The 72089-nt window shown below is 35.9% G+C and overlaps 2 protein-coding genes across 3 annotated transcripts in view; one reads left to right on the top strand and one right to left on the bottom strand.

The window, feature by feature from the left end:
• The window catches only part of LOC148950560 (putative tRNA (uracil-O(2)-)-methyltransferase), a 30871-nt gene extending 3489 nt beyond the window's left edge, over positions 1 to 27382 (bottom strand). The window contains exon 1 of one of the 2 annotated variants that reach the window (XM_089091654.1): positions 27364 to 27382. The gene's annotated coding sequence lies outside the window, so the exon portion shown is untranslated. Of the gene's footprint in view, positions 1 to 27270; positions 27344 to 27363 lie in introns of those variants that run through there. The other variant, XM_089091653.1, reaches the window with a different exon arrangement.
• Positions 27383 to 29999: 2617 nt separating this feature from the next.
• On the top strand, positions 30000 to 50516 carry LOC148950559 (serine/threonine-protein kinase pim-2-like). Its single transcript, XM_089091899.1, has 2 exons — positions 30000 to 30041; positions 49709 to 50516. Exons 1-2 carry the CDS (start codon positions 30000 to 30002, stop codon positions 50513 to 50515), a joined length of 849 nt encoding a protein of 282 aa, XP_088948025.1. The 3' UTR covers position 50516.
• Positions 50517 to 72089: the final 21573 nt, after the last annotated feature.

Genomic DNA, 72089 nt, shown 5'->3' with positions numbered 1-72089 from the left:
ACAAAAGCCGGTTAATTAGAATAGATAGCTCTTTTGAAAAAAAAAACTTTAGCGAAAAGGGCGAGGTATTGACAAGGTGGCGAAGACCCTCATATACGTAATATTTTCTGATTGTTTTAAGTTTTAATGTTACTCCTTACTTTCAGTTGAAAAAACTAGTTTTTTTATTTAATTTCTGATCGTTTTTTAAATAATGCTGGGAAATCCGGCACCCCCTTCATAGAAATGTCCCTTCCCCCAAGGAAATTTCCTCCATGGAAAGATCCTCCCCCGTAACCCCCTCCGACGAACACCCCCCCATCAGAAAAAATCCCTCCTGAAACGTCTTTATACTTCCCATTAACCAGTACTATATGTTAACAATGGGCGAAGTTCATAACTTCCAGCCCTTCCCCCGGGAACTGTGGGAGATTAAGTCATCCTCAAAGATATATTTATTAGATTTTTGACTTTGCTGAACAAAATGGCTATCTCAAAATTTTGATTGGGTGACTTTGTGAAACAAATGAGCGTGGGAGGGGGCCAAGTTGCCCTCCAATTTTTTTGGTCACTTAAAAAGGGCACTAGAACTTTTAGTTACCGTTCAAATGAGCCCTCTTACGATATTCTAGGACTACTGGATCGACACGATCATGGCTGGGGAAAAAAAGAAGTAAATAAACACGCATCCGTGATCTATCTTCTGACAAAAAAATACAAAATTCCACATTTTTGCAAATAGAAGCTTAAAACTTCCGCAGCAGGGTTTCCTGTTAAGCTGAATCCGATGCTGTGATTTTCATTAAAGCTTTAAGACTTTTTGAGGGTGTTTCCCCTTTTTTCGAAAATAAGGCAAATTTTCTTAGGCGCTTAACTTTTGATGAGTAAAACTAAACTTAATGAAACTTATATATTTGAAATCAGCATACAAACCTGATTCTATTGATGTATCTATGGGTATCAAAATTCTGGTTTTTAGAGTTTTGGTTACTATTTAGCCGGGTCGCTCCTTACTTACAGTTCGTTACCACGAACTGTTTGATCCAGTTGTAATACCGTATGTCTTGCTAACATATTTTTGAGATACAGAATCCAAACATAAAATCAGTTTTTCTGCATCAGCTATACTTTTTGATTTACAACATAATCATCCACAATTGAATGTACTGTTAAATCACTCTATATATCAATGATGTAAAACCATATCAAATGATATCATATTTATTAACACTAAAAGCATTAATGGGCAATAGTCGATAAAAAATAACTTAGCGACACATTACATTATAAATAGATTACAGGTATTTGTCCCTATGTGTCACAACTGTACCACCAAACTTTGTCAACTTCTTAATCCCAATAAAACTTCTACCACTGAATATAAATTCCACCAATTCCTCCCTAGCGTTCCACCCTGAAGTATTTTCTCCCTCGGACCATTTAATTTGCTACAAAAGCCCACAAATATGAATTTAGTCAACCTCCCGTCTCTACACATTTTTCAAAAAGTAAGGATTTGTTTCCGACTATACTCTTCCCCAATACATCCTCTTATCACCAAGTGGAAAAAAATCCCCCTTTCTAATATTTCCACTTTAGTTCCTCCTTATTAAGCCTTTCCTCAAAATAAAATTCTTCCCCCGTGCTTCCTTAATCCTAGTATACAGAGAGAAAAAGAGAGATGGAGAAGACGTTATATCACAATACCTTTTAGGGATTTCCTTTTTCTCTAAAATAATCCTTACTTTTTGGATGCCACCACCCTTTCTAGCCATTATTTTGCTGCTTAGCTTCTCAAGAATTTTCTAAAATATTACTTACTTGGCTAGCCAAAAAACCTTTTCTTCTATCACTCAATGTCTCAAGGGCTCTTTTTATACTCCTTTTAATAACCTATTTGCTTGCACTAATCAGACAAAGTAGACCCTGAAGACTAATTTATAAAACTTAGACCCAATAACTTCTTTACAAAAATTAATAGAATCCTGTCTACCTTATTCCCCTTTTAAAATCCCTGATTTTACATCCATAACCAAATAAAAAAAACAAGTTTTTTCAATTGAAAGTAAGGAGCGACATTAAAACTTAAGACTAACAGAAATTATTCCGTATATGACAGGGGCTGTCTCCTCCTCAACACCTCGCTCTTTAAGCTAAAGTTTTTAATTGTTTTAAAGAATAAAGTTGTGAAACAGAGTCAAACTTCAGCGTAAAGAGCGAGGCGTTGAGGAGCGGACAGCCCCTTTCATAGACGGAATAATTTCTGTTCGTATAAGTTTTAATGTCGCTACTTATTTTCAGTAAAAAAAAAAACATTATTTTTTTTTTATTTCAATTAAAGCAAAATTTGCATATTAATTTTACTTTTTTTAGGCTAAATGGCTTTCTCGAAATTCCTTTCTGACATAACTTACGAATTAACTTACGTAACGAACTTTTATATTCGCATGTTTTATTACGCATATTAGGGAGTTTGCCCCCTAGTCAATACTTCGCTCTTTACGCTAAAGTTCGAATTTTGCTCGAATCACAAAGCCCTGAATCACAAAGGCCGTTTAATTAGAATAGATAGCTCTAGAATAGATAGCTAGAATAGCAAAGGCCGGTAAATTAGAATAGATAGTGTAAAGAGCGAGGTATTGACTAGGGGACAAACCCCCTCGTATACGTAATAATTTCTGTTCGTTTTAAGTTTTGCTGTTGCTCGTTACTTTCAGTTGAAAAAAAATCTTTTTTTATTTAATTTCTTATAGTTTTTTTTAATAATGCTGGGAATCCGGCGCCCCCTTCATAGAAATGTCCTTTCCTCCAAGGAAACATCCTCCATGGAAAGATACTCCCCCGTAACCCCCGTCTCCGACCCCTGCCCCCACCAGAAAAAATCCCGTCTGAAATCGTCTGTATACTTCCCATTAACCAGTACTATATGTAAACATTGGGCAAAGTTCATAACTTGCAGCCCTTCCCCCGGAAACTGTGGGGGATTAAGTCATCCTCAATGACATATTTATTAGATTTTCGACTGTGTTGAACCAAATGGCTATCCCAGAATTTTTATCGGGTGACTTTGGGAAAAAATGAGCGTGGGAGGGGGCCAAGTTGCCCTCAAATTTTTTCGCTCACTTAAAAAGAGCACTAGAACTTTTAATTTCCGTTCGAATGAGCCCTCTTACGATATTCTAGGACTACTGGATCGATACGATCACCCCTGGGGGAAAAAAACAAACAAATAAACACGCATCCGTGATCTTTCTTCTGGCAAAAAAATACAAAATTCCACATTTTTGCATATAGGAACTTGAAACTTCTATAGTAGGGTTCTCTGATACACTGAATCTGATGTTGTGGTTTTCATTAAAGTTCTATGACTTTTAGGGGTTATTTTCCCCTTGTTTAGAAAATAAGGTAAATTTTCTCAGGCGCGTAACTTTTGATGGGTAAGATTAAACTTGATAAAACTTGTATATTTAAAATCAGCATAAGAATCTGATTCTATTGATGTATCTATTGGTATCAAAATTTCGTTTTTTAAAGTTTTGGTTACTATTGAGCCGGGTCGCTCCTTACTTACAGTTCGTTACCACAAACTGTTTGATTGAAAATCTTCTTTGCTAACGTGATATCGCTTAGACCTATATATCTGAAAATATGTTTTAGTACACTCCATATTGCTCAGTTCTCAGTTCACCATAAAAACAATATGGCTACCCTATTTACCATTTGATGAAACCTTACACTCTACGTATGAAAACTCATTCTGTCTTATCACCAAATACTAAAACAGATGACTGATCAGCATTTAAGATTGAATACTTCAATGCTAAATATTCATGGTTCAAACAAAAAAGTCTTTGAAGCTCAATGCAACTTTTTTTCTGCAAAAACATTGTCATCTGCAAAAGGAAGGGCAAGCAAAGATTTATCTGACAATTCTACAATAGGTGTTGCCTACTCCTAACATCAGGGCCGTGTCCAGTTTTTTTTTCGGGGGTGTTTTACGTAGGGATTTTTTGTCGGGGGGGGGAGGTTACACACAAAAACAACTAAAAACACATAAAAAATTTGTTTATGTCCATTTTTGTTACGTTTTTATGAGCCAGACAAAAATTTCGGGGGGGGGGGGAATAACCCCACTACCCCCCCCCCCTGGGTACGGCCTTGCCTAACATAGTCCTTTATGGCATTAATAGATAAAGATAATAGCCTAAGTTAAAAACTACAGCCTTGCTTAACTCATTTACATTTTATTAATTTAGAAAATTCTTTTCCTGCTTGAACCACTGTCCTAACTATGCTACAGGTTAGTACTAAAACTTTAATAAAATGTCCATGGCTATCCTATTTGTAACAAGCTTTTAATAAGTAGCTTCCCTACTACTTCATCAAAACTCCTTTCAGGTAAAAAAAAGAAAAAAAAGAAAAAAAAAAAAAACATAGCCCTCGTTTTCTCAATCTAACATAATTTCTTATCAACACAGTTAAAATGAAGACCTGATCTACTGCACTATATTTTTTCCTAACACATAGTAGAATATCGGTTATGTTCTTCAGCAAGTCTTGACCATTTATCTACCCTAGAACTGAATATCTTACAGAAGAGCTTACTGATACTTTAACCAGACACAAATATACCTGTATTTCCAATATATTAGCCAATTTCCTTTCTCATGTAGAGGCATTAACGTGGATGTTGACCAGCCTTTAGGTCAAAATGATTGGCTTAAAACTGAAATAATCCACAACTTATTCCACTTCCATCATTTCATTGAAATTCCATGTATTCCCGGCACTGTTCCTCTCATCATCTCATTCCGTATTTTGCTCTCACTTACCTCCATACCCAGCTTTGAATCATCTTCATTCAACAGCTGATCCATAAATCCATCTAAATTTCTCCTTTAACCATTCGCCTACTCTGGCTTTTCACACCTGGCTTCCAAACGTTTATCCAAACTTTTGTTTGGGCGAACTTCACTCTCTTTCTAAGTTCCAGGAACAGATTTAATCACAAGCTTCCAAGGCTCTCTTGACTCTGCCTGGTTAAAGGCTTCCTTAATCCTAGTTTCATTTATGTTTTTAGTTTTGCACAGTATATTCTAAAACCCTTGCTCTCTTCATGTGACAGACTGCCCTTAAAAGTACTAAAAACTTGAACTACTCCTACATAGTTCCTGTATTTTTTTATCCATCTGTAATGTATTTTTAGGATGCTTATTTCAAACATGAAATCAATTTTGGTGAAATATAGTTCAGATATCTACACTTTTTGCAACATAGCACAACGACCCACAATTAATTTTACTGTTAAATCACTCTACATATCAATGATATGAAATTATATAATAACTAGTTCCTTTAGTTTTATTTAATTGTACTATATTTTCTAACAAATTTTTGGAACCCTGAATTCAATTACAAAATCATTTTTTTCTGTATCCACTTCACTTTGGAATTTTAGCATTATCATCCTTAATTAAGTTTACAGTTAAATCACTCAATATGCAAACAATGTAAAATTATACCATATCTTGTTCCTCCATTTTATTTATGCATAATATATTTTGCTATTGTATTTTTGGAATTCTTAATCCAAACGTGAAATCCATCTTTCAGTATCAGCCCTACATTTTCATATTTAGCAATACAACTAGACCCCCGCGCCGATGAGGGAATACCGGCGACAGCGGGGCCAAAACAGCGCGCCGCCGCCGCACCGCTGGCATGATCTTGGCGGCGCGATCAATGTTGACTGCAATCATTAATGTTTTTATCAGTCTTTCTCAAATCACAGCTTTAATTTCCAACAGATTCGAGCCTATTCATGAGTTCAAAAATTCACAAGTCACTGGCTGGAAACTGGTCTTCTTTGTTATTCATCAAGAGAAGTAGAAATCTACTTCAAGAGAAGTAGAAACAAAATGTCTGTGGCGTTTCAGAACTCTTGCATAATAGGAGTAGTTGAAGTATCTATTAGCTATGTATTCTTAACATAAAAAACTACCAAAATTAGTAGTTTTTTTCATCAAGCATTACTGCATACAAAACTTCAAATACCGTATCACAGAATTCGTCAGTTATCTGGTTAAAAACTTTGAATATAACTTTGAACTTAGAAGCTTAATTTTTTCATAATGCCCTTTGCCTATATCTGTTTTGACTTGTGAATAGTTGAAATGGGCGACTTTGATATTGATTGTTTTTTTTGCTCTTTTGGATTCCTAAAAAGCCTTTGTATTAAAAACTGGTTTTTAATAACAATTTAAAAAAATTGCATTTTAAAGTTTTTTTTTGGCTTCCTTATAGAATATATGTCATGTAGGCTAAGGCTGAGCTGCTAATTTTTTATTGCTTTTGGCTCCGCTTTTGGATATTATTCATTTTTTCTTTTGGGGATTCATTCCAAATTATAAACTCATAAATACCTAATATCAGTCAAATTATAAACTGCATCTAAAAGGAGTAAATTTATCAAACTGAAAAATACATTATGAACACTTCATATGAGAACACTTCAATTACAATGAAACAAAAAACACATAATGGTTTATTCGGTATGAAGAAAAATGAAGTGCCAGCTATTTTCTTAGGTAAAAAATGAAAAGCTCATCTGTTTTAAATGTAATTAAATGAAATAATATGCAGACTGAAGTGGCTCCAGGAAGATGTTGAGATTTTCTTCCTAGTTCGTCACTTTTAATCCAAGCAAAATGTTAAGGACACTTCTGCCGGGTGAATTTTTCTGTTCTGCCAGGGGAATTTTTCTTAAGCTAAGTAATAAGCTAAGCAAGCTATAAAAATAATAAGAAAATCAAAAGGTTCCGCCGGGGAATTTTACGATCGCATCGTCTGAACCGTTATAGCTTATCTCGTGCCGTAGAGGGCTGCACTGACTGCAATGGGGGGGGGGATAGACAAATGGGAGACCGCGCCACTCGCTGAACGCGAGAAAATAAAATGCTTAACAATGCTTCAGTAGGTTAGAAATTCTCCAACTATCAATCCAGGAGTGTAACCTCGCTTCCTCGAGTTATCTCCTTGTCAATTACCTCTAATTTTATGTAGAAATCAGATTCCTGGTAGCGTTACCAATGGAGTACAATTGAACTAGTTGCCTACCATGCGGTGCTAGATACAGATATACAAGTAAAATAACACAAATAGAAAAGTAATAGTTTTATTGAGACTTACATTTAGGCGTACAACAGTGCTTCACTTCAACTGACAACAATAGAGACAGAGATAATAATGACCAAATCTCAACAATGATTGCATAATGATAATTCTGACAAATGAATGCCCAATAATAGTTCTGACAAACGAATGTCCTCATCATAACGCCTCCATAATAATAATAATAATCACTGAATGACAATTGCCTGAATGCCTCGAAAAACACTTTTCTTCACTATATCAAACTATTACCGAATCAGTATCCTAAGAGCTATTTTACGATTTACCCAACTCCTGTAGAGGGGGCCGCTACCTTGTAATTATGTTAACAAACTCACTTCATTATGCTAACTACCCATCCAATAAATTGTTTAAATATTTTTGATGATTAAACATTCATACTGTTCTGATAACTTAAACTTCCTGTAAACTTTGTATCAAAACCGTCTCCCGATTAGCGTCGATTTGGCTGAAACTAAAATGCAGTTTTACTTTTGCTGATTAAGAACTTTTTTTTGAAGCGGGATTTAGACTTAATTAGGGGAAGTTTAATTTATGTCGGAATTATCTTTAGAAGGAAATAAATTTTTTTGTATTTTAAATATATCACATTTTACTCACGGTACATATTACCCTTCCCATTATTTAATGACGTCCCGTCATTAGGATTTGCTTGCCCTTGGGTTTTTGAAATATTCGCGATTTATTTACAATTGGTCCTACGTAATTTTAATTGACATTGTTTTATTTTATACTTTTATATAAGCTTAATCAGGAGTGCTAAAAATTTTCTCTATTACTTTTCTTATTTATTATATATCCCTTTCGAAAGTTCATCTACCGGACTAAGATTATCTATGGTTCTAGCCTAGCTACTATAATAAAAAAAATTTTTCTACATCTAACACTGATGACTTTTACATTTCCAACAAGGTTGGGGCTATTCTACTTTTACTATGAGATTTTTTGAATATTCACCTTTTACAAGTTTTTTTTTGATTGAATTTTACATTGATTTTACATTAACTCTATCTAAGTAAATAGGAATACACATATATATATATATATATACATATATATATATATATATATATATATATATATATATATATATATATATATATATATATATATATATATATATATATATATATATATATATATGAAAGATTTAAAATGTTCACTACATTCACTGGTAATCATTAAAACATTTTCACTAGGTTTGTTCGTTATATAATTTTGATAATAAGTTATCAAAGTTGCTTTTTCAAAACTATTTTTTATCAAAACTATTAAAATGTGACATGTTTAAATTCACATCTATTTCACCACCTACGTGTCTCTTAGCGTACTCACTCCTTCTGTTGTAAATTACGGTCCTTCAGCTTGGCAAAAATTTTAAAACACTTACAATATAGTTTCTTCACGGAACAGTTCGAGCATGGTTATGTTCATCTTGGACGAAACGCTTTCTCTAATTGTCAAACGGGAAATGATACTCCCAGGTACAGGTGTGTGGAATTTTGACATCAGAGTTCAGTCTCACCCGCTGTTTTTGGATAGTTCATAAGGTGCCTTATCGTTAAGGGGTTGAACACTGGGACTGTTAGGACTTGGGACTTGATCTAATATCAACGCAGTCCGAATTGGGTTGATTTTCTTCTCAGCATATCGTCCTTGGTCTATTTTAAAGTACATAGAGAATATAATTCTCGTATAAAATTGTTCATTCGTGCAGTTAGAGGTTACAGTTCTCTTATAAAATTGTTAGTGCATGGCTTGCGTCTATTAACTTTTGAGGTGATTCCTTGGTTAATCACAGGGGAATTGATGTTTGGATTTGGAATGGGTCGACATCAAACTTTAGTGACTCCTTCAACATATTGCCTTTAACTTGTGGGAGGAGTATATTGTCACTGAGGGGTTAGTCACTGGGGATAATTTGGGTTTCTGTAATTTAGATGATTAGTTTTCTGATTCATTTTTCAGAGGTTATCTCGTAACCTTTGTTGGATATAAGATACAGGAACTTATTGCACTTGATGGAGGTGAAAGGATCTATTCCGAGAAATGGTCGAAAGGGATTCGGTGCGTGAATTTGCGACACATAAATAATCTTTCGGTCCATCAAATATCATAGCTATACAGTCATATGGTACATGGGTCCATAATGATATTTATGTACTTATATCTTGTAGTGGTCGACGGGGTTCTCAGGATTTATGTGATTATATAGTACGATAATGCACTGGATACTGAGATTCAAATATAGTGTTACCTGATACGTAATATGGTTTGTGGTCAAGGAAACAATGATCAAAAAGTAACTGTAATTTTTGTAAACGAAGCTAGGACAAAAATTGCCTGGAGTCTATGGTGAGTACTCTTCGTTGGTTGAGGTATGATGAAAATAGATGCTACTAGGTTGTATCTGCACTGGACTACATATTGTAATGATTGATTTCCAATATGTCAATCCACTTCCTGTAATAAAAAAAACGAGGCAGAATCACACGTTCTTTAAAATCAAGTAGTCTTAGTTCATAAAAAGCAATATAATTGGTTACTGTTACGGTGAATTTTACACTGCAAGACAATATTAAACAAATACATCAATATTGATACAAATAATTTGATTTTTCAGAAAACAATGTCATTATCGTGTCAGTTTCAAATGTATACTATTTTCTTTGGGAAATCTAAAACAGAGATTTCTTCTAATTTGATTTGAGAAAGGAAACGATGATACAAGACTTATTTAATCCTTCAACACTTATTTAATTCTCGCTTATATTTAAAACAATCCTTTAAACATAAGTTACTCTAAACATAAGTTACATATTTCATGCCTTCATTGTTCACGCACGTCCGTGCTGTTTAAAAAACACATGTTGCAGCGTATTAGCCGCACGGTTTTACGTAAACAACACTTACCATGAGGGAACAAGACATAGCAAGGACGAGTGGAGACCTCTATACCCAGTCGTTTTCTAATGTCTTCCATTTTTCTTGGCTTAGACGTTCTCATGGGGTTCCGGGTTTAACTTCTGCATTTCAGTCGTTTCCCCGTGTTCTTTCTTTGGGTTTTGCCTTCTTAGTCTCAGGAGTTTTCCATAATTAAAAGTCAGTAAGGTTCTCATGGTCAGGGAAATCGCGAATACGAAACATATGGTCAGTAGTATGTTCCACCAGAAATTGGTTAAGAATAACCCTTATCTATTATCCACGTACGTTAGTCTCTGGTCTACATTTGTATATAGGGGGATCTAGGAGTCTAATACTTCTCTTATTTTTGTAAGCGGTAATGTCCCTTTATTATTTTCTATTTTGGACCATATTGAGGTTTTAATTTCCTCATTTTTTATATTCGGAATAGTGTACGACAGGTTAATTGTCTTAAAATTGGTTATTTTAGGACTTCTTATATTTGTGCTTAGGAACTTCAATTCGAATACTATGTCATTTTCATTACTCTTATCTGTGTCTATGTACATCAAATAGACCAATAGATCGTTCGGAAGCTGTAGGTTTTTCAACGTATTCGATATATCTTTCTTATGCATATTTTCACGAATTACTTGCGACATCGTTCAGCTAAGGAAAGCGGATTATAAATGACTTTTATTACTCTAAAAATTAATTGTATGTGCGACGCATTACAACATTTTTTTTGTTCACGTACAATAATGTCAAAAGTATTGATATTATTGAATATTATTGAATATTTCCCTGGTTTAGATATTATTGAAAGTATTCCCTGGTTTTGATTTTTTTTTTCTTTTTTTTTGTTACTCGTGAGCTAAGAGTTTTTAAATTATTATTCCTTTATGGCGCCTATCCATTAAAATTTTTTGTATTTTTAAGGGTATTTTAATCTGTCCGGTTTCTTAACCGTTCTACCTGACTGTGTCGTTACTTTTTCTTCTGTTTCTAGCGGTTTTTTTCTTTTTAGGTTTTGCTAGCGAATTAAGATCAAACTTTTTGTATTGTTTTTTCAAAAATTATTGCCCTTTTAATTTTGTTTCTTTCGCGTGCGCGACCGCTGAAGTCGGTTTCGATTTCCCTATTTCTTTAACTACTATATGGTCCGATTCGTCGTCAGATTCTTCAGAACTGGTTACCAATAATTCCGCATTAGAACTTTTAGAAGTGACACTTCACGTTTTTGAGGTATCACCTGCCCTCCCTTCGTAACTTTCTACTCCTCTGGAAGTAGAAGGTTTCTTCTCTAAGTCTTCGCTTTGAGTTTTCAACTCGGGAGACTTGACAGATTCTTAAGAGCTTTGAGGGGAATCAAAAGTTTTTGCGGGGTTTCTCCATTGTTTAAATGCCATGTCTTCAGGGGGATTGGGCATTCTTTGCACTAGTGTTTCCCTCCATGAGGTCCATTGTTTGGGCTTGACCTTGGACACAGTTATTTCATGATATTGTCCTTGTTGGTCATCCTTGGGAGTTTTATTCCTAGGCAATGTACTTTGACTCTTTTTTATTGGGAAATTTATTAAATCCATAGCTTCTCGCAGATTTGTTTTAATTGAATCTTTGGGAGGAGTTTTCTTTACAATACTACCCGGAGTTTCTACCGCTCTGTTCAGTACCTCCTGTAATGACAGGGGCCTCTCTATTGGTGTTGCAGGGGAAACCATATCGTCTGGAAATCTTTTGGGGGTACAAGGGGTCGAAATTCTATCAGGAAAAAATTGGTTTTTAAGAGATATTGTATAATCTAATTCTCCTGCGCTCTCCGATGATGAACTTTTTGAGCTTTTTGGCGTTTCTCACTGGTGATAGGGATTTTCTTTTAGGAATAATTAGATTTTTCATACCTAAAATTCTTCAAAGTTTTCCTCGTCACTATCATTCTCGAAATAGTCTTGCTTGGAATTAAAGGGTTTTAGCTCTGCCAATCTTGATTTAGGGGGCTCATTTTCTACGTCTGACGATTCGGTAAACGAGGGACGCGATATCTATCTTTCTGGAAATTTTGCTCTTTTTATTCGGCTAACATGTGCCTTGTAAGTTCTTCCACTATCGGGGTTCCGAATTTTAAAATTATATTTGTTATCGTACTTTCTGACTATTCTGTACGGTCCAGAATATTTTTTGGAAAGTTTCTTGCCTTCCGCTTTTGCCTCATTTTTTAGATAGACACAATCTCCTATCTTAAAATCTATGTTCTCCTTGATTTTGGGTAGGTTTCTTACCTCGATTTATTTTACATCTATCCAAGTACTGTTTTTCTGTTTTGTAAGTTTTTCTCATACTGCTTAGGGACTAATGTATATAATCTTCTGTGTTATTTTAATATTTACGGCACTTAATAATGTCATCATAGGGGATTCTAAAATCGCGACCAAAAAATAAATAAAGAAGATTTTCTTTGGTGTTTCTGAGAAAGTAGTATTGATTATGTTAGTTGATTATGAGTAAAAATTGAACCAAATGGCTCCTGTTGTACGTTGTATAAGTTTCTAATAAAATAGAAAATATTTTATGCCTATTTTATATTTTACCATTAGCTTGTGGATGATAAGGAGATCCAATTTATCTATATTAAGAGATCTCATTAAGTCTTTCGTTAATTTTGAAACAATAATGCTTCCGTTGTTGCTTATAAACTTATTCGGAATAACAAATTTATAAAATAATTGCGCTGACGCCTTACTCGTGGCGTACGCGCCTTGATTTTGTAATGCTTTAGTAAAAGTAAATCTAAAAAATTGATCTATAACTGAAAGAATACAAGTATAGCCTCTGTTGGAAACAGGTAAGCCTCCACTGGTTCCATATGAATTAAATGAAACAATATCGAAGGGGAACCTCGCTACCGGGACTCTTACCATTGGGTGTTTAGGGTAAGCTTGGGGGCTTTTTCTTAAGTTACACGCTTCGCGTGTACTCAGATATTTCTTAAGTTTTGGTACTGCTGACAGCACGAAAATACATTGTTTGAATTTATGGAAAGTTTTCGTTATTCCTAAGTGTCCACCTATATCTGAATGAAAATATTCGAAGGCATGTGTTATTAGGTTTTGGGTAATACAGGTATTATTGAGGTTTGGTTTCTATTTGCCTCAGCAGTCGCAATTCTGCATAAGATTTCTTCATCAAGATCATAGTGATAATGATCTATCTCTTTATTAAGAGTTATAAATTTATCTGGTAACGCATCATCATTCACAAAATAATTAATAAGTTCTACACACATTTCGTCCTTTTTTACTCTTTTTATATTTTCTAAAGACAAGGGACAATAGTTATCCTTATTTTCTTTTACTGCGTCTTTGACTTTGTTTTTCTTACATTTATGTTTTCTCTTAGTATTGATAGCGTTAACTTCATTTTCCTCGGCGTCCTACGGCATATTTTCTGGGAATCTACTCAAGAAGTCACAAGCTGCATTTTGTTTACCTTTTAAATATTCAAATTCATAATCTAGATCTTGGATTTTCATAATTCCTCTAGCTAGAATTCCCGTAGGGTTTTTAAATGTGCGCAGGTACTGCAAGCTTTTATGGTTTGATCGTAGTATAAATTTCCTACCAATTAAATAGTGTCTAAATTTGTCCAAGTGGTGGATCATAGATAATAATTCTAAGTTGGTGGCGGAATAACTACTTTCGCCTTTTGATAAAGGTCTACTCGAATAGCATATAACTTTTTCTATTATTTTTTGTTTAGGCGTTCCCTCTAGAGGATTAGGGTTTTCTACCGGGATTATTTGCGAAAGAATAGCGCCAATGCCTTTCGAACTAGCATCGGTTGTGACCACAAACTGTCCGTTTTCAAAATCAGGCAGTGATAATATTGGTTCCGAAATTAGTGCCTTTTTGAGACGGTTTAGGGAAGTTTGAGCTTCCTGGGACCAGGTAAGATTTTGGGAGTTCCCTTTAGTTAATTCCGTGAGGGGTTTCGCAATTTGGGCGTAATTGCGCACGAATTTTCTGAAGTAGCCAGTAAGACCTAAAATTCCTCTTAATTCTTTCATAAATCTAGGGGATTTGAGGTTTTCAAAACATTTTAATTCGTCTGGGTCTGGAGATATCTCTCCTTGCCTTACTACTACTCCTAAAAATTTAATTTTAGGTTGAAATAAATTTGCTTTTTCAGGCCGGCATTTTAAATTGTCCTCACTGAATTTCTCGAACACATCGGCTAATGTTGCTAAGTGTTGTTCAGCGTTTTCTCCTACGCATATGACATCATGAACAAATGAATGATATTATTTAATCCTCTTAATAGGTGTAATAAGGGTCTACATAGCGCGCTTGAACTTGTCTTAAGTCCAAAAGGTACTCTTAAGTATTCGTAGGAACCACATTCAGTTGTAGAAAACGCAGTTTTATAGACATCTTTTGCGGCTATTTTCACTTGGTGGTAGCCTTGGGTAAGATCCAAAAAAGTAAAAATTTTGTTTTTGCTCGAGACAGAATCAAGGATTTCATCTATTCTTGGTAAAGGAAATTTATCACTTACTACTTGTTTGTTAAGGGCTCTATAATCTACAACAACTCTAAGATCACCATTCTTTTTTGGTAGCAAGACCACTGGTGCAGAATACGGACTTATACTGAGGCATATAATTTCATTTTTTTTCTAATTCATGAATTTTATTTTTTTAACCACTCTTTGTGCTTATACGGCAGACGATAGGGTTGTTTCGCGACAGGATTACCGGTCGTTAGAATTGAATGTTCATAAAACGATATCAGCCCGATTTCATCTTCAGATGCGGAAAATACATTTTTGAAATTCCATAATAATTCGCATATTTTTTTCTTAAGTTCTAAGTCTGTAATATGATCCATATTAAATTTTTTTAAGAATTGCGATTTAGTTAGAGGGCTTTTGTTGTTTGAGGTTACAATGCCGTTTGCTTTGTTCCCTCTGGAATTTTCACATGTATCTAAATCAGTATTTGATATAACATTAATTTGATCTACACATGTCCACTTTTTATTGTAGTCAAAGCCTATCCATATTTTTTTTTTGTAAAAATTAAACCTTCTTATTCATCGTAATATAATCTATTCCTCACATAACATATTTTTGAGGAATTCATTTGACGGGATTGCAAGCCATATTTCAGGTTTGTTATCTACTGGTTCAATCATCTGTGATATTTGAATTCTTTGTATCGTTTTGGGAGGGATTTTTGTTTTCCGTATCGCGAACCCGTAATATTTCTCTTCACTATTATTGTCTATTAGATTCATACTGGCGCTATGCTGCGTCATTGCGGCATCTTGCGGCGTCACATTGGGTTTTACTATGTTTTTCAATAATTCCGCTATTTTCTTGATTTCGTTCGACCTATACTGTCGCATATCTCCTATTTTTATTTTTTCAGATTCAATACACTTATTATTTAGGTTTACTTCATTTCTGCAATGTCTCTCAGAATAACAAATTTCTGATTATGCCATGTCCTCTTTGCGAGACATGAGATTCAAAAGATCGCGATATTATACCGCCAGAAATTTTATTTACTGTTACGTTCTCTTCGTAACCTCTGTTACAATTTCTTAAGGTAGAAATTCCTCGTTCGCTATGTCTAATAATACCTTATTCGACCTTAAAAAATTTGCGCCGATGATGGCTTCATACGGGAAATTGTCACATATAGTAAAGTTTGTCGGACGAATTCTATTAACCCTTTCTACGTCTAGGCGAATTGAACCTTTTGCATCCAATTTATGCCCTGTCACGCTAGTTAATTTGGGATTATTAGGATTCCTCTGTCGCCCAATATGCTAAGGCAACATATTCAATACGCATGAGTTTATGATATTAACCGTTGCACCAGAGTCAATTAAAGCCTTAAAGTAGACATTTGCCACACAAAAATCATTAAATATAGGTAGCTTATTATTACTATCACTACAAGACGGTACTATTATTGGGTTGGACCTATAAAATATTCTAGGCAAATTAAAATATTCTAATATAAAATATTCTGTCACGCTAGTTAAATTGGGATTATTAGGATTCCTCTGTCGCCTAATATTCGGAGGCAACATATTAAATACGCATAAGTTTATGATATTAACCGTTGCACCAGAGTCAATTAAAGCCTTAAAGTAAACATTTGTCACACAAAAATCATTAAATATAGGTAACTTATTGTTACTATCACTACAAGACGGTACTACTATTGGGTTGGACCTATAAAATATTCTAGGCACCCTCTAGGTCCAATTTATTCTTCTGGGGGGCCTGACACGTTTCCCTGCGGACTTATTTCATCCATCGGTGTCTGCCAATGAGATTCAGCTATGTGAGATTCCATGGGCATATCTAATTGATTTACATTTGTCTGCCTTCGCCATGTATTATTCCGGTAATTTGGATTTCTTGCGGCAGTGCCGGTTGCTGGCGCTGACTGCAAATGCCGTTGGCTTGAAAAATTTGCATTTCCCGTCGGCCGATAATTATTTTGCCTATTGGGGGGAGGGCTATACAAATTCGGTTGTTACGTATTGCGAAATACTGGTGGTTGCACTATTCCCTACTTGTAGCCTGGTGCACCAATGGCGCCAAAAATTTTTCTTCTGATTAAGTGGTTGCCATAGTTTTGTGTATTACCGACGGCAATCTTTGGTGTGCGATTAGGGACATAACGGCACTCTCTCGCGATATGCCCAGGTCGATTACAGTTATAGCATCTTACTATAGTGGTACTATTTCCATAATTGATTGGTTTAATGGGCTGAAAACGTACTGTTTTCTGCCTATTGGGTTCTTGTGTTCTATTTCTTTGTGGCACTGGGGAGTTATCCCTTGAAAAGAAATTAGGAGAAGCTTGATCACCCTTGAAGGTCAGGTTGCGTTTGATTCGCCTAGGCTATTTATTTTTGTTTTACTGTGATTTGCCACCATCGGATCAATTTCGATCATTCGTCCCACCTCATTAACTGCGATTTCCAATGTCTCAATATTTTTTGATTTTACCATCCTATAAAGTTTTGGGGATAGCCCTGGCAAAAAGGCTTCTAGTATGATTTTTTCATACAGTTCCCCTGAACCCTTTCCGAATTTTGCTTCTACTGAAAACCGTATATTGTGAAGATATTCTCTTACATTTTGTGTATGATCAAAACATACCATACCGTGTTTTATTTTATTAGTTGAACTAGTTTCGATGAATCTATATTTGAATGCCGTTAACAATTTTTCTAATAAATTTATCGTCAAGTTGTCATCATCTCCTATAGTATTTTCAATCTGCTTTAGGAAGGTTAAGGCCTGCCCTCTTAATCTAAGTAGGAGCATACCGACTAACGTTTATAGCTCTGTTTTTGTTAATTCTACAAACTGGGCCAATTGGAGATTAAATTCATCGATATCTGTTTGTCCATCGTATTGCGGAATAGATTTTGTTATTTCTACTTTTTTCGCGACCAACTTTTGCGCTATTAATAGTTCGCTCAATTCTTCTGACATTTTTGAATTTGAATTAACTCAAAATAATTTTTTTTCTTTTTTTTCACTTAACCTATTTTGGGGGAGGCTATTATCTCCTATGAGATATTTTAAAGGGTTTTCCTATAATAACTTAGCGGCAATAGGCCTAATCACTTTTCCTTATAAGTCTGTATCTCTCCAATGATTTAAATTTAAATTACTAAGTTTGTAGCATAACTAGTTCGCATGTTTTCCTCCAAGTTTACGACTGCGCCAGTTCCGCCGGGTGAATTTTTCTGTTGTGCCAGGTGAATTTTTCTTAAGCTAAGTAATAAGCTAAGCAAGCTATAAAAATAATAAGAAAATCAAAAGGTTCTGCCAGGGAATTTTACGATCGCATCGTCTGAGCCGTTATAGCTTATCTCATGCCGTTGAGGGCTGCACTGACTGCAATGGGGGGGGGGGGGGTAGACAAATGGGTGACCACGCCACTCGCTGAACGCGAGAAAATAAAATGCGTAACTATAGTAGGTTAGAAATTCTCCAACTATCAATCCAGGAGTGTAACCTCGCTTCCTCGAGTTATCTCCTTGTCAATTACCTCTAATGTTATGTAGAAATCAGATTCCTGGGAGCGTTGCCAATGGAGTACAATTGAACTAGTTGCCTACCATGCGGTGCTAGATACAGACATACAAGTAAAATAACACAAAAAGAAAAGTAATAGTTTTATTGAGACTTACATTTAGGCATACAACAGTGCTTCACTTCAACTGACAACAATAGAGGCAGAGATAATAATGACCAAATCTCTAAAATGATTGCATAATGATAATTCTGACAAATGAATGCCCAATAATAGTTCTGACAAACGAATGTCCTCATCATAACGCCTCCATAATAATAATAATAATCACTGAATGGTGATTGCCTGAATGCCTCGAAAAACACTTTTCTTCACTATATCAAACTTGTCCTGATTCTGCGCCCTAAGAACTATTTCACGATTGGCCCAACTCTTGTGAAGGGCCCGCTACCTTGTAATTATGTTTGCAAACTAACTTCATTATGCTAACTGTCCATCCAATAAATTTTTTAAATATTTTTGATGATTAAACATTCATACTGCACTGATAACTTAAACTTCCTGTAAACTTTGTATCTAGCGATTTTTTTTTATTTCCAAGTATCTTGGCAAATTCAAAACCGTCTCCCGATTAGTGTCAATTTGGCTGAGACTAAAATGCAGTTTTACTTTTGCTAATTAAGAACTGTTCTTTTTGAAGCGGGATTTAAACTTAATTAGGGGAAGTTCATTTTATGTCGGAATTATCTTTACAAGGAAATTATTTTTTTTTGTATTTTAAATATATCACATATTACTCACGGTACACACTTAGTATCAGTTATTGAGTTTAAGCTTTGGTTTCCAAATGCTCACAAAAACTACCAAATTTAAGAAAGTTGCAACAATAAGTTACCTGTGGTCAAAATACTCAAAGACTCCTCTTTGATCCCCACCCAGGCTCAAAGCTTCTGCTATGGTCATATCCATGGAAATATCCAAAGAGTTTCTTTTTAAAATAGCTTTTGAGCATAGTTAGGGGTATTTAGCCTTTTTTGCTTTTCTTCAAAGCTTTGAAAAAAGTGTTATAATATTCTAAATGTTACATTTGTGCATATTTTTGGTAATCATTTGTGGGGTGATCAAATTTTTTAAACCACTGTAGATACATAAGAATGTTGCAACATCTAGTACCCTGAGGTCATAAGACTGTCAAAGACTCCTCCTTGAACCTCCCAAATTGAAAACTTGTATTATGACCTGGCCTTTTAGTGTAACTTGGGCACTGGACCAAGGGCGCCATTGTCCCTTGCACACAATGTTAGGTGGGGATGTCAATATTGCTTTCATCACACCAATTCGTTTAAGTGTGAATCTGCCTGGTACTTATGAATGAATGTTTTCAAAGTAAACGTGTTTCATCAACAAGAAAAAAAAACGGGTTGGATACATATGTCCCTGACACTCAATTACAGAACAACATTGAAGTTTATGTTCATGCAGCAATGAAATCCTTACCAGTGAGCAACTCTAAATTTGAGGAAATCCAGCATGAGACATGCCGAGATGCCCAACTAGCAACATTCACATCCCTTGTACATAATTACCTTAAATTACCTTAAATCGCATCTTCTAGCGACTAAGGTTGCAGGAACCTGTAGATGTCGCCAGGTAGTATTGACAGGAGTTCGTTGCACAATTCATTAGTGGATCATCACATCCTACACGTATACAGGACAGTTGAATATCACACACTAATAGACCCTGGTGGTGGATGCAGGCTCATCCCACTGCGTCCTCCATGGCTTGTTCCTCCAGTCATGGTCAACGCCAGTCTTGAAGCTGTTAACTGAAGCTGCGGAAACAGTTGAATCGCTCAGTGAATTCCACAACGGAACAACGCGATTGGTGAAGAAGTTATATTTCTCACGCTTTCTGCTGAATCTTTGGCGGAGTTTTATGGGGTTACCTCGCGCTCTGCTAGACTGGTCCTGTTCGAGAATGGGCTTGATAACACTGCTGTTCATCAACTTATATGCCAAAATTACGTCCCCCCTTTTTCTACGGTAGGTCAGAGTTTGCAAATCAAGCTTTTCTAGGCGTTGCTCATATGGGATTTGTTGGTTGGCAAATGGGAGCCTAGTAGCTCTTCTCTGGACTTTTTCAAGCAACTCTGCATCGCATTTAAAGTGGGGTTTGCAACTGCCATCCCAAACTCAAGATGAGGGCGGACAAGGGCTGTGTAAAGCTTCTTAATGACCCTGGGGTGGCGACTAGTCACTGATCGCTTGATTAGGCCTAGGATCTTGTTTGCCTTTGCGGCTTGAGTTCGGCAGTGACTATGGAACTTCAGCTTATTATCTATGATTACCCCGAGATCACGTTCTTCCTCTGCGCTTTGGATGGGTGTTATAGCACCAGTAGAGTCCAACATATGGTAGCTATGGCAAGGGTTGTTCAGTCCAAGATGTAAAACTTTACATTTGCTTGGGTTAAACTCTAGTGTCCAAGTTGAGGCCCATTGGCAGAGGTTTGTTAAGTCTTGTTGCAGGGCATTGCAGTCTTCGTCAGAAGCGGCAGGTCCAAAGAGTTTGGAATCGTCTGCATATAATTCCAGCAGATTCTGGACAACCTCAGGAGCATCGTTAATGTAGAGGTTGAATAAAGTCGGGCCCAACTTAGTTCCCTGTGGCACACCACTTCTGACATTTACTGGTGCCGAGTACACGAGGTTTCCGTTGTGGTCGTAGACTGCAGCAATCTGGATTCTATCAGACAGAAAGCTATGGATCCACTGGGCTACGTCTACATCAATGTGATATGCTGACAGTTTAATCATCAGGTACCGGTGGGACATTTTATCGAAGGCTTTTGCCTGGTCCAGTAGGAACACGTCTACAGGGGATCCCGATTCGATAACCTCAGTGATTGATTCATAAGCTTGGATCAGGTTCGTTTCAATGGACATTCCTTTTCTAAAGCCATGTTGGCCGCTGTAAAGGAGACCATTCCTTGTCATGTGAGCTATAACGGCATCATTGACAATTCCTTCAATCAGCTTAGCAACGACTGAGGTAAGGCTTATGGGCCGGTAGTTCTCTGGCTGGCTTCTGGAACCTTTCTTAAATATTGGAGTTATTGTTGCTGTACGCCAATCAGGTGGTAGTTTCTTTGTCTTCAAAGACAGATTATACAAGGAGCAGAGCGGTTCGGTGACTATATCAGAGATTTCTTTGAGCAGCCTGGGATGGATGCCGTCTGGTCCTTTGGCTTTGTTAGGGTCCAGCTTTGATAGTCTTTTCTTAACCTCTTCAGTCGTGATGATGAGTTTCGGCATAAGATGTTCGATATGTCTGGGGTCAGGACATGAGGGTTCAGCTGATGAGTCTGAGGAGAAGTTCGAAGCGAATGTAGTGTTAAGCAAGTTTGCTATAGCTTCTGGGTCTTCCAACTTTTTCCCTTCAGCGTTGAATAAGAATGGTATTGATCGCCTGTTCTTATCTTTCTTGGACACATACCTCCAAAATCGTTTAGGGTTTTCCTTTATACTAAAGGCTATCTTCTCCTCATATTCTGCCATAAAATGCCTAGTTAGATGTCTCAACTTATTCCTGGCTCTGGCATAATGCTCCCAGTGTCGTGTGCATACACACTTCTTGTACTTCGAAAGTGCCTTTTTCTTCCTGTTCATGGCTCTTTTAATGGGTCGATCTATGTGAGGCAGTGTTCTAGGTGCCTTGACAAAAGACGTTGAAGTACAAAGCTGCTCAACATGGAGGACGGCGTTCTTGAAATTTAGCCAGGCTTGCTCTATATCATCACTGTTAGTCACTTGATCCCATGCAACCGCCTGTAGTATTTCCCTGATCCTGCTGTAGTCGGTATACGTTCGTTTGGTGCAGTTGTTTGGTGGTTGACTTATTAGCAAGTCATGGGAAATACAGAGGTGATCGCTAGCGCCAATGGGGGGCAGGTAATCAGTATTCACTAGCAGTCCTGGGTTGTTAGTGATTGTCAAGTCTAGTAGAGATGGTATCTGGTTGTTTTTGTAACGGGTTGGCTGATCAATTAATTGGTACAGATTATTGTTGCCTAAATATTCCACAAACGGGTTAGTTGCAGTTGAACTTTGATGGTAACCTGCTCCATCCACCCACAAAATATCAGGCATATTTAGATATCCAATTAAAATAAAATCTTGGTTACAATGCTTAGATGCATGATCAGCTAATTGAGTAAGAGCCCCATAAGAGGCAGCGGCATCTGGGCTGCTTGGGCTTCTATAAACGCATCCTATTAGAAGTGGCTTCCCCCCAATAACAATATTAACAAAAACACTCTCAACCCATGGGGAATAATCGTGATTCAAAGTCAAATCTCTGACCTGTAATACATCCTTCACATAAACAGCAACGCCTCTTCTGGGGTGAGTTGAGAGATTCGAGAACAGGCGATATCCGGGGATCATGATATGATCATCTTCCAGTGGGGTAGTAGAGTTCTTGGGGGTCAGCTCGCAGATACACAACACATCGTATTCTTCAGCAGTAGTTGTAAGTTTTAGTTCAGGAAGCTTATTTGTCACTGTATCAATGTTCGTGTGAAAAAGCTTCAATAATTTCTTTTGACTAGTCTGTGGAGGGTTACTATAATGTATCACTTTTGGCAAACTCTTGAAACTAATGTCTGATGAGCTAGGGCTCGAGCATGAATGGAAAGCACAACTATTATTGCCACTCTTAAATGAATCACTATCATTGACACTACTACAACTGTGGAAACTATTTACATATGGGCTATCCTCAGCAGGCAGTGGGCACTTTAGTGCTCCGTCGCTGCCCCGTTTTTTGAAGTTTGGATTTGTTTTCGTTTCTCCCTTTCCGCCTTTGTGCGGTCAAAGTGAAACTGCACAGCACCCTTCAGCTCCCTCGACTTAGTCACAATCTCCTTTTTTATCTTGTAGTTATCAGTGAGGAAGAGGACAGGTCTAGGTCGGTCACCTGGTTTCGGTGGATTGTTCCCGAGCCGCTGCGGCTTCAAAATTTTGACAGAGGGCAGATTGTATGACTGGGCGAGATGATCCTGAATAAACATCAGAATATCAGCTGCCTCTTCACATGATTCAGGAACTCCGTAAACTACGATGTTGAGCTGCCTTTTCTGTCTCTCTCTGTCCTCACGGATGATCCGTCTAACATCACTTTCAAAGTTCTTGGTAGTATCGCTCTGACACCGGTTCAGCCTGCTAGTAACTATATCTTCTAATTTGGATTCAACTTCTGCTAGGGTGCACTTGCCTGCGATCTCACTTTCTAAGTTAGAGATTTTGCTGTTAATGTTCCCCAGTTCTTGTTTAAGATCTTGCCGAAACTGATCCAGAGAAGAGGTCACAGCTTTTGAAACGGTAGCTTCGATAAGCTTTTGTGTAGCATTTGAGCCAAGGCTGCTATTCCCAGTAACCTTACACACAGGACAGAACCACTCACAGGTGAGGCTGTCAGTCATTTTGCAAAATAGTTGGTATTCTGATTTTGAGATTCCAACGCAATCTATGCACAGCCACTTATCACAACCATCACAAGACAAAGCTTGGGACTGTCCATCAAGTTCGCGTCTACAGCTACCACACTCATCTTCATTTTTCTTTGGGCTTACCCGGGTTCTCTTGTTTGTTGACACTTTCGGCGGCATTTTCTTCTATTTCTTCGCTGAAAACTCGGCTGAGAACAAAACCACAGTACAACGCCAAGCGATCAGAACTTGGCGCCCGGGTTAAAATTTAAAAAGGCACGTGGGCGGGCGGTCACGTAGGCACTTTTATCGCGAGCTTAAGTTCGATAATTGCACAGGATTCGATGAAAAGAATAGTCAAAACTGATCAGCAAGTATATAAAATAGTCTATGTCCTATTTAATTTTCCAAAAAACTGTTCTAAGATTTCACTTGATCCACTCTCAAGGACGCCAAGGTCAACACAAAGGATGTAATTTCTCAAGTTACACACCTTCGTATTCTGTGGTCCTGGCAAATAATATGCCAATATGCTTTCTAAATACACCTCTCAGCCAATATATTTTCTAATTTGAAGTTCTTTTTGACCTGAAAGTTCTTGAGGTAGACAAAATGTGGGAAGTGCAATACTCAAATCACCTATTCCCAGCAGTTTAAGGATTAAATCCCGCTGGTACCAACTCGGCCTCTTGTTTGTTTGATATTGCTCCCTTCTGCACAAATTATCACCAAAAGTCCGCAGAACAAATCATCACCAAAAGTACGCAGAAAACGGAAGGCCAACGTAATCTGTGGCGTTTTTAATAATTATCATTTTGCAACTGTGCTCCGTTCCTGACTGCAAATTCAGAAGAAGAAGAAGCTTGGCTTTAATTACAAACAGCCACAGCTGTTCGATCAGCTGTTTAAATGAATTGAAACAAAGGGTATGTCCCTTGGGAATTAAAATAAAAAAATTTCTAACTTCAAAATGCAGGTAAACAAAGTGACACACCAAGGGAATCCACTTAAAATAACACCTAGGTACAAATATAAGCAGTTAAGGCAAAATATGGGTAGAAATAAATAATCTTTCTCACAGAATTGGCCAACAGTCCTTTATTCAATTTCACACAACCCTGTTGCTGCTGTGTTGCAGCATTTGTTGGCCAGCTAATGGCTGGCTTTCAAAATGTCAGTCATGCCTGATGGAAGTTTTGGCCTTCTGGAATATCCAGCACAAACTGAGCATCCACAACAGTCTGCTATTGAAAGGCCAGCAGATCATCATACCCTATACACTAAGAACTAACATTCTACACAAACTCCACCATGCTCACCTGGGAATAGACAAAACTAAAATGCACACAAGAATGATCATATATTGGCAAAAAATGAATGCAGATATAGAGAAGTTTGCCCAGAACTGTGAAATGTTTGAAGTTTGCTGCCAACAACCAAAAAGAACCACTAAGAAGCAGCCAGATACCATTACTCCCATGACAACACCTTGGTATTGACCTATTTGAATGGAATAGAGCAGGCTACCTCAGAATCAGTCATTATTATAGCAGGTTTTTTTTAAGTTGAAAAATTACCAAGCCAAACTTTGTCCACCATTATAGAAAAAAAAATGAAAACTATTCTTTCATGTTTTGGGATTCCCTAGCTCATATCTTCTGACATCAGTCCACACCTGTTCTCCCAGGAATTCAAAGATTTTGCTCAGTCCTCAGGAATCAGCCTGAAAACATCTAGCCCCATATACCCAAGATCCAATGGGCTTGTAGAAAAGTCTGTCCAAATCTGCAGAAGAAAATACTCACTAAAGCAAAAGAAGCTGGAGCTGACCCTCATGTTGCTCTTTTGGAATATAGGAATAGCCCAGTTGACAGTTATCCTTCACCAGCCCAGCTTCTAATGAGTCATCAGCTCTAGTTAATCCTACCATCAAAATACCAACAACTAAAACCCAGAATCGTCCCAACAAAAAATTCCATGCAATACAAGTTGATTGAACAGAATAGGCAGAAATCTTTGACAAATCAGCAAAGCAACTCCCGGAACTCCAGATGGGTGACAAAGTCTTTGTCTAGAAAATGGCAAATAGCTCTTGGAGAAAAGCCAAAATCATTTCCCATCATGAAAATCCTAGATCCTATGTACTTGAAACTGATGATGGATCTAGGATGCAAAGAAACAGAATCCATATCTCTTGATGCCATTTCCTTCCCCCCACATCACCAGGCACCCCAGCAACTTGAAAAAAAAAATGGCACAGCCTATCCAGACATGTCCAATGTAGCAAATTTGCACATTGATTCTTATCCAATAGAAGAAGCCTATGAAATTGATCAGGATTCACACAAAGAAGAGGTGCCACTTTCACCAAATGTCAGACCTGCCTTCCCATGTCATGTGGACCCCTGTGTATGAACAGAAGTTACACCACTCCCTTCTGCATCAGTGAACTTGCCCTGGACCCTCAGTGGCAGAGTGATTAGGCCAATAACACATCTTGATATATAGACCTCATTAAGTGTGAAGAAGGGAGATGTAGCATTATCTATTATATTAGCTTGTGTATGCTTTTGCTTATATTGCTTGCTTGTGCTTATTATGATTTTATTATAGGTGCTTGGGTCTAAATTAAACCATTGAATTGAAGAAATCTAAAAGTGCCACTTTATGTACACTACTCTATAATAGTATGATTACCTTAATTCACACTTTGGAGCAAAATAAGGTCCAATTTTGGATCTGTTGTTGAGATGGCAGTTCAAAAAAATATTTTACACAAAATATAAAAGAACAGGGAGGGTTCTGACTGTGTTTACAACCCAGTGACATGTCTTCTGACTATGAGTGTGCTAAGAAAGATGTAATTTAAGCCCACTTGGTAACAGTGAGCACACATAGGTATGGTCAAGGGGACCATTCTTCTGTAGTTTAGAGTAGACACTATTGCACAACATCAATTTCTGATAGAATATGCAAGTTGCTTGGGTAAGACAAGCAGCATCAGCATCCTAGGACAACTGTGGGTAAAATTCTACTTTAGCTACTTTTGACTATCTTAGAAAGAGGCTAGGTTAGGAAAATGAAACTTTCAGGGATGGGTTTACAGGCTAAAGCATGTCCCGGGAAGGTATTTTGAAGGGTAAATTTTTACCAAATCATATTATTGACTTATGAATAAAGTAAACATACCATTTGATGCCTTTTTTTATGCTCTTTCCAAATATAATAATTACTTTTGTCAGAAATGAATTTTACCCCATCCCTATTTATACCAAGTCAGGGTTTATATTTGCACATTAGGGGGGTGGGGGTAAATTTTATTTCTGATGTAAATGAGAAGTAAGATTAAACTTTTCCCCACCCTCCTATATATATAGGGGTGGGGGCTAAAATTCAATTCTGACAAAAATGATTATTATATTCATAAAGAGCTAATAAAAAAGGCATTGAGTGGTATATTCACTTTATTTGTAAGTCAATAATATGATTTGGTAAAAAATTTACCTTTTGAAGTACCTACATCCACTCCTTCTCTCTCTAGAGGGTCCTGACCTTTGATGACATTATATTGTTCAGATATAAAGAATCTTTTTATATTGTTGAATGTAGGTAAATCCGAACTAGAATGTATAAAATTTCACCATCCTTGGGTCTGAGAGATTTGAGTCTCCTCTTGACAGCAATGTCAGTTGAGACTTCTTTCTATTGAAAGAGGGATAGTTTTGTTTGCTTACCTTTCAAAGTTACCGCCATAACAATAGAATCGCCAATATTTCCTCGAAAAATTTGCCAAAAGCAACCAATTCACCAGAAGTCACCTAAAAATCACGAAAAGACTACCGAAAAATTGCTGGCCAATAATTCATCTTTGGGTGGTCAACAAAAATCATTGGCGTCTTAGAGTAGGAAATTTGGTCAATATCTACCAAATCATATTATTGAGTTAGGACAAAAGTGAATACACCATTCGATGCCTTTTTTTTATACTGATTTCGAATATAATAAGCTTTTATATCGGAAATGTGTTTCAGCCCCCCGCCCTATATAGGGCAATTCAGGATTAGGGTAGGGTAGGTTAGTTATAGCCTAGATAGGGGGGGGGGGGCTGAAATTAATTTACGATATAAATGCTTTTTTTATTCGTAAGCAGCATAAAAAAAGGTATCGAATGCTGTATTCACTTTATTCCTAACTCAATAATATGATTTCGTAGATATTGACCGGAAATTTCGTTTTTCAAAGGCCGTCAGCAGCTCAAAGAAGAAAAATAATTTATACCCAAAAACGGAATTTCAGCAAAAACTGAAATTGTGATCTAACATTATTTTTCTGAACATTAAAGACCAAAGGTCCTTATTATTTATTTACCCACTATTTTACCTTTTGCTTTGAATAATCTTTTGTATTTACTTTTTTTGTGGAATTCGATTGAAACGAATCACCACGATCCTCAAATCAAATCTCGCTTGTTTTAAGCGTTTTGAATCCCCGTGCTACACCTCGTATCCTTAATCGTAAACTTTAGCTTTGAAAAAAAAACCTCAAATATGTTTAGTTTCTTATATATTTGTTTTACGTCTTTAAAATTGTCATATGGCAAACCTAATCTGAAATATCAAACAAACAGTACTAAATCTTATGTCCCAGGTACCTTTCATGAGACCCTTGTACTGGTCCTTTATCTAAACACTGTGGTTTGGAGGTGTCACACAAAAGAAGCATCTTGGCAACAAACACAAGAGCAAGAGTGTATGGAATTCTAACCAAAGGGTTACCACATCCCACCACCAGGTTTGCATCTCGGAATGCCACTTGTGTCGCATAATTTCAAAATACTTGGCACTGGTTTTCCGGTATTTGCACATTTTCGCGATACCAGGAACAGTTTCACAGCACTTGGCACAGCTTCACCACGATTTGCATAGTTCTGCCCCTTTTGGCGCAGCTACACCAAGCTCAGCAAAGTTCCACCACCCTCGGCACAGTTCTTATACGCTTATCACTGTTCCTCTCAGACCAGTGTTCCCACCACGAATTACCAAAGCCTGTGAAAAAATTGCTTTAAAAACCAGTGAAATTTGTCAAAACCTGTGATGTCACTTAGGGCGTGTTCCAGCCTTTTTACTACAGTTTACTTTTAGTCCAATCTTCATTGGTAAATTCCAGGATCTGGACCAATGAAAACCAGTCTTTTTACGACAGATCCGCGAACATACATTATAGTACCGGTCATCATTATTCCAAAATCTGGCACCAGAATCTGTCAATGAAGACTGAACTTTTGGTACTTGGAAATAGCCACTCTAGGTCGTCATTAGTTACTAGAGTAAACGCGACGAGGCGCGTGAACAGCTGTAGTAATGAAATGTCCATTTTGTTTGATTCCATGACGGAAGTGAAGAAAATAATACTGAAGTTAACCTCCTCTCTGCTTATCTACTGCAACAAGAAAAACGTCACTTTAAAGTACATACTAACATCTTTTGAATTCTGTGGTTCACGGTCAATCCGCAGGTAACATAAAAATGTGTGAACGACTGTAGCTACTATTTAGTCATTGCCAGCTATTAAAATAATAAGGTAAATGTTTCCTTACCCAATAGAAAATCCTATATGTAAACAATGGGAAAATTCCTTACCTCAGGAGCTGTGGGATTCATGTCATTCTTAAAGACCTTGTTATTGGACTTTCAATTATACTGAGCAAAATTTAATTCTCCAACTTCAGATCAGATGTCTTTAAGTGGAGGGAGGTATAAAAAGAGACAAAGCTGATGGTTCTGTTGCCATTCAATCGCTTCTGACTTATAAATAGGAAATCAGAACATTCAATTTCCAACCGAAAGAGCCCCTTCCACACTTTCTATGACAAATTATACTAAACGAAATGCTAATTAAATAAATAAATATTATGAACAGCTTACTCTACCCTTTACTTAGATAGCACTATTGCGTCATCAGAACCGTAGTTAATTACCTCATAAGTCTGACCAAAATGTTAGTCCTTACGTAAATCCTTACCTTCCTAACCTAAAATGGGGTAATGATGGAGATTAGGGGCCAACAAAAAATAAATCTGAGAAAGTGGACTCCGCAGAATCCAATTTTTGTCAGAATATTACGTCATATTAGGAGTCTTTCAGGGATGCCAAAAATTCTTGGAAAAAAAGGTCAAAATCACCAGAAAAAACCATCACGACCACTATGGAATCATAATTTTTCTTTGTTAAAACTGGGGGCTTAAACCAACTTTCGGCAAATGATGCCACATAGTTCTTTTTTTAGTCACATTCTGTGGATGAATATAGTCAGGAGCACGTAAACCCAGGCTTAATGTAACGTAAACAAAATTCCTAATGTTTTCTTAAATATGGCGGAAGCCTTAATGAAGTCTTTCATTGGGTCCTACAAGGTAAAGTGTGTTTCTGGGTGCCTTTGTTTATGTCAGTTACTTCACACAATAATTTTTAGATAGCATTTTTTATTCAAAATGGGTGAAATGTCTCAGAAGTATGTACCCGGAATAAGTAAAAAACCTCTTCAATCTTAGGAGACCTAAAGTCCACTAATTACCCGGTGTAGACAAATATATTTTGGTAGAAAATAGGGATATGTTTGATCTCGGCTCTCTGATTGGGTTGGAACTCTTTATTGCCGTTCCCTGGGGGATACCAAATAGGTTTTATCAAAGGTATACTTATGGAATGACCCGCGGCCGCGATAACATCAAGACACCATATGTTCACACAAATTTTCAAAATATTCAACTTGCAAAATCTTAGAAAGAGTTTGGAAGGGGGATCAAGATAAAACCTTCTTTAAGCGTAAGGGGACTAGTAAACGTCAAATATTGTATTGTTGGATGGAAGTGAAGAAGGGGGGGCTAAGCATATTTATTTTGATATAGGCCTAAAGTGTTTCCGCTAGTAGCTCTCTTTTACAGTTTAGTATCCAGATGAATTGACAGTTATGTGCTCATATTTACAAAATACTTTATCTACATCATCTTGGGAATCAATCTGATAACCAAACTGTAACTGTAAGAGCGATCAGTCACTATGAGAGCCTCCAACTTGAAGTCTGAGGGTGGGGTTGAAGAGGAGGTAAAAATACAAATAATCTACTAATAAAATAATCGGAAATGACTTTAAATTCCACGGCAAATTTGATCCCTTTGAATGGAAATATTCTAACAAAAGACATTAAGATAATAGAAATGAATTTACAAACAGAGTAAAAGACCACAGCAAGCTTGGAAACTTTATAAAATTTAAACTGCACTCGGCATACTAGTGCTTCACAGCTACAGCTGTAAGAAATACCATGGATGTTTTACCACCAGATATGATGGATATGGTGAAGCCATATTAATCGAAATGCAAACAAGAATTAATTTGGGGGCATAATACAAAACTTTTTACGAGACAAGTAAAAGCAATTCCAAGTGTAAAACCAATAAAAACAAAACCCTATAACAAAAATAATATCACCAAAAATAAATTGCAGGGAATGAATAAATGAAAGCAAAAATAAAGAAAATTAATAAATGCTCTGGCAAAACCAGTATTCCAGTGAAACGAAAATAAACTACTATTAAAGCTAAAACAAACAAAATTAAAGTGTGCATTCGGTTCAAACCTCATCCGAACAGAAATTCTCAAAAACGGTTGATTTGGCCGGTGGCACGGGTTTAACACCTGTTACGTCAGCAATGACAACACTGGTCGGATCATTTCCCTGTTCGTCACAAAACAGGAATCCAAACACTATGCCATTGGATCTATCGAGCCCAGATACTGGACACTCGAAGTTAATTTCTTTGTGAATATATTTAATTGAAGGTGTTGGAATTAATTTTAAATGAAGACGCGCCTAAAAAGAAAAACTGTGCCTGTTAATTTGAACTGTGTTAGCTAAACAGCGATTCAATTTGAATTGAAAATGTGATTTATAGTATTGGCCAGAAAACATTGGAAACTGGGGAGGTATTGTGCCATCACTAATTCAAGATAGTACTTGCAAGGTGCAAAAAAAAAAACATCTTAAAAAGTAATATAACGGTAGTCAGCTAAAGCGCAAAAATAGTCCCGATTCAGCTACATTGCCCAAGCAATAGCTTTATAGCCAGGCTGAGAGTCGGGATGTGAAATCTGCAAATAGTTTCTTTGTCCTACATTCCTGTATGCTGCCTTTGGGCAAATTGGTGTGATATTTTTTGGGGATGGTGCGATTTAGCAGAATTTAGGCAATTTTTTGGGGAAAAAGTTTGCGAAAAAACGTTGATTTGGGCGCATCAAAATATATAAGGATACATAGCAAGAAACTTAAATGAGTAACTGTAATGTAGTCTGTCTCAAAATATTCAAGCTAATATAATTGCTTTGTTTGCGACCTTCCGAATTCAAAATGAGTTTTTTCGCAACCCTTCCTCGTGTTTTTCGTAAAGAAAACTTCTCTGTTGCACTGTGTTAGTTTTGTGAAATGGACGTTGAATTGTAGAGTCAAATTCGGTGTTATTTTAAGTCTCTAAGCCTCCCATAATGTTTGACTTGTTTTTTTTTCTTTTCTTTCTATCTTTTTTTTTGCTAGAATTTAATTCTGTATTGTAGTTGTTAGTGGATTTTGCACAGTGATTTACTGTCGATATTGTCTAGCGATTTATACATATGTATTGGGAAATATACATGCACAAAGGCATTATATTCTCTCAAATTTGGTGGGAAGGACTACCACAGAAAGATTTTACCTATGTATCCGAAAAACTTGCTTCTAATGAAAAATAATTCTTCCCAAGCATTTAATTTCTGGATTCAATTTACTCATTATTTTCCATAGACTTGCCAAACGAGGTTTGATTTTATCCTTTTATATGGAATAAGATTATGTATAATTGGAGCATTTTACATTGTCGGTGAACTTTTCTCAGTGATTTGCTGTCGTTGTTACTGAGCATGAGAGGTTAAACGCTATATCTAGTTTCAGCTTCTTTTTTTATTGAAATTTGTTTGTCCTGCTTGAACATATCAAGTAATTCGAAGAAGTCAAATACATAGATTATGTTTATATATCAGACCCTATTAGTTGATAATATGTTTTGGACTTAACTAAACATAAATTTTTGTTTATTAGCTTGGTAATGTGATATTTGCAGAAAGATTATGTCTATGCTTGTAAAAATATGTTTATTTTTTAGTTTAAGTTTTACTCACCTGAGCTTCCAGGTAACAGTGTTTCAATGACCAAACAAAATGGGAAGTAAAAGAAAATTATCATTTGAATTTAGGGGAAGGAGTTTAGTTACAGCTTGGGATCCTACCCACCAAGGTTGCGTAATTTTTGTATTTCCTAATAGTACATTTGATTCATGGCTCAAAGCAAAGTAGCAAAGTATGTATTTTTATGATCAAAAAAACTAATTTGGCACTAATTTTACTGTTTGCTCAATTGTTCTAAATAATGGAATTTTTTATAATGCCATCATGTCACTTGGACATTATGCCCGTTATGTTCCATCTCTTAATACATAACCTACACATGTTCCTGTTTGGGCTTCAGTCCATATTTTTGAATTTTAAGCTTGTAATTAGCTTTGAAATAAACCCTTTTCTGAAGGGTTAAAATAGGGATTAGCATTTTGTCTAGATTGCTAAAAGGTTTTATCCAACTGAATGGAATTCAGACAAATGCTTTTTTGTCAGTTCAGAAATCTCAATTTTTGTTGGCTGCTTTTTCGAGTTTACAATTGGAATAAAGACGTCGCTGAATGCTGCAAATAAGTATAATTGGCATAGAATCTTTGAAAAATGTTGAATTAGTTTAGTTTAGTTTTTCCCCTAATATAAACCCCGTTTAACTTACATGGATGGTGTGGGCATTATAAGGATGAGTGATGCAGCAGCACACTCTAGAAACCTCACTGAGTCCTTACAGAAATCGCCAATAGCATGCGTTTGAGTGAACACGGTAAATTTAAACAATCAACTTTCCCCTTCTTCCAGACAGACGGATTGGCTAGCATTTTTATCCTCATTCGTGGTAGATTATATCTGGGTAGTTTAGGGTTAATTTAAAAAGTAACCCCCCTGAAAGTGGAATGTCATTGCTGTTAAATACTTTTGATGTTATTTTTATTGGATGATATTATTTTAATGAGTTGTTTTTATTATCAGTCTTGTTTTAATTTCTGTTTATTGTAGAAGCTTTGTTAAACGTTTTTAGATAGGTGATTTTATCGTCTCAGACTGTAGTGTAATTGCCGATCGTTTCCGTATTAGTTTATTTCAGTACTGTGTTTTATAATGTTTGGTCACTCTGGAGATAAAAGTAGCACTAGTATCCACGTATACTTAAAAATTGATAAACCGTGCAGGTTTCAGTGTAATTAGAAAGCGGATATATGCTCGTTCCGTTTTTAGCTTGTTTTTATTTTGGATATAGTTTGTTCTTTTTACTTTGAATGATTTATGTTTCTCTTGTTCTTACTCATATTTGAACATGTTTCGGGATTCAATTCCTTACGTGTACGTCTTTTTTTTTTAATTTACATAGTTGTTTTTGTATCAGAGTATCTCCAAATTATAATACGTAGGCATAAATAAATGCTAGGAAGCTAGAAACGGAAGAAACTGTAGTGCAAAGACCTTAGTGTCACCTAGGAAACGGATGACGCTAGATTTAAACAAGGATTTTCAAACAAAAGGAAGAGGAAATACCTGGTCTATTTTTACAAATAACTATATTTGAATTATTGTCTGTCTTTAACTAACTAACTTTTTATTTTTCTTAACTACTATAAGAGTATAATACTATATCCGTAAAAAAAATAGTATTTTGTTTTCTATTAAACATCAAACTGGTGAAGCTAATTTTAAAATGGAATAGTTTTATAAGGGTACCATCAATTGGGCCCAATATACCACATTATAATTTCTTAGAATTCTGTTGAATTTAGTTCATCTGACATTCGTTGGAGGTTCTGAAGCTACTCGTTTCCATCTTAGGAAGAAGAAGATGCTAGTCTTCATATAATTTATCTATGCTAATGGCCAGTTGTCATTGCAGTTTCAACTGTTGATACTCGTTTCAGCTGTTATCACAGAAACCTTCCAAAGGCACTATGTTGCTTTAATCTGCTCGAAAAAAATTATGTCTGGTTTTTGTTTTACTATTTTCGGATCCAGTTCATTTTTATTTCCTTATTAAACATCAACAAGAACAATAAGAGATTCTTTTCGTAAGACAGTGGAGTTCTATATTTGAATGAATATTTTGACCCTATGTCCAAGTGACGTCCTGAGCACAACACATGCAAATATATATATATATATATATATATATGCATATATATATATATATATATATATATATATATATATATATATATATATATATATATATATATATATATATATATATATATATATATATATATATATATATATATATATATATATATATATATATATATATATATATATATATATATATATATATATATATATATATATATATATATATATATATATATATATATATATATATATATATATATATATATATATATATATATATATATATATATATATATATATATATATATATATATATATATATATATATATATATAAATAAATAGAAGAAACTTCAAAACCTCTTCCAAAAGGCCTTTGAGGCTTGCTACCAAAAAAGCAAGATTAGCTTTGAATTTTTTTCGTTTGAATGATAAAAAAAAGAGTCCTGGTTGAACTTAGTTGAAGTAATGATGCGGCTGTTCTAAAAAGTTTTAAAAACACTTTTAGTTTTATTTTTTCGCAATTTAATGTAAGTTTCTTCTTTTTTTTTTTATATATATATATATATATATATATTCGCTTGTGTTGTGCTGAGGACGTCACTTGGACATATGGCCGAAATATTCATTCAAATATAGAACTCCACTGTCTTGCGAAAAGAATCCCCTATTGTTCTTCTTGTTGATGTTTACGAGGGAAAAGCAGAGTTGCCTTCATCGTTATTTATTTCCTGATAATGCGTGTATTGGTCTTAGCTTTTACCATAATTATCTTAGTAAATTGACCTAACCTTTTGTTTGTTGGTTTATACCCATGAAAAAGGGAGGTGATTTTAGTCAGTTGACTTTGGGTCCCATATCTCAAAAGCACTTTTCTGGACGTGGTCCGCTTTAATACTGAAATTACTTTCGGCGGGAACCAGACGATAAACTGTCCTGCCCCGCGCCAAAGGATCTTGGGATGACTTCTGACGACCAATTGGAGCTGTCGGCTGCAGCTTCTCCGGCGATCTTCAGCCAGTCTTTGTCCCATCTCGACCGTGTTTCCTGAATCCTCCCAAGGTTCTTCTTTTGTCCTCCTGGTTTACGTTTCCAGGAGGGGGCTGTTTTGCAGACATAGACGTCTCAGAATATCGTGCCTTCGGGACGGCACAATATGTGGCCGAGGAGCTTCAGTCGATTTTTAATACTGAACCCGAGTGCATTTATCATCATCAATGTTTTTTTTATGACGGGGTACCTCGTAATTCATTAGTTCGCCTGGGCCTAGCTCGCTGCCATACAAAAGTCGGAGGCAGTCCTTCCAGTATGAAAGCCTGCGCTCTTGAATGGTCAAATTATAAGCAAGCTTGTTGAATTTTGTTTTTGGTGTTATGTTTCTTTGCTTTTTCTTAATAGTGCTTATTTTAGTTTTTATGGTCTATGATGTTGTGTACTCTTAAAAATCACCCGTTTAAGTGGCTCTGTATTTTACTAGGTTTTACTAGTGTATAGTTTTAGAGCTACTAATAAATTCTTTTATTGCTGTTTTAGACATTCTTTTTGTTTTGAAGTGTCAAAAGTCTATATGCAAAATAAAATTCAAGAATTCACATGTAAAAATGTTTCTAAAATCGTATTCATAACCTATCAGTTTGAGAATGAAGGCGAGCAACTAATTTATCAAACTGAAAGTTCAAGACTAGGTTAATTTACTATTCTTCCTCTTCTTCGGCGAGGCAGAAAGTGAAAACTACTAGTAGAGAAACTAACATAGAGCTGGAAAGCAGAAAACTAATCAACAGATTCTGTTGCCATTGCTGTAATTTGCCAACTTCTAGAAGAAAGGTAAGTAAAAGCAAATAATAAACTTGTACAGTGGTAAAAAAAAGTTGAAGATTAATTTAATGTGTGTTAAATTATTATTTAACAATAATTTAAATTATTAGGTACTATTTACCTATACAGGCATTATCACCTTAAAGGTATATTACCTTCTAGGAATTACTTATTAAATTTTAAAGGAATTGATCACAATGTGGTATCACAGTGGCCTGATCCGCTGGGCAATGCGGATCCCTGATCTCGATTCTTGGTTCCAGAAATTTCGGTAATACGCCTGGTCCTTGTCTGTAATTAAATAAAAAAAACAAGTTTTTAAACTGAAAGTAAAGAGCGACATTAAAACTTAAAACGAACAGAAATTATTCCGTATATGAAAGGGGCTGTCCCCTCCTCAACGCCTCGCTCTTTACGCTAAAGTTTTTTATTGTTTTAAAAAATAAAGTTGTGAGACAGAGTCAAACTTTAGCGTAAAGAGCGAGGCGTTGAGGAGGGGACGGCCCCTTTTTATATACGGAATAATTTCTGTTCGTTTTAAGTTTTAATGTCGCTCCTTACTTTCAGTTTAAAAAACTTGTTTTTTTTATTTAATTTCTGATCGTTTTTTAGTTAATGCAGCTTTTATTTGCAAAAAAATTTTACTTTTCTTTTGCTAAATGGATGTCTTTACAAATTAACTTACGTAACTAACTTCTATATTCGTATATTTTTCTTCTGGCAAAAAATACAAAATTGCAGATTTTTGCAGATATTAGCTTGAAACCTATGTAATAGGGTTTTCTGATACGCTGAATTCTGACGGTGTGATTTTCATTAAAATTCTTTCACTTGTAGGGGATGTTTCCCCCCTCTTTAAAAAATCGAGTAAAATTTCTCAGGCCTGTAGCCTTTGATGAGTAATACTAAACTTAATTAAATTTATATATTTAGGATCAGCATTATAAACACATTCTTTTGATACATTTATTGACATAAAAATTCCGTTTTAAAAAGTTTCGATTACTATTGAGCCGTATCGCTTGTTTTTTTATTGTTTTTTTTATTACGTATATGTTATTACGTATATGAAGGGGTTCTCTCCTTAGTCAAAACCACGCTCTTTACGTTAAAAGTTTAAAAAAATTTTGATTCACAAACCCCTGAATCACAAAGGCCGTTTAATTAGAATACATAGCTATTTTGAAAGCACTAAAAAAAAACTGTAGCGTAAATAGCGAGGTATTGACTTGGGGGAGAACCCCCTCACATACGTTATAATTTCTGTTCGTTTTAAGTTCTAATATTCCTTCTTACATTTCAGTTGAAAAAACTTAATTTCTGATCGTCTAATGATCGACTTAATTTCTAATGCTTGGAAATCCGGCACCCCCTTCATAGAAACGTCTCTTACCCCAAAGAAACATCTTCCATGGAAATATTCTCCAGAGTAACCCCCTCCTCTAGCCCCCCCCCCCCCCAGAAAAAAACCTTCCTGAAAATGGTTGTATACTTACCAATAACCAAGAAATAATGCAGGCAAGTCCGGCGCCCCCTTCATGGCAACTTCCCTTCCCCCATGAAAACTTCCTTCATGAACAGATCCTCCAACATAACCACCGACCCACCCGTCCCTCCCACTACCAGAAAAAAAACCTCCTGAAAACTTCTGTATACTTCCCAATAACCAATACTATATGTTAACATTGGGTAAAGTTCATAACTTTTAGCCCTCCCTCTGGGAACTTCAGGAGATTAAGTCACCCTAAAAGACATATTTATCATATTTTCGACCATGCTGAACAAAATGGCTATCTCAAAATTTTGATCGGGTGACTTTGGGAAAAAAAAAGCGTGGGAGGGGGCCTAGTTGCCCTCCATTTTTTTTGGTCACTTAAAAAGGGAACTAGAACTTTTAATTTCCGTTCCAATGAGCCCTCCCACGATATTCTAGGACCACTGGGTCAATACGATCAGCCCTGGGAAAAAAACAAATTGGTTGGTACGCGTTGTAAGGTACTGATTGCCACAATCTTCCCTGGCTATAGCCTAGTGCACAACTGGCGCTAAAATTTGTTCTTCCGAACAAATGGTTGCCATAATTTTGCGTACTACCGACAGCAATTCTTGGTGTGCGATTGGGGACATAACGGCACTCCCTCGCGATGTGCCCAGGTCGATTACAAAAATAGCATCTTATTATTGTAGGCTTATTTTCATAACTAAATTGTTTGACAGGCTGAAAACTTACTGTTTTCTGCCTAGCGGGTTTTTGCGTTTTATTTCTTTGTGGCACTGGGTAGTTATCCCTTGAAAAGAAATTGGGAGACGCCTGATCGCCCTTGAAGGTTAGGCTCTAGTTTGAATCGCCTAGGCTATTTATTTATGCTTTACTGTGATTAGCCACCATTGTATCAACTTCGATCAATCGATCTACCTCCTGAACTGCAAGATCCAACGTCTGAATATTTTTGGATATTACTATTCTATATAGTTTTGGGGGTAGCTCTTGCAAAAAGGTATTTAGCATGATTTTTTATACATTTCTCCTGAAACTTTTCCGTATTTTGCCTCTACTGAAATGCGTATATTACCAAGATATTCTCTTATGTTTTGCGAATGGTCAAAGCATACCGTGTTTTAATTTATTTGTGGAACTGGTTTCGATAAATCTATTTTTAAATGCCGTTAATAATTTCTCCACTGTATTTATTGGCAAACTGGCGTCATCAGCTACAGTTTTTTCAATTTGCTTTAGAAAGGTTAAGGCATGGCCTTTTAATCTTAATAGAAACATGTCGCCTAATATTTATAGCTCTGATTTTGTTAATTCTACAAAGTGGGCCAATTGGATATTATATTCGTCGATATCTGATTGTCCATTGTACTGCGGAATTGATTTTGCTTTTTCTATATTTTTCACGACCAACTTTTGCGCCATTAATAGTTCGCTTAATTCTTGTGACATTTTTTTTTTGCGTTTAAATAACTCAAATTAAATTTATTTTTTCACTTAACCTATTTTGAGGGAGGCTATTATCTCCTATGAGATATTCTAAAGGGTTTTCCTGTAATAGATTATCGGTTATAGGCCTAATCACTTTTTTTATATGTCTTTATCTCTCCAATAATTAAATATAAATTACAAGGTCTATAGCCTAATTAGTTCGCCTGATTTTCTCCAATTTCCGACTGCGCCATGTGTAGCGATAACAACTTATGACTATATGTTGATTGTGGTAATAAAGATTGACTGCGTCAAACGTAATACTACTTTAAGTCTGTGAACTTACACCTTATAAGTTCTCCGATAGAGCCACTTAGAACGCTAAGGGCTGTGCCATATGTAATATTATGTTTAAAGTGGTGTACCGATCACGCCAGTTCTTTCGGGGTGATTTTTCTTAGGCTACTTAATAGGCTAGGCAAGCTATAAAAATAATGAGATAATTAAGTTTATGATCGCACCACAGCAAAGGGGAGTAAAGTAAATTTATGACCGTGCCGCTCCCTCAATCATTGAGAGAAAATAAAATGTGTAGCTATATAAATGTAACCTCTTTTCCTTGAGCTATCTGGAGATCAGATCTCTGGGAACGTACTTTGGAGACATAGGAACTAATTACCTGTCGCGCGACTAGATACAGACATATAAAATAGACAAGTAGAAAAGCAATAGTTTTATTATGACTTACATATTTAGGTGTACAGCAATGATTCACTTCAAACGACAATGATAAAGGCAAGGTTAAATTGGCTCTCAAAGATAATGTTGATAGCAATAGAGACAATTCATTATTGAAACGAAAAACAGTTTTTTTCACTATATCACACAAATAGAACTCCTACGCATTACTAGCTTTTTTCACGATTGGCCCAAGTCCTGTGGAGGGGGCCGCTCTTTTGTAATTATGTTCGCAAACTCACTACATTATGTGAACTGTTCGTCCAATAATTTGTTTTAAGTATTTCTGATGATTCTAATGTTCACACTCTCTTATAAATTAGACTTCCTAAGAAACATTGTATTTAGTAGTTTTTTTTATTACCAATCTTCTCGGCGAAATTCAAAACCATCTCTCGTGATTAGTGCCGAGTTTTGGTTGGAAATAAAAGGCAGTTTTTCTTTATGCTGATTAAGAATTCAGACTCTTGGAAACGGTATTTGAACTCAATTAGGAGACGTTTAATTTCTGTCGGAATTATCTTTAGAAAAAAGGAATTTTATTTTTTGTATTTTAAATATATCACATTTTACTCACGGTACAGAACTTTGAATCTATAATGCCAAAAAAGAAAGCTACACAGGGATAATATAAGACATATTAAAAAAGAGGATCACCAAGCAAAGTATCAGAGCTTATCAGTACGTGAGAAGACAAAAAACTACTAGATTCAAATTATACTTAATAAAAGGCTTTGCGGCTATTAGTACTACTACTACGATGATTAAAACTGGTACTACTGAAACTAAGGGTAAAACAGTGAAATCTACAGGGAATTTTGAAGAGGATAATGAACCAAATGGAAACTCGCTATGTGGATGCAGGCTATGAAAAGACCACAACAGCTATATCTTAGTAATACCCTAGAATATTGAAGTGAAACTGTCATTGTATGAAAAGGGGTAGTTTGAACAAACCAAAGATTACGATATGTATACTACCCCAACGACTACTAATGCTACAATTCAGGCGTTAGGTGTTAAAAATATATTTTCACAAAATGTTTGGGGGGAGGAGTATCTTAACAGAAAATATAATACGTTATAGTACGCAAGCTGTCTCATGGTCGTATTAGAATGAATTCAAGAACAGCTTATAGTATTAGATTGAAACTTTCAGAGCATGTGGGGGGGGGGGGATGGTATATTAAGCTATAAAAATGCAGTATATACACAATACAAGTAGTAGTAGTACTACAACACTTTTCAAGAGAATAACATTTAGATTTTCGCACTATTCACTAAGTTTATAGCAATAATTTGTGAAATCGTCATGATAGGCCTTAAGCTTGTTTCATTCAGTACCTGACGAAACATGTTTTTATCAGACATATTTTGGATAGTATATCTATATCCTCAGTATATCTTTTGGATAGTATATCTTTTTGATAGTATATCTATATTGGATAGTATATCTATAGTTGTATAGTATATCCACATTAAGCTGGGACTATCCCTGTAACTCGTTTATGAAATTTGGGTTATTAAGGGTCGGGGTTTGCCCATTACTAATTTGCTAAGGATTCAAACTGGGATAGTATTAAAAAGGGTAGATTATTACTCTGATTGATCGGTTTTTATTTTACGTTAGTATATCCACTAACTTATCCACTAATAAAAAAAAAATAGTGTCGCTATTAAAAAGATGTTTTCCCCTCAAAATAAACACAAAATTGCTGCGATGAACAACATTCGTCAATAGCATCATGAGTAATTTTTATTGCCGCTGTTTTCACGCAGGATTTTGATTCACCCAGTCTTTACTGACAAAAAAATTCTAAGTTGAAAGAGCGTGGTTAAAATCGATCAGGAGGAGTACTAATACTACTGTTCCTGCTGTTAACACTAATATTACTAAGGATAATGGTATTAATTTGGACGGTTAGGGAGTGTTGAAGGGAATGATAGCCTAAATTAAATCACAAGCGCGTGCAGGTTATCAACAGGACGTATCAGAAATATCTTACAAATGGCTTAAAGGATTATTTTGAAACTATCAGGGGATGAGGAGGGGATGCTTTTCTAAACAAAAAAGTGTAATGTGAGTGCCATTACTGTTTACTTCTAATACAGTACTGTTATTATTAATGCTACTCTTATTGCTTCTGCTATTAGTTCTGCTTGAGAAAAAAGGGTATAGGGTATATCCGGCATGCAAAAAGTGAGGTAGCCTGATAGCCATGCTAGTTGGCAGTTTTCATGGCCTAGTGAAAGTTGTTCACAGATTTTGTCAGAAAATGCCAGTACTTCCAATATAAAGGGCTGTCAAAAATGTTGGGCATAATTTTGCTATTGAGTTCATTGTATAAATAGCAGTGCCATTGTACACCTATATATTAAGGTCCAGTTAATATTTATCTGAGGGGCAGTTGTCATAAAAAAACTAACAAGAGAGAAAAGATCAAAAGTTGATTTGAGGCTATTCAAAATGCAAATTTGGTTTTATTATTGACTTGAACTTCCAACAATTTCATTACGTAAAGAATTTGGTGGCTATTTATAGTGTCCTTATTTTTAAGGGATTCACAATAAGAATGGTTTTATTTTTCATTTATTATTTCCTTTCCTCTCTTAGCTTTATAAGTAGCCCCTCTCCCCCTTCCCAGGGGGAAGGAGCTTGTCAGTTTTTTAAAGATTTTTTTTCGAAGAAGCCGCTATGAAAACCGTAGAACTGATGACCTTTATAGGTTACCTATAATATACTTTTATAGGTAACTCAACAACCAATAATTTAAAATGTCGAATAATTTTAATAATAAACAAATTAAAGCCTAGCATAGGGTTTTAACTGTGCCACAGTACAAGCACTTCTTTTCAATTCCTATTTGTAAACAAAATGTTTGGATTAGTGTGCAATTTAATCAACCAATTTCTGATTTTTTTTTACAGTTTACTGCCAATTATTGGTTGTGTTTTATTTTTGATACAGAAATCGGGAATTTTTTGGTCACTTAAAAAGGGCACTAGAACTTTTAATTTCCTTTCGAATGAGCCCTTTCACGATATTCTAGGACTACTGGATTGAAACGATCACCCCTGGGAAAAAAAATAATAATGATAAAACTAAACACGCATCCATGATCTTTCTTCTGGCAAAAAGTACAAAATTTCACATTTTTACAGATAGGAGCTTGAAACCTCTATAGTAGGGTTCTCTGATATACTGAATCTAATGGTGAACTTTTTATTAAAGTTCTATGACTTTAGGGGGTTGTTTTCCTTTTTTTTAAACATAAAATTTTTTCAGGCAAGTAACTTGTGATGAGTAAGACTAAACTTGATGAAACCTATATATTCGAATGCAGCATAAAACTCTGATTCTTCTGATGTATCTATTGGTATCAAAAATCCGTTTTTTAGAGTTTCGGTTACTATTAAGCCGCTGAACAAAATGGCAATCTCAAATTTTTGATTGGATGTGTTTGGGGGAATTATGGGCATGGAGGGGGGGGGGGCTAGTTGCCCTCTAATCCCTTTTGACTTTAAAAGGGCACTAGTACTTTGAATTTCCAATTGAATGAGTCTTTTTTGAAGTTTCTACTGCAACGCCTTCTATAAAAAAAAACCTTATATGCCCCCAGGGCATAACTTACAACCCTTGCCCTTAAGGCTGTGGGGGAATGTCATCCTCAAAAACATAATTTCTATCTGGAAATCAACTACGCTGAACAAAATTTTGATTGGATGCGTTCGCGGGAATGATGGGCGTGGGGGGGCTAGTTGCCTTCCAATCACTTGCGACTATTCAAAAGGACACTAGCCCTTTGAATTTCCAATCGAATAAGCCTTTTATGAAGTTTCAACGACAAAACCTTCTATAAAAGCCTTATATGCCCCCAAGGCATAATTTATAACCCTTGCTCTGAAGGCTGTGGGGGAGTGTTCTCCTCAAAAACATAATTTCTATCTGGAAATCAACTACACTGAACAAAATGGCTATCTCAAAATTGTGATTGAATGTGTTTCGGGAAATGGTGGGCGTTGAAGGTATGTTAGTTGCCTTACAATCACTTTCGACTATTAAAAGGACACAAGGCGCTGTATTTTCCAATTATATGAGCCCTTTTCGAAGTTTCTACAACAACTTCTTCGATACGAAGCACCCTGCTCAAAAGGAAAAAAGAATAAATGATACATTCTGCCAACATCATTCTTATATGCCCTCTGGGCATAATTTAAAACCCTTGTCCCGAGGAATGTGGAGGAGTATCCTCCTCAAAAACACATTTTCTATCTGGAAATTAACTACGCTGAACAAAATAGTTATTTCAAATTTTGATTGGATGTGTATTTGGGGGAATGATGGGGGTAGAGGTGCTAGTTGCCCTCCAATCTCTTGCGACTATTAAAAAGGGCACTAGTCACTCCAATTTCCAATCGAATGAGCCTTTTTCGAAGTTTCTACGAAAACTTCTTCGATAGGAAGTGCTCGGGTATGAAGAAAAAAATAAATAATACATTGTGCCACAATCGTTCTTTACTTAGGAGCCTAGGTAAACAGCAATATAGTCACAATGTATTTTTTTTAGGGGGGAGAGGTTAGACCAGGGCATTTCGTATCGAAGAAGTTGTAGAAGCTTCAGAAGGGGCAGATTCAATCGGAAAATGAAACAGCTTGTGGCTTTTTTAATAGTCGAAAATGATTAGAGGTCAACTAACCCCGTCCCACGCCCACCCACACTCCCAACACATCCAATGAAAATTATTAGATAGCCATTTTCTTCAGTATAGTTAAAGGTCTGGGAATTAAGTCTTTGAGGATGACAACCCCCCACAACCTTAATGGCAAGGGTGGTAAGTTATGCCCTGGGGGAATTTAAGTTTCTTCTTGGAAGCACTGTCGTAGAAACTTCAAAACAGACTCATTGGACTGGAAATTGAGAGGGCTAGTGCCCTCTTTAATAAGTGACCGGAGGGCAAATGCCCCCCACGCCCATCATATCCCCAAATACTTCCAATCAAAATATTTAGATAGCATTTTCGTTGAACGTAGTTAAAAGGTCCAGAAATTATGTATTTGAGGATGACAACCCTCCCACAGCTCCAGGGCAAGGGTTGCAAGTTATGCCCTGAGGGCTTATAAGGTTTTTTTAATAGAAAGTGTTGTCGTAGAATCTTCAAAAAGGTCACATTCGAATGGAAATGGAGAGGACTAGTGCCCTTTTTAGAAAACTTCTACAATGGGAATCTCTGATTGTTCTGTGCTTAGTGACTGTGGAAGGTACCTGAAAGGGTGCTTTTTTATGACGAAATATTCCAGCAGTCATTCAGCCTTCAGATAAATACATAATTAGTTCTAAGGGGGAGACAAGGGGAGGTTGTATAGTGAAGAATCGGGAAAAAGCTTGTAAAACAAAATTGCGAAAAACTGAAGACTTATACATATTTTCTATTAGCAAATAAGTACAAATTTTATTTATGGAGTGTGTCAACATTTATTTTAGCTATACCAATCACAAACAAAATATCTTTTGATTAGAATATAAGCAGGTTGGTTTATTTCAGTTTTACTGGAAGAGTATCTTTCTTTCTGTTCAAAGTTGTCCTTGTTTTACTCGTGATTGCAATAGTTAAAGTTGAGTTAAAAAGAATTGTCTGCTAGACCCTAGGACTCATTTACTTAATAAAATGATATATGTGGTGCCATTGATGGTGCCTATAGATGCTGTTATAGATGGTGCTATTTTTTCGTGAATTTGTTCAAAATTATTGCTGTTCTTTTTCTAGGTGGCATAGTAATAGGATATATCAAAACAATCGGATTATTATACTGATTTCAAATAAATAAATTTTATTAAGTTAAATTTTACGCACCTAAGGTTACAAACCTGAGAAAAGTTGCCTGATTTTTTAAAAAAATGGTAAACTCCCCCTACAAGTCATATAATCTAAACAAAAACAGCGTATCAGATTCAGCGTGTCTGAGAACTCTACTGCAGAGGTTTCAAGCTCCTATCTGAAAAAATGCGGACTTCTGTATTTTTTTTTGAATAAAAAGGATCACGGTTGCCTGTTTATTTTATTTTTTATTTTGTTTATCCCAAGGGTGATCGTATTAACCCATTGGTCCTAGAACATAGTGAGAGGGCTCATTCGAAACGGAAATGATAAGTTCTAGCGCCTTTTGTAAGTGACCGAAAAGATTGGAGGGCAACTAAGCCTCCTTCCCCGCCTCTTTTTCCCAAAATCGTTTGATAAAATTTTCAGATAGCCATTTTGTTCATCATAGCTGAAAGGCCCAATAATACATGATTCCCCCCCACAGCCCCAGGGGAATGTTATTTAATTCATAAATTTTGCCCATCTTTTACGCATTTTATTTGTTATTGGGAAGCATACAACCATTTTCGGGTGGGGGTGGCCACGAACTTCCGACGGGGGGCTTTTCCACGGGGAAATTTTCAATGGAGAAGGATGTTTCTAAAGGATGAACTTGTCAGGGAACATTATACACTGGGGGAATTTGCCAGAATTCCTATAAAAAAATTCCTTTTATATGTCTTACTTTCTCTTTTCCGTTAGAATTGTGGAGGGTAATTGTCGGGTTAAAATTTTCACCAAGATTGAATTGTCGAGATGATATTTCCGTGGGAGGGGGATTTTTCCGTGGTGGTGGGGCTATACTTCCTGGCATTATTTGAAAACGGTCAAAAATAAATGTAAAAAACCAGTTTTTTCAACTAAAATCAAGGAGCTATATTAAAACTTGAATCGAATAGAAATTATAAAGTACGTAAAGAGGGGTGCTCCCTCCTAACAGCTGGCTCAATAAGCAAATGTTTTAATTATATGCCAATTCTTTAAAAATTGATCCTTAAACACCGCAGTCATTTAATTATAAAAATCATTTTTTTTAAATTATCAAACAAATTTCGATTACGACGAGTGGTATCGAGGCGGGGGAAACCCCTTCATAGACTTAATAATTTATTTTATTTTTAAGTTTTAGTGCTGCTCCTTAATTTCATTTTAAAAAAATTGTTTTTTTTATTTAGTACATTTAATATACAAAAAGACAGTCAATCATTGGACTGAGCTCAGTGAGCAGAATTAATTAAAAATTAAACGAAAAAAATTGAGCAACAATCAAAAGATGATTTATTTTTATACAATTAAAAGTTTCCTTCAATGATTTAATGTTACCGTACAAAAAATACTATATTATTTTGTGGTTTCAGTACAACTCTATTCTTCTATAATTCTACACACATACAGAAATTTTAACATTAGGATTACTTTAATTAAGTTTTATCGACATACATTAGATCGGCCGTATTAATTTTTGTTCGTTTTAAGTTTAAACTTCTTTCTTTACTTTCCTAAAAAAAAAAACTGTTCTTTAATTTTAATAAGACGAGACAGCAGATTTTATTAGCTTGAAACATTATAATCTCTCGATAGTCCTCAGTGAGTGACGTAACCTTTTGGCGGCATGCCAAGAGCTTGCATTCATCAGAAGCAAAACTGGGCGGAGACAGCAGAGATAAATAATGCAATGTCATTCGTATCCCTCATCGTTGTGAGGCACACTTGTGCCTCTATAAAGAGGCGACCCACCACAATGTTAAGCGATTTCAGGTCCTAGAGGTCGCAGAGAGACGGCGGTAATTGCATTTTGTAGCCCAAGCTCAAACTAAGAAACTTGCAAAATTTCATCCTCCTCCGACTTTATCTTCATGGGGTAAACTGGGCCGGACGTTTCGACCCTCCCACCACAGCCCCCCTTTAAAGTTGTCCGATTGGGCTGAAATTTATAGGTTAAGCTTTCCAAGGGCCCGGGAGCGTATCCGCGAAATTTCAGCTGAATCCGATAACTCCGTCCCCGTTTTCAAAAAACCAAATATAGCCACTTAATTTTCATCTCTTTTTTTTTTTCTTAGCCACGCCTACAGGCCACAGTTGGCAACGGATCCGGTTGAATGAGGACTCATTCGAAGCAGAATTCGACCTGTTAGGGCCTTTTGATATTTTCAGACCGAAAAAATTATCCCCCGAATTTACATTTACGAAAAACCTCGTTTTCCTATATTAGCCCATGTTAATTTTTCCCTCCACAACCCCCCTTTAACGTTGTCTGATCGGGCTGAAATTTAGAGGATAAGCTTTCCTGGGGCCTGGGAGCTTATCGTCGAAATTTCAGCTCAATCTGATCACTCCTTCCCTGTTTTCCAAAAACCACATAGCAAGATTTTTGGGAATTTGCTTGCGTCGAAAATACCTTCAATTTGCTAAACAACAATTACTATTGTGTTTGTATAGTCCAGCGGCTGAGACTTCAGACACATTATTCGGAAAACTCGGGTTCGATTCACCATCAGAGCAACTTTTTTATATACTTTGAAAAGAAACTCAGTTTCTTTTTTAAATTATTTGAAAAAAATTACGTTTTCTAAAGAGTTAAAGAGGCTGAGTTACAAGGTCGACCCTTAAAACGTACAGGGATTAGGAGGCACAGTTGGGGGGCTGTTAAAGAGGCTGAGTCACAAGTTCGAACCTTAAAACGTACAGGGATTAGGAGGCACCCTGTACGACGTGATTTGAGTATTCAGGAATTAAAAGCCTTAACACAAGAATGTTCAAGAGCGGGGGGTTTGGGGGGCGGCAGCCCCCAACTTTAACTCCTGACACGATCAGCTAACAGTTAGTCAAGCAATAATAAGTAATAAACTGTACAAAAACGTGCAGAAATTATTTGAAAAAAACTACGTTTTCTAAAGAGTTAAAGAGGCTGAGTTACAAGGTCGAACCTTAAAACGTACAGGGATTAGGAGGCACAGTTGGGGGGCTGCCGCCCCCAAACCCCCGCTTTCGCAGCCTTTAAATATAAAAAAAAATTTAAACTGAAAGTAAGGAGCGACATTAAATCTTAAAACGAACAGAAATTATTCCGTATATGAAAGAGGCTGTGCCCTCCTCAACGCCTCGCTCTTTACGCTAAAGTTTGACTTTCTCACAACTCTTTTTTAAACAATAAAAACTTTAGCGTAAAGAGCGAGGCGTTGAGGAGGGCACAGCCTCTTTCATATACGGAATAATTTCTGTTCGTTTTAAGATTTAATGTCGCTCCTTACTTTCAGTTTAAATTTTTTTATATTTAAAGGCTGCGAAAGCGGGGGTTTGGGGGCGGCAGCCCCAACTGTGCCTCCTAATCCCTGTACGTTTTAAGGTTCGACCTTGTAACTCAGCCTCTTTAACTCTTTAGAAAACGTAGTTTTTTTCAAATAATGTACATAAAAAGGTGAGAGCTTTTTATCCGGTTTAACCAAAGTACGACTTTCCAGCAACAGATCTGGAAAAGTTTTACAAAAAGTATTATTTAACTACCAAGAAACTTGGCAGAGGATCATATGGAGAGGTTTTCCTGGGACTTCAAAAAGGGAATTGGGAACCCGTTGCTGTGAAGAAAATCAACTTAGACCGTGTTGAAATGATTGAACTAGACAATGGTAGAAGTATACCCAAAGAAGTGTTCTTTCTAAATAAGGTAAAAGACATAGATGGATGTATAAAGATTATTGATTGTTACATAGTTGAACAAGAATGCTGGATTGTAACAGAATACCATCGGGATTCTGTTACACTGGGTGAATATATTTTCAAAAATCAAATTTTGAGTGAAAACAAGGTTCTCCATCTTTTTCAGCAAATAGTAGCAACAGTTTCAAAATTAGAGATAGCTGGTATTGCCCACAGAGATCTGAAATGTGATAATTTACTTATTGATGAAAGTGACAATGTTATACTTATTGATTTTGGTTTAGCTGAATCGCTAGAAAAAGCAAATAAATATATTTGGTGGGCTCCTAGGAACCCTCCTCCTGAAGCAGGCCTTCAAAACTACCTGATCGGTCCAGTTACCACTTGGTCTTTGGGGATAATTTTGGCGGCACTCCTAATCGGATTGGTACCCTGTGAACGAGAAAACCCTAAAGAAATGATTGTTGAAATGATGAATGATAATAACATTTCACTTTTGCCTATGAATTTGGTATTCCAGTGTCTGAATGGGAACAGAAATTATCGACCAACTCCAAAGGACATTCTCAAACATCGATGGTTCGTCAAAGGTGTATAAAGGTAAAGTACAAATATAGTTTATGAAATTTAATACCATCATGGCCTAAATTCTTTTAATCCCAAGAAGTTTACAGGATTGTGGTTTGGAAAATTTGTGCTTTCTGCATATCAAAATTTTTTTATTCCTTAAGCTAGTTTTTAAATTTTTTTGCAAGTTGGTTTTTATATTAGGCTTGTTTTTATTGAAGATATTCTTTTTGCCTTAATTTTGGATACATATACAGAGAAAAAGAACATCTTCCCAATTCTTTTTTTGTCACAGAAAATGGTAATTTTAGCAAAACAAGGTGAGATGAGCGAAGATAGTTCTCTTCGTGTCAACCCTGTTAGCTGAACAGTTAGTACTCGCTTCAAAGTAAGCGACAGGGGTCTGGGAACTAGCTAAGACTACCAAAATTTGAGGGGCATTGCCGTTTCCTCAACCATCAAGTTATACTCGTTCCTCTTGGCAAAGAGTGTAATGACCTGTTTACCTACCAGAAAAACCGGAAGGAACGTAAAGTCGTAGAATTCATTAGAAGGACTATACTTTGGAACGTGTGGGGAGGGGGGCTGGAGAAAACTTAAAAGTGTTCTGGAAAATATACAGCTAAACACTATTGAAGAGTTATAAAATTGTAATATATTTATGAAATTATATTCCACAAAAAATAAATAAAAGGTTCAGAATAATTTTACATTCATTCACAGGGCAGGTTTACGAACTGCGTTCATTTTAGAAAGAAATGGGGTGGGGGGGGGGGGTGTAAGTTTAAATTGACAAAAAAAAAGCTCAAAACATAGAAACATACGAAATTAACACGAAAGTGACCCCAAATGACATTACAGAGTTAAAAAAAAAAAAAAAAAAAAAAAAAAAAAAAAAAAAAAAAATGCCCCTAAAATATAAAAAATTATGCCTAGTGGACGCGTCCACGTTCGCAAGGGGCGGACTGACGGTCACCACGGTAGGCCATTAGACTAAGTCCACGGGAAGGATTTTTTGCAAAATGTAAAAAGGAACTATTCTTCAACAACTTACTAAATTTGTAACACTTGAAGCTCCATTCGAACTTCATATTATGCACTGTGTTCAAACTTCAGGTTTATGCACTGTGTTCATTTCAAAAGGGGTGGGAGGGGGGTGTAAATTTAAATTGAAAAGAAGCTCAAAACATTGAAAAATAACGAGGATATAGTTAAAAGACAGGAAAATCATACAAATCTTGAGATACTGGGGACAGGGGCGGAGACTGTCCACAAGCCTGGTTTAAAAGGCTATACTGTCTGTACTGAACACGGGAGCCGGTGTTTAACATACGGATATTTTAAGGGAAACATACAGACATTTTTAAGGGAGTGTTTTCTAAAGGGGGGGGGGGGTGTCTGGGGCACTTGTTAGTGGGAAGAATTTTTGCGATGAAGGTAATTTCAGTAGGGAACAAATTATCTGGCAAGATTTCTCCATGGAAAAATGCCTGAAAAATGCTGATAATAACAAAATTGTAAGGAAATTAAAAAGATTAATAAAAAACAGAGGGGATAAACAAAATCTAATGCTTGCTGTGTTATATTGTATATTTCTGTATTATATTTCTCCTTTTTTGTTGTGTTTGTTTTGACTCTGACTAGTAAATTGCATATCTTGACTTATGATAAGTCATTTTCTTGGAAATAAATCTTATCAGATATGAACTTGAGTTGCATTTCGTACGAAAGAAGTGTTTTCGAATTAATGTGTCCCTGGAGAGTAAAGTTGTTGAGCAAATCCCAAAAAACTCAGAGCTTGTTAATTTGGATTTTGGAAATAAGTTTCAAAAAACATGCAATTGAAAAAAAAAATAACAACATTTAACATGAAGTTCGAATTGTTTTTCGAATTTCTGCTAGATAAAAAGATACCTTCTAATGTGCCTATTGCCCCACCCCCCTCTATTTTGCATATCTCCCAATCTACTTACCACGTAAGGTCAATTTTTAAATTTCAGAACAAAAATAATTTTCGAGAAAACTTACTTCGAAGCTCAGCAGTGGTGCTATGATTAGCTGGAAAATTTCCTCGCATTCAGTCATTAAGTCTCAGGACTAAGATAAATTCGGACGTCACGATTGAATTCAATTAAATAAAACAAGTTAAAAATAGAACAAAATTGGGGTAAATTGAGAAATTTTTTGAACAATCCACGAAACTAGGGGTCAAATTGTAAAAAGATAGAGTTCACTAAGGGGACCTCAGAGGAGCCACAAATCTTACAAACCTAACCTATCTCTCACCATTACCAATAGATACGATTTCGCTCCCAAAGAACATTTTTCTTATCAAAAGGAGTTAAGTGGTAAGGGGTTAGATCCCCCTTCCTTCCTCTTTAGTTGAACATTTTTTCACGAAAAGTTGAAGCATTTAGGCCTTAAAATGAACTTTTTACGATTCCATATATTCCTAGCCGATAGTGAGTCAACGTATGAATTCCAAGCAAAATTTCAGTTAGATATTATTCATTTTTACAGCCATACCTGAAAGAATTCGAATTTGAAGTTAACAATGAGCAGCCAAAGCAGATTTATAGCTATATACATTAAATATAACTTTCATTTTCATGTTTGGCATTCTCTTCTTTTCTTTTCCCACTATCTCCTTTTGGTGGTTTTAGCTTTTTCTATTATGTCATCACGCTTGGTGATCCTCTTTTTTAATATGTCTTATATTATCCCTGTGTAGCTTTCTTTTTTGGCATTATAGATTCAAAGTTCTGTACCGTGAGTAAAATGTGATATATTTAAAATACAAAAAATAAAATTACTTTTTTCTAAAGATAATTCCGACAGAAATTAAACGTCCCCAAATTGAGTTCAAATACCATTTCCAAGAGTCTGAATTCTTAATCAGCATAAAGAAAAACTGCCTTTTATTTCCAACCAAAACTCGGCGCTAATCACGAGAGATGGTTTTGAATTTCGCCGAGAAGATTGGTAATAAAAAAACTACTAAATACAATGTTTCGCAGGAAGTCTAATTTATAAGAGAGTGTGAACATTAGAATCATCAGAAATACTTAAAACAAATTATTGGACGAACAGTTCACATAATGTAGTGAGTTTGCGAACATAATTACAAAAGAGCGGCCCCCTCCACAGGACTTGGGCCAATCGTGAAAAAAGCTAGTAATGCGTAGGAGTTCTATTTGTGTGATATAGTGAAAAAAACTGTTTTTCGTTTCAATTATGGATTGTCTCTATTGCCATCAACGTTATCTTTGAGAGCCAATTTATCCTTGCCTTTGTCGTTGTCATTTGAAGTGAAGCACTGCTGTACACCTAAATATGTAAGTCATAATAAAACTATTGCTTTTCTACTTGTGTTTATTTTATATGTATGTATCTAGTCGCGCGACAGGTAATTAGTTCCTATGTCTCCAAGGTACGTTCTCAGGGATCTGATCTCCAGATAGCTCAAGGAAAAGAGGTTACATTTATACAGCTACACATTTTATTTTCTCTCAATAATTGAGGATGGCACGGTCATAAATTTACTTTACTCCCCATTGCTGTGGCGCGATCATAAACTTAATTTTCTCATTATTTTTATAGCTTGGCTAGCCTTTTAAGTAGCCTAAGAAAAATCACACCGGAAGAACTGGCGCGATCGGTACACCGCTTTAAATCATAATATTACATATGGCACAGTCCTTAGTGCTCTAAGTGGCGCTATCGGAGAACTTATAAGGTGTAAGTTCACAGACTTAAAGTAGTATTACGTTTGACGCGGTCAATCTTTATTACCACAATCAACATATAGTCATAAGTTTTTATCGCTACACATGGCGCAGTCGGAAATTGGAGAAAATCAGGCGAACTAATTAGGCTATAAACTTTGTAATTTAAATTTAATAATTGGAGAGATAAAGACATATAAAAAAAGTGATTAGACCTATAACCGCTAAGCTGTTACAGAAAAACCCTTTAAAATATCTCATAGGAGATAATAGCCTCTCTCAAAAAAGTTTAAGTGAAAAAATAAATTTATTTTGAGTTATTCAAACGCAAAAAAATTTCAGAAGAATTAGGCGAACTATTAATGGCGCAAAAGTTGGTCGTGAAAAATATAGAAATAGCAAAATCAATTCCGCAGTACAATGGACAATCAGATATCGACGAATTTAATATTCAATTGGCCCAGTTCGTAGAATTAACAAAATCAGAGCTAGAAATGTTAGTCGACATACTTCTATTAAGATTAAAAGGCCATGCCTTAACCTTTCTAAAGCAAATTGAAAAAACTGTAGCTGATGACGCCAGTTTGCCAATAAATACAGTGGAGAAATTATTAACGGCATTTAAAAATAGATTTATCGAAACCAGTTCCACAAATAAATTAAAACACGGTATGCTTTGACCATTCGCAAAACATAAGAGAATATCTTGATAATATACGCATTTCAGTAGAGGCAAAATACGGAAAAGGTTCAGGAGAACTGTATAAAAAATCATACTAAATACCTTTTTGCAAGGGCTACCCCCAAAACTATATAGAATGATAATATCCAAAAATATTCAGACGTTGGATCTTGCAGTTCAGGAGGTAGATCGATTGATCGAAGTTGATACAATGGTGGCTAATCACAGTAAAGCATAAATAAATAGCCTAGGCGATTCAAACTAGAGCCTAACCTTCAAGGGCGATCAGGCGTCTCCCAATTTCTTTTCAAGGGATAACTACCCAGTGCCACAAAGAAATAAAACGCAAGAACCCGCTAGGCAAAAAACAGTACGTTTTCAGCCTGTCAAACAATTTAGTTATGAAAATAAGCCTGCAATAATAAGATGCTATATTTGTAATCGACCTGGGCACATCGCGAGGGAGTGCCGTTATGTCCCCAATCACACACCAAGAATTGCTGTCTGTAGTACGCAAAATTATGGCAACCATTTGTTCGGAAGAACAAATTTTAGCGCCAGTTGTGCACTAGGCTATAGCCAGGGAAGATTGCGCCAATCAGTACCTTACAACGCGTACCAACCAAATTTGTATAGCCCTACCCCCGATAGACAAATTAATTACCGACTTGAAAACCCAAATACTCGCCAAAGCCAATATAATGCGAGAATGATATATAGAAATCACGATAATTTTCCGACGGGAAATGAAAATTTTTCAAGCCGACGGCAAATAGTTAATTGGCCGTCGGGAAATGAAAATTTTTCAAGCCGACGGCATTGGCAGTCACCGCCAGCAGCCGGCGCTGCCACAGCTAGAGATTCCACGAAAATATCTGAAATTCTATTGCAGTCATTGACGCCTGAAATAAATCCTCAGGGAAACGCGTCAGGCCCCTCAGAAATATAAATTGGACCCAGAGGGTGCCTAGAATGTTTTATAGGTCCAAACCGATAGTAGTACTGTCTTGTAGTGATAGTAATAATAAGTTACCTATATTTAATGATTTTTGTGGAGCAAACGTCTACTTTAAAGCTTTGATTGACTCCGGTGCATCGATTAGCATCATAAACTCATGCGTATTTAATATGTTGCCTCCGTATATTAGGCGACAAAAAAATTTTAATAATCCCAAATTAACTAGCGTGATAGGGCATAAATTGGATGCAGGAGGTTCAATTTGCTTAGACGTAAAAAGGGATAATAGAATTTTTCCGACGAATTTTATAATATGCGATAACTTTCCGTATGAAGCCATTATCGGCGCAAATTTTTTAAGGTCTAATAGAGTACTACTAGATGTGGCAAACGAAAGGCTTGTCTACCCGGCTAAGGTAGGGGAAGGAATTTCTACCATAAGAAATTGTAACAGAGGTTACGAAGAGAACTTAACAGTAAATAAAATTTCTAGCGGTATAATGTCACAATCTTTTGAACCTCATGTCTCGCAAGGAGGACATGGCATAACCAGAAATTTGTTCAATTATTCTGAAAGACATTGCATAAACGAAGTAAATTTAAATAATAAGTGTATTGAATCTGCAAAATAAAAATAAGAGATATGTGACAGTACAGGTCAAACGAAATCAAGAAAATAGTAGAATTATGGAAAAAAGTAGTGAACCCCAATGCGGTTCAGGCACAGCCAATGCTATCGACGAATAGCGCCAGTCTAAATTTAATAGACAATGAAAATAAAGAAAAATATTATGGATTCGCAATACGGAAAACAAAAGTCCCTCCCAAAACGATGCAGAAAATTCAAATATCACAGATGATTGAACCAGTGGAAAGCAAATCTGAAATATGGTTTGTGACCCCGTCAAATGAAATTCCCGAAAATCTGCTATGCGATGAACAGATTATATCTTACGACAAAGGAGAAGGTTTTATTTGGGTGACTAATAACCACGAAAATGATACAATTACAATAAAAAATGGGATGTTTTTAGTTCAAATCCAAGTTTTACCCGAGAATGATTTAGATAGGTGGGAAAATTCCAAAAGAAACCTAGTTAACGGCATTAAAACCTTTTAATAACAAATACCCTCTAACTAAATCGCAATTCTTAAACAAATTTAATATGGATCATATTACGGACTTAGATCTTAAGAAAAAATTATGCGAATTTTTATGTAATTTTAAAGATGTATTTTCCGCATCTGAATATTAAATCTAACTTATACCATTTTATGAACATTCAATTTTAACGACCGGTAATCCTGTAGCAAAACAGCCATATCGTATGCCGTATAAGCAAAAAGAATGGTTAGAAAAAAAATGAATTAGAAAAAAATGAAATTATACGTCCAAGTATAAGTCAGTATAGTGCACCAGTGATATTGGTACCAAAAAAGAATGGTGATCTTAGACTTGTAGTAGATTATAGAGCCCTTAACAAACAAGTAGTTAGTGATAAATTTCCTTTACCAAGAATATATGAAATTCATGACTCTATTTCAAGCAAAAACTAAATTTTTACTTCTTTGGACCTTACCCAAGGCTACCACCAATTGAAAATAGCTGAAAAGATGTCCATAAAATTGCATTTTCAACAGCTGAATGTGGTTCATATGAATACTTAAGAGTACCTTTTGGACTTAAAACAAGTTCAAGCGCGCTATGTAGACCCTTATTACATCTATTAAGAGGATTAAAGAATATCATTCATTTTGTTGATGATGTCATATACGTGGGAGAAAACGCTGAACAACACTTAGCAACATTAGCTAATGTGTTCGAGAAATTCAGACAGGGTAATTTAAAATACCGGCCTGAAAAAGTAAATTTATGTCAACCTAACATTAAATTTTTAGGAGTAGTAGTGACGTAAGGAGAGATATCCCCAGACCCAGATAAAATAAAATGTGTTGAGAACCTCAAACCCCAAAGAACTATGAAAGAATTAAGAGGAATTTTAGGTCTTACTGGCTACTTTAGAAAATTCGTGCGCAATTACGATCAAATTGCGAAACCCCTCACGGAATTAACTAAAGAGAACTCCCAAAATGTTACCTTGTCCCAGGAACCTCAAACTTCCCTAGACCGTCTAAAAAAGGCACTCACCTCTGAACCAATATTACCACTCCCTGATTTCGAAAACTGACAATTTGTGGTCACAACCGATGCTAGTTCAAAAGGTGTTGGGGCTATTCTTTCGCAAATAATTCCCATAGGAAACCCTGATCCTTTACAAGGACTTTCTAATAAAAAAAATAGAAAAAGTTATATGCTATTCGAGTAGAACTTTATCAAAACGCGAAAGTATTTATTCTGCCACAAACAAGGATTACAAACAAGAATTCATAAATAGGATGAGGAAAACTTATAAGATAGTTAGGCAAGAGTTGCAAAATGTAAAATAAACCAAGAGTTAAGAAACCAACCCAAAGTCAAGGGGAACATAGATTTTAAGATAGAAGATTGTGTCTACCTAAAGAACGAGGCAAAAACGGAAGGCAAAAAGCTTTCCAACAAATATTCTGGACCGTACAGAATAGTCAAAAAGTGCGATAACGATTATACTTTTAAAATGGAGAACCCCAATAGTGGAAGAACTTACAAGGCGCATGTTAGCCGAATAAAAAGAGCCAAATTTCCAGAGAGATGGGTATCACGTCCCTCCTCTACTGATTCGTCAGATGCAGAAAATGAGCCCCCTAAATCAAGATTGGCAGAGCTAAAACCCTTTAATTTCAAGAAAGACTATTTCGAGAATGAGAGCGACGAGGAAAACTTTGAATAATTTTTAGCTATGAAAAATCTAGTTATTCCCAAGAAAAAATCTCCAATACCAGTAAGAATAAAAACGCCAAAAGATCCAAAAAGTTCATCATCGGAGAGCGCAGGAGAATTAGATTATACGATATCTCCGAAAAATCAATTTCTCGCTGATAGAATTTCGACCCCTTGTCCCCCCCAAAAGATTTCCAGACGACATGGTTTCCCCTGCAACACCAATAGAAAGGTCCTGTCATTGCAGGAAGAATTGAACAGAGCTGTAGAAACTCCGGGTATTACGGTAAAGAAAACTCCTCCCAAAGATTCAACTAAAACAAATCTGCGAGAAGCTATGGATTTCATAAATCTCCCAATAAAAACGAGTCAAAGTACATTGTCTAAGAATAAAACTCCCAAGGATGACCAGCAAGGACAATATCATGATATAACCGCGTCAAAGGTCAAGCCTAAACAGTGGACTTCATGGAGAGAAACACTTGTGCAAAGAATGCCCCATCCCCCTGAAGACATGGCATTTAAACAGTGGAGGAACTCCGCAAAAACTTTTGATTCCTCTCAAAGCTCTCAAGAATCCTTCAAATCTCCCGAGTTAAAAACTCAAAGCGAAGACTTAGAGAATAAACCTTCTACTTCCAGAGGAATAGAAATTTACGAAGGAAGGGGAGATGATACCTCAAAAATGCGAGGTGCAACCCCTAAAAGTTGTAATGTGGAATCATCGGAAACCGGTTCCAAAGAGTCTGACGGTGAATCAGACCAGATAGTAGTTAAAGAAATAGGGAAATCAAAACCGATTTCAGCAGCCACACATGCGAAAGAAACAAAATTAAAAGGGCAAGAATTTTTGAAAAAACAATACAAAAAGTTTGATCGTATTTCGCTAGAGAGAACAAAAAAGAAAAAAACGCAAGAAGTCGAGGAGAAAATAACGACACAATCGGGTAGAACGGTTAAAAAACCCGATAGATGGAACTACACTTAATCAGTATAGGATTAAAAGATTCTAATGGATAGGCGTCATAAAGGAATAATAATTTAAAAACTTTTAGCTCACAAGTAAAAATTATAAAACTATACAAACGCTGTAGAAAATTTTTTTCAACATATATCAAGGCTTCGCATGAATCAAAACCGTCTGATACTGTTTGCTCAACATATATCAGTTCCCGAAAACAAATTATAATTAAAAAGTCACAATGCATATAATTAATTCGAATAATTTCCAAAAAATATAAAAAGCCTACCCGTGCCATTCCAGTACGATGTATCCAGTCTAACTGAAAGAAGCCGTGATAGGAAGTACTAAGCGAAAAATATTCATACACCTTAGAAAGGATCTTTGGTTATTTTCTGTTCCAAGAGAAACTGTTGGAACTTTGTCTTGTTATAATAATACAGGAAGAATAGACCTAAGTTACAAAACAGAATTTCTGTTATAAAATGTGGGTACGATAACTATAAAACAAGGATGTCAAATTGTAACTAAAGAGTCAGCTGTTCAAACGCCGTTAATTACCACGAGCATAAAGATAATAAGTCCCAAAATAACCAACTTCAAGGCAATTAACCTGTCGTACACTATTCCTAATATAGAAAACGAGGAAATGAAAAACCTCGATATGGTCCAAAATAGAAAAGAATAAAGGGACATTAAGGCTTACAAAAATAAGAGAATCATTAGATTCCCAGATCCCCCTATTTACAAATGAAGACCAGAGATTAACGTATGTGAATAATAGATACGGATTGTTCTCAACCAATTTCTGGTGGAACATACTACTGACCGTATGTTTCGTATTTGCGACATCCCTGACCATAAGAACCTTATTGACTTTTAATTATGGAAAAATCCTGAGACTAAGAAGGCGAAAACCAAGAGAAGAACACGGGGAAACGGCTGAAATGCAGAAGTTAAACCTGGAACCCCATGAGAACGTCTAAGCCAAGAAAAAGGGAAGACATTAGAAAAAAAGTGGGTAAAGAGGTCTCCACTCGTACTTGCTATGTCTTGTTCCCTCATTGTAAGTATCGTTTACGTAAAACCGTGCGGTTACGACGCTGCAAAATGCGTTTCTTAAACAGCAATGACGTGCGTGAACAATGAAGGCATGAAAAAATGTTGTAAATTGAGACCTCAAACTAAACGATGTAGCGTAAATTATGTTAAATGGTTATTTTAAATCTAACGTGGTATTAAATAAGTGCCAAAGAAAACTAAAGAGAAATGTGTGTATTAAAGTAAATAAGAAAATAATAAGAGACCTTATTTACAGCAACAATGTCATTTTTTGTTTATTATGCATTAAGACTACTTGATTTTAAAGAACGCGTGATTCTGCCTCGTTATTTTCATTACAGGAAGTGGATTGACATATTGGATATCGATCATTACAATGAGTTGTCCAGTGCAGATACAACCTAGTAGCATCTATTTTCATCATACCTCAACCAACGAAGAGTACTCACCATAGACTCCAGCCAATTTTCATCCCAGCTTCGTCTACGAAAATTACAGTTACCTTTGATCGTTGTTCCTCGACCATGAACCATATTACGTGTCAGGTAACATTATATTTGAATCTCAGTATCCAGTGCATTATTGAACTATATAATCACATAAATCCTGAGAGCCTCATCGACCAGTACAAGATATAAGTACAAAAATATCGCCTTTGATAATCGTTCTGAACCAATATACCATATGGCCGTATAGTTATGATATTCGATGACCCCAAAAATTATTTATGTGTCACAGACTCGCGCTTCGAATCCCTTTCGACCATCTCTCGGAATCCATCCTAGCCCCTCTATGTGAAAAGTTTATATTTTTGTTATCCTATAAATGTTAAGAGATTATTTCTGACAAATGGACCTGGAAACCAGCCACTGAATTACGGAAACCAAAATTAACCCTAGTGATTAACCCCTTAGTGACAATATACTCCTCCCGCAAGTTAAAGACAATATGTTGAAGGAGTCACTAAAGTTTGATATCGACCCATTCCAAATCCAAATTTTCAACTCCCCTGTGATTAACCAAGGAATCACCGCAAAAGTTAATAGACGCAAGCCAGGCACGAACAATTTTATAAGAGAACTGTGATCCCTAAGTGCACGAGTGAACAATTTTATACGAGAAATACATTCTCTATGTGCCTTAAAACATCCCAAAAATGATATACTGAGAAGAAAATGAACGCACTCCCAGTGTTCGACCCCTTAATGATAAGGCACCATATGAACTATCAAAAAGCAGGTGAAAATGAACTCTGATAGCATATTCCCACACCTGTAGTTGGAAGTATCATTTCCCATTTGACAATTAAAGAAAGCTTGTCGTGTGAACACAACCATGCTCGAACTGTTCCGTGAAGAAACTATATTGTAAGTGCGTTAAAAATTTTGCAAAGACGAAAGGAGTGAAGGACCATAATTTACAACAGAAGGATTGAGTACGCTAAAGAGACACTAAGGTGATGAATAGGTGCGAATTTACATACGTTACATCTTAATAACTGCGATAACTCAAAAATTCCAATATCGTATCAGTAATGTTACATAGCAAACATCCCCAGTGAAAGTGTTCTAATGTTACCAGTGAACGTGGTAAACCCAATATTGTATGTTTTAAATCGTTCTTATATGTAGTGTTAGATGTTCAGATAGAATTAGGTGTAGCGTTTTTGTACTTTTCATTTAATGTAGCTTAGATAGGAAGCAGTGTGCCCTAAAGTCAGTAAAGTAAAAAAAAAACTTGTAAAAGGTGAATTCTCAAAAAATCTTATGTAAAGGTAGAATAGCCTCAAACTTGTTGGAAATATAAAAGTAATCAATGTTAGACGTAAAAAAAAACTTTAGTAAAGTAGATAGGCTAGAACCATGGATAATCTTAGTCCGGTAGATTAATTTTAGATAAGGATTTATAATAAAATACGAAAAGTAATAGAGAAAATTTTTAGCACTCCTGATTAAGCTTATATAAAAGTATAAAATAAAACAATGTCAATTAAAATTACGTAGGACAAATAGTAAATAATTCGCGAATATTTCAAAAACCCAAGGGCAAGCGAGTCCTAATGACGGGATGTCATTAAATAATGGGAAGGGTAATATGTACCGTGAGTAAAATATGATATATTTAAAATTCAAAAAATAAAATTCCTTTTTTCTAAAGATAATTCCGACAGAAACTAAACGTCCCCTAATTCAGTTCAAATACCGTTTCCAAGAGTCTGAATTCTTAATCAGCATAAAGAAAAACTGCCTTTTAGTTCCAGCCAAAACTCGGCGCTAATCACGGGAGACGGTTTTGAATTTCTCCGAGAAGATTGGTAATAAAAAAAATTACTAAATACAATGTTTCGCAGGAAGTCTAAGTTATAAGAGAGTGTGAACGTTAGAATCATCAGAAATATTTAAAACGTATTATTGGACGAACAGTTCGCATAATGTAGTGAGTTTGCGAACATAATTACAAAAGAGCGGCCCCCTCCACAGGACTTGGGCCAATCGTGAAAAAAGCTAGTAATGCGCAGGAGTTCTATTTGTGTGATATAGTGAAAAAAATAGTTTTTCGTTTCAATTATGGATTGTCTCTATTGTCATCAACATTATCTTTGAGAGCCAATTTATCCTTGCCTTTGTCGTTGTCATTTGAAGTGAATTACTGCTGTACACCTAAATATGTAAGTCATAATAAAACTATTGCTTTTCTACTTGTGTTTATTTTATATGTATGTATCTAGTCGCGCGACAGGTAATTAGTTCGTATGTCTCCAAGGTACGTTCTCAGGGATCTGATCTCCAGATAGCTCAAGGAAAAGAGGTTACATTTATACAGCTACACATTTTATTTTCTCTCAATGATTGAGGGAGCGGCAGTCATAAATTTACTTTACTCCCCATTGCTGTGGTGCGATCATAAACTTAATTTTCTCATTATTTTTATAGCTTGCCTAGCCTATTAAGTAGCCTAAGAAAAATCACCCCGGAAGAACTGGCGCGATCGGTACACCGCTTTAAATCATAATATTACATATGGCACAGCCCTTAGCACTCTAAGTGGCGCTATCGGAGAACTTATAAGGTGTAAGTTCACAGCCTTAAAGCATATTATTACATTTGACGCGGTCAATCTTTATTACCACAATCAACATATAGCCATAAAATTTTATCGCTACAGTTCTAATAAAATTCTTAAGTTATACTTAAGCCTATAAGTTACATTAATTGTCCATTATTCACATATATGGTTTTTATGGAGGGCGTGGTCGTAAAAACTTTAGAGTGGGTTCAATCAATTAGAAATCAGAAGTTCTAGTGCCCTATTTCAGAGTCAAAAGTGTTTGGAAGGTGACTAACACCTCCCACCAACGTACTCTTTTCCTCAAATACATACGAAAGAAACTTTGAGATAGCCATTTCGTTCAAAATACTCTAAATATCATATAACAAGACCTTGTGTGTTGAAACAACTCCTCAGAGTCAGGGGGCAAGGGTTGTAAGTTGTGCCCCAGGATATACAAGGTTTTTTATGATAAGAGTCGCTATACAAACTTTAGAAGAAGCTCAATTAATTGTAAATTGAATGTTCTAGTTTCCTTTTAACAGTTAAAGGTGATGGAAAGATTCTAATTGCTTTATTCATACCAAGCGTATTTACGTGCACGCGGGTTACTATGATAAGTTACTTGTCTTCCTTGGTTTAAGTAAGATAATCGTTACTAATAACAAGATTTGAAGCTAAGAAATAGCGTAAAACCGTGCCTCATTCATGACTTATCCTTGAAAAAGTAACAATGATTTGATTGGCTACTTATTCTTCTCTAAAATGCAGAATTGTTAACAGTTAAGTACACGCTTGGTGCGAGCAAAAACTTTTAATTCAAAACTCACTTGAAGTTTCTGGTAACAGGAGCTGTTGCCGTACAAAATACTCATTTCAAAAATAAATGTGTTTTTCTTCTATTAATTTCTTTGACCTTTAAACTGAGAGGTGGACTATCAAAAGCAAGACCCAAAAATTGAAAATATTCCTTAGACAAAGCGAGAACCATCTAGCCATCTTCCCTGATGCAATGGGCCTTTGTAAAAGCCATAGAGCAGACTTCCACCGAAAAATGGTTACGTTCTTGCACAAACTTTCAACTCTTAAAATACAGCCTGATACTCCTTTCACTCACTTCAGGCACTAAGCTCAGCAGCTTAAGCTTTTGGCCCTCCCTTGTATCTTTAGCTGGTTAAATACCAGATTTATACAGCTTCCGTCTCTAGCTTGAGCTTTAGGACTTCACCAATGATACGTCCCCTTCTGTCCACTTGCTACCTTTTTTCGCTTGGACTTAATCCATTTTTACCATGGGGTAATATATTCAGTTTTTTATTTTATATTTTGACGCTTCTAAATAATCCCACTTGCACTTTCACGGTTTAAAATAATTCTGCGAGAATTTCATGTTCCTAGCTAGAATAGTTTAGCTCCGAATTGAGTGGAAGACCTGACCTAAGGCTGGTTGAGCCTGCTTTTTTGCTAGTGTGTATAAACTTATCAAATCCTATACATTTAAAATAGAATAATGAAAAAGCATGGGATTATTTACCAGAATTGCTAGCAGCATGAAAACTGCGTGAGATTGGAACAGGGGTGGGCTCAGCTGAGGTACTGGTTGCAGTGGTTGGGACCATATCATTTGGTGTTGCTGTCGAGGTGTCGAGACTGTCGATGTCTTTATCTTTCTCCTAAAACAGTAATAATTTGAGAAAGCCTGAGATACAGCTTCACACACAAATTTTAGGACGGTTCTTGTTTCAGTTGTGACGGTTATCATGTGCAGGAATTTGACCAGTATATTTTTCGGGAAAAAAGCCATATCTTTTCTCCAAAATGAGAGTTTCTAGTGGCTTGAGTGCAGCTTTTGCTAAAATTTGAACGAGCATACCGAAAAAAAAGATCAAGCTGTAAAATGAACGGAAGCATTGGTATAAAAGAGACAAGTGACTTTTCACCATCTTTGGTGTTAGTGAATGCTCTATTTTGTTTGCTTAGAATATACAAAAAAAACACATTTTATGGCGTGAAACTAAGAGAATGCGCGTTTAAGATCCATCATATTTTTTAAACACTATTTTAACCCCCCCCCCCCCTTCAACAGATTTACTACAAAAAAGAAGTTTTCCTTCCTATTTAAAATATCTCAAAGTATATCTCAAAGTATATCTTTAAGTATCAATACCAAGATTAGTTATTATTCAGAGCTAATGCGGGATTTCTTCTATTCGTAATATGCTAGATCAGAGGTGAAAAATGAACAGATAACCGAAAACAATTTCACATGTGTCGTGCTTGAGAAACACGTGCACGGTAGATCAATTACATACAACTGTAAATGTAAGTAACTAAGTGAATAAGAGTCTAATTTACCGTATTCTGTCAGGAATTAGGAATTGGCTTACGGAACCACACCCCAACCACGGCTCACATCAAATTCAAAATATGCAACAGGTAAGTACCCAGCAAAAAGTTACGACAAACATGTTCTTATATAAGGAAAAAGCATGATAGAAACTAAAAACAAACAATTTATAAGAAACTAGAGCGGGCTAAAACCTCTAAAACTACCTGATATACAAACTAAAAATATTTGATCACAGGTTCGTAGCTATACAGGACTTATCTCATCCAAAATTAGAAACCAAACTGAAAACCACCAAGAAGATTTCATTTTGTTGTTGAGTAACGAAATCTCAAATGTATATCCGCGGTTATCAATTTCAATTTTCAGAGTAAATATTTTATGCCTGAGTGGAATATTAGAGAATATTGGATACTTATTAGAAAGAGATTACGCGCCTTATTAGGAGTGGAGACTTATTAGAAAGTTAAATATGTGGCCTGTGGCCCCTATATTTTGTGCCCCCTCCCCATATTTTGAAAAAATTAGGATTTTCATTGAAAATGCTTTAATTTTTTATCTTCATTGAAAATATTTAAAATAATGAAAAATTTCCCCCAATACCTAAATATTCAAATCACATTCCCCCCCAAAAAAAAAATTCGGTGAATTTCTGTAAAAGAACATTATTACAAAGAAATTGGTCTTCAAATTCTGATGGAAATTTTTATCCTTGAATCAGCTTGATTCTGAAGTCTTAATTTTTGGTTCTCTAGCCTTTTTACCTGCAGTTTTGCTTCTTGCCATACAGATTAAATAACCGAAAATGCCAGTGATACACTGAAAGTTTTCGAAAAAGAGGAGGTACATAATACAACTCAAACATAAAAAATAATTCTATGACTTTTCACCAGTAAATGAATAGTTTTTCTTTCTTCTAAACAGGTGTGAAACATTAACTACAGAGTAAAAACCATGCAATAAAAAAAGAAAAATGCATAAAAACCAAGGTAAGCTGAAAACAATATAAGTTTACAAGAACGTTCTTAGTAGAGACTTTTAAGGGATTTTAATGATTCTATTGACTCAGTAAAAGTCATTTTTTTGTAAATCTTATTGCTACTACTTAATTACAATTATGTTAATGACTCAACCCTCCCCCCACCCTAGCAGTGCTTAAGTACCATATCATTACATAAACGCCATTTTTTTTGTTTTTTTTTTAACTATGCCACGCATTATATTCTAGTATAAGTTCCCTAAACCATAAAAAGCTAACATACTTTCTTGAACATCCTAGTACTGAATTAAAATTACATAATGACCCAAGCTGATTCAAGTAACGCTTTCACTAGTACTACGTCAGGTTATCAATTCGCAGAGCCTAAAGAACGTTCTTGGTAAACGTAATCAGTCTTGAAAAGTTGGTTATCACATGATATTTTTTAGACTCACTAGTTGTTGGCAAGCTCTACTAATTTATTTAAAACTTGAATTAAGTAGGGCCTGAATTGTTAATTTGTTGAAAACCCGAATACGCCATCTGCGAACGTCATTTATTCTGAAACTTTTTAATCCGATAATATATGACGTTTATCAGACGTTTGTCCTATGATATATTTGAGTTACTTGTTGCTGATAAGCAGTATTAACTTGTTGAAGTCCTGAATTAATTAGAACCTGAAAAGAATATGGATTATTAATCTACTGAGAAACGGAAGAACATCTTCTGCCACCGTCATCTATATTGAAAGTTGTTTATCAGACGATACATGACGTTTATACTGTTTTTCGGATGGCAGGTTTGAAACGTACTTGTTTTTGGCAAGCATTATTAATTTGTTGAGAACCTGAATTATTAATCTGTTGAGAATCAGAAGAACGTCTTTTGACAACATAATCTATTCTATACTGAAAATATCTAAAGAAAGGCTTTAGTTGAAGACAAATCAGGTTCAGAAAGTCGGAAAATTTGGATAGAACTTGAAAGATTACGTTTCCCACTCCATGAATCGATATTAAACTCTTAAATTAATTAAATAGAATCGAGGAATACATTCAACATCTGACACTTGGTGATGGTTCAGCACAAAAGCTTGTCGCAACATTAACACTATACAAAAGTACTACGCGAAAGAAATGCTGCCCATTTAATATGGCTCCTCATCAATAATGGAGGGCTCATATCTAGTATCTACTAATCTCTACTACTATCTATATCTACATTAAATACAAAAATACTACACGAAAGAAATGCCCCCAATTTAACACGGCTCCTCATCAATAGTGGAGGGTTCATATCTAGTATTTACTAATATCTCCTACTATCTATATCTACATTAACGTTATATATTAACACTCTACAAAAAAATAGTACACGAACGAAATGTCATCCATTTAATATGGCTCCTTATCAATAATGGAGGGTTCGTATCTATTATCTACTAATATTTACTACTATCTATACACTATACAACAATACTACACGAAAGAAATGCCACCCATTGAATATGGCTCCTCATCAGTAATCGAAGGGTCTTATCTAGTATCTACTACTACTACTACTAACAACTCACCGCAGCACCAAGCCCCCTGAAGCCAACACAGCTACGCACGCTCCTCCTCCATCCCAATCAATTCAAAGCCTCCCTTTTTACACACACCCACGAAGTTCCCATTTCCTTTAAATATTTCTGTATGACGTCCTCCCATCCCCAAACGAGGACGACCTGCTTTCCGTTTAGCCCTAGACGGCTGGCCGAAAAAGACAAAGACAATCTTCAGCAATCTGTCATCCTTTATCCGCACAACGTGCCCTACCCACCTCAACTTTTATTTCATTATAGCCCTAGAGAGCGGCATTGAACCATATTTTTCATATACCCTATTGTTTGAAATACGGTCAGTCAGCCGGGTACCCAGAACAATCCTTAAGCAATTTCTCTGGAAAACATCTGGCAAATCTTCATCCGCTTTTCGGAACGGCCATGCTTCAGAGTCATATTTGACCACTGTCATCACGGTAGCTTCTAATATTCTAATCATGGTTTGCAGACTTATCTTCCTATTCTTCCAAACTTTTTTTTTAACTGTGAAAAAACACCCTGAGCCTTGCACCCTGAACACCCTAGCACCTAACACCCTAGTACCCTCAACTCGCAAAACCTCTAAAACTTCATTCATTTTGCTCACACTTTCATCTAGGATGCTTAAATCATCAGCATAATCTAAGTCCAGGAGACTTTTTCCTCCCCATTTGATTCATAAGCAATTTCTCTGGAAAACATCTAGTAAATCTTCATCCGCTTGTCGAAGCGCCCATGCTTCAGAGCCATATTTGACCACTGTCATCACTGTAGCTTCTAATATTCTAATCAGGGTTTGCAGACTTATCTTCGTATTCTTCCAAACTTTTTTTTAACTGTGAAAAAAAAACCTGAGCCTTGCACCCTGAACACCCTAGCACCTAACACCCTAGTACCCTCAACTCGCAAAACCTCTAAAACTTCATTCATTTTGCTCACACTTTCATCTAGGATGCTTAAATCATCAGCATAATCTAAGTCCAGGAGACTTTTTCCTCACCATTTGATTCCATGGTCTCCCATTGCCTTTCATGTGATCCTTAAGACAAAGTCCGTCAAAATAATCCATATAAAAGGGAATAGAACACAGCACTGCTTAACTCCTGATTTGATACAAAACCAGCTGCTAACCTCATTTCCTACCTTAAAAGCTGCAGTGTTATTCTCGTACATAGCACCAATAACTTTAATGTATTTGTCTGGTATACCATATAAGGATAAAACCTTTACTAAAGCTCTTCTATCAACAGAATCGAACGCTTGCTCATAATCTATAAAACTGAGGACCAGTAACTTATTTCTAACCTCAGAGCCACCATCATTAAGAAACTCATTTACCAGCCTATCAGCACCTGGAGCCTTATTATTTTTAATCCTTTTAGTACTGTCGCTAATCCCTCCTCACAAAACAAATGTTCCTTCACATCCAAGGTATCACAAACTTTTTCATTTTCCTCTATATCTTTTACAGCAACTCTATCTCTGTTAAGCAAATTCTCAAAATGTTCGGCCCATCTCTCTATAGTTTTTTTTTATCGCTAATTGCTGCCCCATTCCTATCTTTACCAGGGCCAAGTCCAGATTGACTACTCCCTCTCGATTTGTTAACTTGCCAGTACAATATTTTACTATTATGCCGTCTAGCTGCATCTTCTAGATCCTCGGCAATTTTATCCATGCCATGGCCTCCACTTCACACCTCCTTAGTTCATATTTTAATGTTTTCTCCACTTTCTTTACATTCCTTTTGTTCTCATATGATCTATCACTCAGATAATTCTTGTACAAATCCTTTCTCCTTCCTATTAAACATAAAGCTTTTTCACTGATATTCTTAGCTGCAGTTCTAGCTTTCTTCCCTAAGACACCTTCAGCACTTCACAAATTATTTTTATAAAATTATTCCCACCATCTTCCACAATATCAAATTTTAAAATATCAAGTTTAGTATTCAACTGTTCCTGGAAAATTTCTCTCAAATTCTCATCCTGTAGTCTACCAACATCATAACTTCTCGAGAGGTAGTTACCCTTCCGATATTTCAGCTTTCAACCAACCTTTGACACTACTAGATGGTGATCTTTACTTTGAACATCAATAACGGCACGCATATATACCCTAGTATCTTGTATTGATCCTGCCAGTCTTCGGTTTACTATAACAAAATCAATTAGGTTTGCTGTCTTACTATCACGTGAATACCATGCTAACTTATGAGCCATTTTATGACCAAACACCGTATTGGTTATAACTAAATTGTTATACCTACAAAATTGCAAAAGTCTGTATCCATTACTGTTTTCTTTTCCTACACCAAATTTACCTAGACTGAGATACCATCTATCCCTATTTCTACCAGCCTGGGCGTTAAAATCTCTCAGTAATAACATCATATTTCTACCTGGGACCTTGTCTATTTGCTTCTGTAACTGTAAGTAAAATTCATCTGAGTCACTAGTATCTCCGTCAGTCGGTTCTACAGAGGCGTATACTACTATAGCGGGACAAACTTTATAGTTCATGCTTCCATGACAAACCTTATTTACTTTATTGACGCCGTGTGAACCCCATATTAGGATTAAATTGTTATCGTTTGGGTTTAATTTAATGTCTCCGGTTTCTCTATTTTAGCCAAATTTCAGTTTATTAATTTTCTTTATCTCAATTACGTCTTTAAAAGATTTCGTTAGGCTATTTACAGTAGATATTAAAGTTACCGCCTCAAAAAGAATAAAATGCTTAGGATTTTCAAATATAAGCAGGGTCAAGGCGGAATCAAAGTTGTCAGTCTTATTTTCCAATCTCAGGGACTTATCTGCTGAAATTTTGTGTTCATGCAAACGTTCACCAAGTTGTTGATGGGTTCTACCAATTAAAAATTTCCCACATGTACACGAGACTCTGTAGACACCATTACCTAGTACATGGTCAGTTTTATGTTTTCCTGACTTGAAAAAATGTTCAACTTTTTAATCACTTTTGAAAGAAACAGAGAGATTGGGTTTATTTAAAAATTTTCCAAGTCTATCGCTAAGTTTTGAAACGTTGTAAGATCCGTTGTTGTTTTTAAGCTTTTGCAATAAAATTGTTGACTATATGTTACATATTTTCATAGGCTAGCAAATCTGATATCTCTGGTCCATGATCACTGTTCTTGGTCCTTTGCGGAGACTAGTAGCCCATTATTTGTTCTAGGGGGTACACGACCATCCATTCCATAAAAATCATATGCTCCTGGGGCATAACGTATAACCCTTGCCCTCAGTCTCCGGGGGATTCTGTTAACTTAATAAGTCTTATTATATGATTCTTGGACTATTTTTGAACAAAGAGATGTATCAAAATTTCTAATTTCAAATTTCTTCCCCCCTCCCCCCCCCCCGAGACAAATATAGATCTGGCTCCTTATGAAGGACCTTGGTATCAATCAACAACATAAC

This window comes from Artemia sp. Qi Xiang Cuo, chromosome 7 (genome assembly GCF_049724085.1).
Source record: "Artemia sp. Qi Xiang Cuo chromosome 7, ASM4972408v1, whole genome shotgun sequence".
Taxonomy (NCBI): domain Eukaryota; kingdom Metazoa; phylum Arthropoda; class Branchiopoda; order Anostraca; family Artemiidae; genus Artemia; species Artemia sp. Qi Xiang Cuo.
Note: the sequence above shows the minus strand (reverse complement) of the source record. Positions and strands in the feature narration are given on the sequence as shown.

What these genes read in the sequence shown, in the direction of transcription:
- LOC148950559 (XM_089091899.1), top strand. Translation starts at nt 30,000, where the DNA reads ATGGCGGAAGCCTTAATGAAGTCTTTCATTGGGTCCTACAAG. An exon ending in CTTTCATTGGGTCCTACAAG is followed by an intron (nt 30,042 to 49,708) that starts GTAAAGTGTGTT and finishes GTTTAACCAAAG; the next exon opens with TACGACTTTCCAGCAACAGA.